The sequence below is a fragment of the Siphateles boraxobius genome, unplaced genomic scaffold (assembly GCF_051911475.1).
Source record: "Siphateles boraxobius isolate OS27281-9 unplaced genomic scaffold, OSU_SipBor_1 76, whole genome shotgun sequence".
Classification (NCBI taxonomy): domain Eukaryota; kingdom Metazoa; phylum Chordata; class Actinopteri; order Cypriniformes; family Leuciscidae; genus Siphateles; species Siphateles boraxobius.
The window spans coordinates 2,989,573-3,061,661 of record NW_027509204.1 but is presented as its reverse complement, the minus strand read 5'-3'; the positions used below and the strand labels follow the sequence as shown (position 1 = coordinate 3,061,661).

The following is a 72,089-nucleotide window of genomic DNA, read 5'->3' as shown; positions in this document are numbered from 1 at the left end:
CTGCTGCTTCATAACAACTATACGATTTTCTGTATTTAAATATTTAATATAAAAATTACATTTTAATATATGAAAACAGCATCAGTATGCCTTCATGCATATGTGAAGTGCTCTGTTTTCACTGGTGGTAGGGAACTGTAGTGTGATGAGGGGTGAACGCAGTGAAATAGCACAGTGGATGGGAAACTTAATGCTCCTGCATTACATTATGTAAACTGCATTTATGTCAAAGAACTGTTTGAACCCATAAATACATTAGCTCAAAGTCTATGTGTGTACAAAACCTCTTGACAATACAGCTAAGTACAGAATGTGTGTGACTTCCTCACACAGATAAGGAATGTTCAGAAGGGTGGGAAAGAATAGCTTTTCTCATGCCTGGACTTAATGACTGCATTTCTTTGTTGATGGATACCTGGACAGCATTACCACTGTTAATTTGACATTTTGATCTTCGGCAGACACTGGCTTAAAACTGACCTAGCAAATATTCTAGATATTGTTTGATAATTTAGATTATGTATTGTAGATAATGTTTAAAGAGTTGTGTGTTTCTTTTACCTGTCCAACCGTAGGAAAGAAAAATCTCTAAAGGGATTAACTCCCTTGTGAAAAATAAGTGTGCTTAGCTGTACTTAATTGTACTGAAGCGCACTTGTAGCATACTTCGAATCTTAAAAGGATATTTGTAAAAAACTGACTTTGCAGGTAATCTAAAATTAATTAAAAAGCATCATAAAGTAAAATAATTCACTAATCTTATCCCTGACCAAAAGTGGTGATTTGTTATTAACAGATTATATACTCAAACAATTATTTTTTTGCAACAGATCAGACATTCTGAATTTTGATTTTTAAATACATTGTTTGAATTTATTTTAGGCACGAACAGACATCAAGAATCAGTATATGAATCTCAACAAGAATGACATGGTTCATTTCGCAATGCATGTTGGGAGCCATTAGTTCCCTTTCGTCCTGGGAACTCCGACGTGCCGTCGGGGGAGTTCCCTGACGAATTGGGATCACGCTAGGGAGCCAATTGCTTTCGAGAGAATTAAAAACGAGCCAATGGACATTGGCATGCAAGATTTGCATTCCGCGACCCGCCTACCAGCGCGGGTATAAAAGGCGGAAGTAAACATTGCGCAATGCTTTTTGCTTCGGAGCCATCCAGTGTGTCTCTGTGTGAGCTGCTGTGTTTGCCGAAGAGAAATACATTTGAAGTACGAGTCCTCTTTAGAAGAAAGATCATCCTCTGGTGCTGGTGTGACGGCGCTTCAGTGACCATCGCTTCCTACTGCTGGTATTTTCCTCTTAAAAAAAAAAGAGCCATTTTCACGGCTGGTATTGGGTGAGTGCAGCACGCGGGCTTGCAGTTTACCCATTGTGTCTGTCGCGGTGGTCCATCTGAGCCTCGGCACGTGAAAGAGCTTTTTCTTTTTTCTAAAAGAGCAACACGGGAGTTTCACGTCCTTTTCAGGATGTCGTTTCACCCGTGCGTTTCTGGATGCGGTCGACTTCTCCCTCAGGAAGATGGTCATAGACACTGCCTCTCGTGTTTGGGCTCAAAGCCGCTGAGGCAGTGTTTGTGAATGAGTCATGTTCTCATTGCGGGAATATGACTCTGGCGATGCTGCGTTCGAGACTGAGATCCCTGAAACATGGGGGGGTCCCTTCAGAGAATCCCCGATCTAGTTCATCTGCCGGTTCAGTTCGGCAGACGGCTACTTCGGTGATTCCTGTTGGTGAGCGGATGAGGGTTACCGTCCAAAATGTCCCGTCTGGTGAGAGATCCTCACGGGCTTCTCATGCCTCTAGTAGCTCGTTGCCATTGGTTGTCCCAGGTGAGCTTCCAGGACCGCCTCGTGCGGTTCCGTTTGGCTCGTTTGGGGCACCGCCTGAGGATCAGATGTCGATCGCGGCATCGGAGGAAGAGCGGTCATCTTCTGGTGATGACTCAGCGGGTCTACCCCTTCGGGTGTGGTGGCTGGAAATGGCCGCGCTGCTCGAAAGGGCAGCCGTGAATCTCGGGTAACGAAAGTCACTGCACGTTCCCTGGGTCGAGCAATGTCTACCTGGTTGGTCCAGGAGCGCCACCTGTGGATCACCCTTGCGGATATGTGGGAAGCGGAGAAGAACAAACTTCTCAACTTCCCCATATCCCAAGGGGTCCTCTTCGGCGATGCGAGAGCTTTTCCCAAGAGTTCTCCACCGCCCAGAAGCAGTCGGAGGTGATATGGCACGTCCTGCACAGGAGGCAGACTGCTGCTGGTCTGTCCTCTGTGGCCGTAGAGCCTCCGGCTGCTGCGGCCGTTCCTCATTCAGGCCGCTTCAGAGCTGGCTTCACGATCGAGTCACGAGGTGGGAGTGCCACAGCGGCACGTTCCGGGTCAAAGTGACCCCGCACTGTCGCTAAACCTTCTCCCCGTGGTCGGATCCTGCTTTTCTACGGGCCGGAGTGCCCTTAGTCCAGGTTTCCAGGCATGCTGTGGTTTTCACAGATGCCTCTGCCACCGGGTGGGGGGCCACGTACAACGGGCATGCAGTTTCAGGTCTGTGGACGGGGCCTCAACTGCATTGGCACATCAACTGCCTAAAGTTGCAAGCAGTGCCAACTGCAAGCAGTACGCTTAGCCTTGTGTCGCCTCAAAGGGGTTCTCAGACACAAGCACGTACTGATCCGTACGGACAGCACTTCGACCGTTGCGTACATCAACCATCAAGGTGGTCTACACTCCCGTCGTATGTCGCGACTCGCCTCCCACCTCCTCCTTTGGAGTCAGAAGCATCTGAGGTCGCTTCGTGCCGTTCACGTTCCAGGGGAGCTCAACCGTGTGGCAGACAAGCTCTCACGGCTGCCTCCCCTGCCAGGAGAATGGCGACTCCATCCCCAGTCATTCCAGCTGATTTGGAGTGTCTTCGGAGTCGCTCAGGTAGACCTGTTTGCCTCTCCGGACACGACCCATTGCCAGTGGTTTTACTCCCTGTCGGAGGGGACCCTCGGCACGGACGCCCTGGCTCACAGCTGGCCCCGGGACCTGCGCAAGTATGCTTTCCTCCAGTGAGCCTTCTTGCACAGACACTGTGCAAGGTCAGGGAGGACGAGGAGCAGGTCCTTCTAGTGGCGCCGTATTGGCCCACCAGGACTTGGTTCACGGAACTCATGCTCCTCACGACAGCCCCTCCTTGGCCGATTCCTCTGAGGAAGGACCTCATATGATCTGGGATCAGGGCGGGTCACTGACACTGACAACCTTGTTTAAATACAGAGGTGGGATGAATGGTAAACAGCCTTTGTTTCTCCTAACGGGCACTACAAGTACCTGGTGATGCCGTTTGGACTGAAAAACACTCCCTCTGTGTTACAGAGCTTTATGAATGGGGTGTTCCGGGAGTACCTCCACCGCTTTGTCATCATATACGTTGATGACATCTTAATCTGCACCCAGAAACTAAATCGTCAACATGTAGCCCTCGTTTTAGAGCATATGATGAGACATCAGCTGTTCCTGAAAGCGGAAAAATACTCGTTCCATCAACACAGTTTTCAGCTCCTCGGTTACAACATTTAACAAGCAAGGCATACAGATGGGTGAGGGGAAGGTAGAGCATTGGCGCTTGCAACACCAAGGTCATGGGTTTGATTCCCATGGAAAGCAAGAACTGATAAGAATGTAAATGTGTACCTTGAAATGCAATGTAAGTCACTTTGGATAAAGGCATCTACCAAATGCATAAATGTAAATGTAAATGAGGAAGCGGTTAGTTCTTGGCACATTCCTAGGACCATCAAAGACCTCCAAGGCGTCTTTAGTTTTGCTAATTTTTATTGAAGATTTATCCGAGACTACAGCACCATCGCAGCCCCCCTAACCTCACTCGTGAAGAAGGGACCGAAGATGCTAAGTTGGAACGACAAACCCTCTGCTGCATTAACCCAACTGAAATAAGCTTTCACCTCGGCTCTCATTTTGGTCCACCCAAATCCCCTTCGTCGTGGAGGTGGTTGCATCTACTACAGGAGTTGGTGCTGTATTGTCTCTGTGGCAGGGGACTCCGGAAAGCTCCATCCATCCGTCTTCTTCTCCCGTAAACTCTCACAGGCAGAACTGAACTATGACATTGGTAAGTGTGAGCTCCTGTCCCTTCACCCTGAAAGATGCTCCATGTTCACAAAGCTCAACATCCACAGCGCCAATAACCTCGTTCTAATACGGAGGTGGGTTGAAAACAGCCTTTGATTCTCCTAATAGACACTACAAGTACCTGGTGATGCCTTATGGACTGGTAAATGGCCCCTCCATATTACAGGGCTTGTCGCCACAACGGTTCGAGGCTTCAAAATATCCATTCAAAGTTATAACTGATCACTGGAACCTAGAATACCTTCAATCCGCAAAGAGGCTGAGTCCATGCCAAGCATGTTGGGCTTTGTTTTTCACTAGGTTTCAGTTCATGATCTCATAGCGTTCTTGTTCTCCGAGAATATAAAATTCGACTCCTCATCCCGCCTTCATGCTCCAAAACAACCGTCCAGCACTCTTGAACCCATCCTACCCCCATTAGTGTTCGTGTCTCCTATCCAGTGGGACATCAATGCACAGATCACTCAAGCCATGGAAACCGGACCTGCTCCGCCTGACTGCCTTCGGGATGCACGATTTGTAGCCTCTGCCCTTCGAGCGCCCCCTTCTCGAAGCTGTGCATGAAGTTACTTGGTGAAACAGTTAGTCTGTCCTCAGGGCATCATCCACTGTTGAACGGCCAGTTGTAGAGAAAAATACAAGAGAATGGTCACTTCCTGAGGACTTGCTATAACTCTGTGCTTTTAATATATGTTAACAATTTACTCTTTTGTCACTTTTATCCCTTTTAGGGAGTTTCAGAGAAAAAAATCTTTGACAAATTTAAGCTCTGGGAATGCATTTTCTAATCAGCTAGAGTAGGGATTAGTGTTTTATGGTTTTATTTTAGAGGTATAATATGTTGTAGAACAGCCAGACAAACCAAGAGAGGCAACCAGAGATCATGTGCCAAAATCTCAGTCACATAAACGAGAAGGGTTGAGCATTTGAGTAGATCACTGTAATGCAGAGAGAGACTAAACCTCAAAAGATTGAATTAAACATAAATGCTCTCATTATAATCAGACTGTTCAGCCTGTATGTATGCATGTATGATGTTTCTCTTATATCGGAACTTGTAGTCAGAAATTATTCTTTGAGATTCGTAGGAAGGCTGAGATTTTTATCTCAAGTCATTGTGGTTTAGATTAAATTATATTGGATTGTTAATCAGTTGTCTGCTTTGTTTCACACACACACACACACAGTATAGTACCCTGTGTAAACTAAGCATCTGGACTTAATTACCTTCCTAACCTACACACACACACTCTCATACACACATCTCACCACTACTGAAACTTTAGCAGTGACGTGCATGTGAGCTCAACACAATGTCGCTCTTTATTGAACACACAGACTTTTCTCACTGTATAAACTCACTTATGTCTCCTGTTCATAGAGCATCTGTGTGTGTGTGTGTGTGCACATCCATCCTTCAGTATCTGTACCACCACAAATGTGCTGGTCAACATAATTGTCTGTGCAGCCTCACGGACAGCTGAGGTCTTGAGCTCTGTGATTGGGAGGGTGGAGTGAGATACGCTATCTAGAAAAAGGCATTTAATTGTGCTTTTGGCCACATTTCTTCCATCTCACAATCTTGCATGATTGCTGATACAATCCAACAGGCATCCTATAGCACAAACAGTGTATCTATCATGTTTAGTGTTGTGGAATGCATCATATAGCAACAGCCTTGCACAGTGGCATTTGCACAGGTAAGTATTAACACACAATTAGCTGTGCTCTGTGAAAATCTGCGGGGGAAAAAAGCAGGAGTGGATGTGAAGCGTTCCAAACAATAAATGTATTCTTCTTCATAACAGTGCCATTGAAGTTATTGATTAGACAACACATCTTTCATTGTGGATGTTTAGTGTAGATATATGATAAAGCACTGATCACCAAGAGGTCACTGGCAAATCAAGCAATTTCTACTGGTGTCAAAGTGTCAAACTTCACCAAACTTGACCCTAATGAGAAATTCAGGTGGGGGGATTTCACCGTAATTCCATTAGGCGAAATTCCTTTGAGATTATGGTGATTTTGACTGTACAATTTCACCAAACATCATTTTAGCTGTACATTAAATATTGCAATCCACACAACATCACGTGAGACATGTCACATATCACAGTTCAAAAGAGTTTGTTGGTGCGCGTCTCCCTGGCTCATCTGTGACCAGGACAGCAAGCCTTTGTGGTAATGTTGGCATACCTAGGGCTCTATGAAATTGTTTTATTTTTTCCCAAATTCTGTTTTTTTGGCATCTGCGCCATTCACTCACACAGAAACACCGATTTTAAATAGTCTTTTTGCGGCTTAATATTCACAGACATTACTCCATATCACCATTTGATTTAACTGTACTGACCTATTTTTGATTTATTCATCCAAGATTTGATAAATTCTGTGACATTCCGAGTTATACAGACAATTCAATTTTTATGACTGAAATCCGCAATTTTGTCCGCGTTTTCCGTATTGCGGAAATTATAGAGTCTTACATACCACCAAGTAGATGAACCATATCCAACATGAGTAACTGTCGACGCAAGAGGAATCTGTCTGAAAGGGATTTCCGGTTACTAACCCCTATTGTATCCAAAAAAAAAAAACATAAATCACTGCAGAAATAAATGCGCACCTCGACCAAAACTGTTCGTCAGGATCTCCACAAAGTCAATATTCATGGTTGGGCTGCTATAGCCAGACCTTTGGTCACTCGTGTCAATGCCAAATGTGGGTTTCATTGGTGCCAACAGTGTAAATCTTGGGCTGTGGACAATGTGAAACATGTATTGTCCTCTTATGAGTCCATCGTCACTGTCTTTTCCACATCCGTGTGAGTTATGGTGTGGAGAAGAACCGAAGAGGCTGAACACCAGGACTGTTGCTGTGCAGAGTGAAGTCATGGCATTATATCATATAGATAAGAATATCATGGCATTCCCGACTGTGCCTGATGGACACGACACTGCCAAACCGCTCTGCAGGACCAAGTGCTCCTAATGGCTAAATCGCTGTGCCCTGAAGGGGGTGTCGTGTATCAGCATGATAATTCACCAATACACACTGGTGTACAGAATGGTTTGATGAACATGAAAGTGAAGTTGGACATCTTCCATGGACTGTACAGTCTCCAGATCTATCAATTTTAGGAGCGAGTCAGTAAATGTTTTCCTCCACCAGCATCACATAGTGAATTCACTACTGTTCTGGAAGAGGAACGGCTCAAAATCCCTCAGGCCACTGTGAAAGACTTAAATCTGTCATTCGCTATATGAGTTGATGCTGCATTGGCTTTAAAAGGAGGCCCTAAATCATACTAATAAATTATTGTGGTCTAAAACCAGGTGTTTCAATCTCATCGTCCAACCCCTTTGCATATATTGAAGGTTTAGTACTCCTGCCTTAATTTAAATTGTTTTAACAATTTAATTTAAAAAAATAGAGTCTGTCTTGGTTTATTATTGAACTTAAAATTAGTTGGCCCAATGATGACTTATTAAGGAGTAAAACCCCACTCCAAGTATAACTTCAGTTGAGAATTATGTTGTAAATTGTACAGTCAGTGGACTAACCTGGATACCCATCACCCCATACCACCTCCAGTATACCAGTCCCTAAGGCCTTACATGATAAACCTATAGCACAATGCTCAGGTGCCTGAGAAACAGAAAAGCTCAGACTGAAATCCCATACTCTCTCGAGCACTGGGATCACAGACGGTCTCTGGAGCTCTGCACGGATTTAGAGTGCTTTAAAAGCTCATTCATTGTTCCAACCCATGATAATGAACTTAAATGACCCTACTTCACATTTGCAGATGCTCACTGGCTGTTTGGTGAGTTCAGATAAAACTCAATTACAACCAATAAACAGATAAGATTATGTGGGATCATGACACACATAATATGGCTAATGTGATTTTTTATTGATTTCATCATTATGCAACATGACTGTTCTTTAAACAGTGTCCTGCAAGTCACTTTAGAGCAAAATCCATCTGCTGTACCAACATTTCTAGAAAACAAGACTTATAGTATATTTAAAACAAAACATATTCTCCTAAAAGGTATCATGGGACTGGGATTCTCTTTTCAGATTCTCTTGTCAAGAAAAGCACATGTGCATGTACAGTAAATCCATTCCAGCAAAATGCCAATGTGCATTCCAACATAAAATATTATTTAATAAATCACATTAATATCGACAGTAGGCTCTTATAGTCCTCCAGATTAAGACTTTGTTTTCTCTTCTTTTCTGGCCTCTATGAATAGCGCATTGTCTCACTGTTCTGGCAATGACAAACACATCTGTCAACACCTTGTCATCTTTTTTCTTAAGCCCAGTTTAGCTTCTTTCTGTCTACTTGAAAAGCTGCAAGATTCTCAGATAAGCACCATGGAAATTTATGAGGGCAGATTGGAAAAACAGAGCCTTCAGGAAACACATCCCCAAAGACTCAGACTGCAACTCCCATGATGCACCTGTGTGGAGGTGTCAGGGAAGCAGATCAAATTCTCAGATGGCTGGTTCTGTATTTTAATATGTGTTGTGTTTGTTCTACCTGGATCAGACATCAAACCAGAGGGGCAAAGCTCTATAGTAATTGCATAACTTTAAAACTGCATTTACATATTTTGATATTTACATCGCCAAATTTGTCTTATATTGTTACTATAGAATGGTGCCATGAACTTTGCAGGGACAATCCCCTGGGAGTAACCTGCAGTTACGTGTTTTTCTCAGTTCCTCTCTGGAATCAAACCAGCAACCTTCTGGTTACAAGTCCCGAGCTTTAGTCACCCTGTTAAATAACATTAATGGTTATTACTAAGAAAATAAAGTGCTTGTAAGCTAGGCCAGGGGCCCAATCCTGCTCCTGCGATCGACTATCCTGCACAGTTAATCTCCAACTCTAATCAAACACACCTGAAGCAACAAATTAAGGGCCCAGTCCCAATTCGCATACTATCCGTACTAAATAGTATTCGAAAATATAATTAGTATGTCCCAAATAGTAGTATGTTGAAATGAGTGTTCCAAAGATACCCGGATGGTCTACTATTTCCGGTCAGAATCTGAAGTGCAGATCGATGGCCACTCTAACGGCTAATATTGCCCACAACCCATTGCGCGTTTGACGAGGATTCGGTTAGAACTACAAACACGAGTGAAAAGTGTTAAAAAAAAACTACAGACATGGAGGAAGCGCGAGTCCGGCGGTTACGTAGAGAGGTTTAGATAAAGGGGTTTGAGTGATTAATTATCAGTATCTAACCTGACGAACATGTATTTATTCAACGTTGTCTACATTTTCACGAGTTCACATCTACATATAATTATTATGGTATAGGTTATGCGTACTTGGCGTGCTGTCCGGGTGGAGGGCTCCGAGCTCGGAATTTCTGCCCGAACCCAGAGTAATCCCCCCGTTGGTAAGAGTAGATGGAACTACAGATGGAACTAGAGATGCAACAAAAAGTGAGGAGATGGGGTGGAGGTGGGATGCTGATAAACCGTCAAGAAACACAGGTGGGTTCTGCTGTTATTTATCTTGTCCTGAGTTGATTACTGATTGATCTCCACTTGTGCTGAATGGGTTAATTATCTGCACCTGCTCCTCCCGAACCTTGTTAATAAAACATCATATATTGCATCTGCAGCAGCATTGTGAACTTTGGTAAAGATACGTTTAGCCGTACCTTTTAAATGCATCATTATATTCAAATTGCAAACACATGAGGAGAGTCTCCGCATGAAAGACCCACGACTGGCAGATGAACGTGCTCTCCGAAATGGTAGGAAATCAAATTAGATTGAATGGAGGATTTTAACTGTGTCAGGATGATTGACAGGGCAGTTTACAGTGACAGGATGCACAGGATGCACGCAACAGATCTGTCTGTTAAAGATGACGTGATAGTATGTCCCAAAGTTTGCCTACTCTTTTGCTAGACACTCAAAAGTATGTACTTTTTCTTCACAAAAAGAGTACATAGTTTTAGGTCGTAGTATAAGTAGGCGAATTGGGACTGGGCCAAGATCTTCAGGATCACTTGAAAATTAAAGGCAGGTGTGGTTGATTAGTGTTGGAGATGAACTGTGCAGGACAGTCAATGGCAGGAGCAGGAGGACACCTGAGACAGGCAATTGTATGTATTGAGATTACAATAATGTTGAAATTACTGTAAACCAATACCAAGACTAGATTCTAGAGCTTGGCAATGAGATGAAAGGTAGATATCAGGTTTAGTAAAGGCAAGCAAAGAATTTTTTTTTTTTTTTATCACAGTAATGTTATGTACAGTAGAAAGTCATCAGCATAACAGTGGTCAGAGAAGCTGCCAGTCTGGAGATCAACTTGGTTTGGTTTGGCAGTGTTGAAAACAACAGACAGTTCTATAAGAATAAGTGTAAAAAATTCTGTCATCATTTACTCGTCCTCATCTCGTTCCAAACTCCTGTATATTTAAGTAATTGTACTGGTCGTTCTGTAATTGTCCATGTAATTACATTGAATGGAAAATTGAGGCTTTCAACAACCAGGAAGCAAAAACATTATAAATCTATCATAAAAGCAGTTAGTATGACTTGTGTTCTATATTCCAAAACATGTGATACTTCTGTGTGACCCATATTTAAGCTATTTACCAAACATCTTTCCTTCCAATGAGCTGCCCCTTACAAAATATATATATGAATGTACCGCAAAATATAATGTAATATATTGCATAATACATTTCCATAAATGGGAAACTAGTGCTTATATTTTTCAATGTACTGCAATGTATGCATTGACCATGTATGGCTACACAGCAAAATCCCCAGAGTTAAATTAACTCTGAATCAGAGATACAGTTAATGAGATAATTCAGTGATTAATTAAGTGATTATTTTGCATTAGTGATGAACACCAGCTGGTAACAAGCAGAATCACTGAAGGAAAGAGAAACACAAGCAGCCATCGCAGAAGACAAGTCTTTGTTGTCAGTTAGGAACCTTCTGTGCTCTTTGATACCAATCTTTCATTTGAAAGTCACGTGTCTAATATTTGTAAAACCGCATTTTTCCATCTTAAAAATATATCTAAATTACGTCGTATGCTCTCATTGACAAATGCGGAACAACTAGTTCATGCATTCGTGACCTCAAGGCTAGATTATTGTAATGCTCAACTTGGTGGTTGCCCTGCATGCTAAATAAACAAACTACAGCTAGTTCAAAACGCAGCCGCTAGAGTTCTACCAGAACCAGAAAGTATGATCATATTAGCCCGGTTCTGTCAACACTGCATTGGCTCCCTATTAAACATTGTATACATTTTAAAATATTGCTGATTACTTACAAAGCACTAAATGGTTTAGCTCTGCAGTACTTGAGAGAGCTCTTAACGCATTATAGTCCTTCACGTCTATTCTGATCTCAAAGTTTCGGCCAGTTGATAATACCTAGAATATCAAAATCGACTGCTGGCGGTAGATCCTTTTCCTATTTAGCACCAAAACTTTGGAACAGTTTTCCTAACATTGTCCGGGAAGCAGACACAGTCTGTCAGTTCAAAGCTAGACTGAAAACACATCTCTTTGACCTAGCATTCACATAATATATTATCGACTTCTATAATTCAATATTAGGCTGCATAGATTACGTCAGCCGGAACTGGGAACACTTCCCTTAAATCCTGATGTACTCGTTACATCATAAGTAAATGGCATCTATGCTAATTTTAGTGTCTTTGTTTATCCCAAAGTTTTCCCGCAGCCTGTCGGATCCAGGCAGTTTCCAGATCTGACAAAGGACCTTCGTCTGGATCCAATGACAACGCAGTGCTGAAGTGCCAACTAGCCTCTCCCTATGGAGGATCCCTATACCACTCTACAGATAAAGCCTTGAGGAATTTTAGTTCGCATTCCTACCCGAAGTGATAAAATAAAATTCTGCATCAAAAATTTATAGGCAAGACAAGTAGTTTGAGTAAGGCATGATTTGTAGGGAATTACAAACCTGCGCACATATATTCAAACGCACATAACTATTGAAACAATTCTTAATGCGCATGTGAACGCCATCAGCATCTACCACAGGTTGGCGTTTAAAGTCTGTTTAGAGACAACGGTGTCGTCTTAGGCCCCATCCACACTACTACGTTTTAGTTTAGAAACGCAGACCTTTTGCTACGTTTGCACCTCCCTTCCACACTAAAACGGCAAAAACGAAGATCTAAAACGGAGAAGTTTAGAGACGCTGCCGACCCCGTTTTGCGTTTCGAATCTCCGGAGGGAATTTTAGTGTAGACGGGTCAAAACGGAGGACTTTAGAAACGATGACGCACAGGCTCACGCTCGGCTCTCTGATTGGATGTCATACAATGGAAGAAAACGCACAACAACAGCCTGGACTACCAGTTACGTTAGTGCAAGTAAATTCTGCATTTCACAATGCAATAACTGCCTACATGCGCTGGAGGCAAGCTATTATTCCAACGATCTGTGACAGTTCCCGTGTGCAGCGGTGGTATCGACCGTACATGGAGTGTCGGTTTTGAGTTAAGCCGGGAAGAACCAGCACATGGTGGGATAATTGTATCAATAAAGTTGTATTGTATTGAAGGAATGGAGAAAAAAAACTTAAAATAGAGAAGCGTAGAGAGGTAACCTCCCTTGAGGTTATCAAAGAAATAGTAGCCAAGCAAGACCGCCGTCAGATGGAAGCAGAGGCAAAGGAGGAACAGCAGTCTCTAAAAGCAGAACGGCAGATGGAGCATATGCTTTCAATATTAGATCAATTAGTGGACCATATGATAAAACAATAAGTAATCATTAATCTCAGTTTTTGTTTTTTAGTATTTATTTCAGTTCGTAGGTTATGTTATTTCAGGTATTGATTGATGTTGATTCTCATAGTAGCTGCCCTCGTTGCTGGTGGCAAAATATGCAAGTTTATGTTATTGTTACTGTTTCACAGATTTGTGTATAATAAATGCTCTTGAGAATCACAATATGCCTTTAGTCTGTCTACATTAACGATTATTATCAAAAACACTTTTATTGGTGCTTTGTGAGATTGGACACTGTTCTACAAGTAATGAGAATACGTGTAGCTTTTTCTAATTTGTGATAATTGCCTGTTTTCACATAATTATGTTTACAATTGTACACACATTAGCAAATCATTAGTTCTGTTTTTGCCTCAAGTAGTGTTTTCCATCTCTGCTCTATTCTCTATAGCATCACTTGTTTTGATGAAGTTGTCATGTGGGATAGCTAAACATTTCCAATTGCTTTCAGAGTGAAATGGCTAACTGATAAACTAGATTGTTAAATTAGGATTATTGAAGAACAAAAAACAAAGACATAACATAGTTTTAAAGATTACAGATTTAATGTCACATCTTTTACATGAAATACTTAAAAATAAATTAATCTAAAACAAAAAAATGCAGTTATAAGTTAACAAATCCCATATAAACTGAGGTAGATGCATCCAAAAATCGCCTTTTCAACAGTTCAAATTTCGTGTTTACAACAAACTCTTAAAGGAAAACAATGCAATAGCTATGAGTAACAATATGCTCAATCACTGTGTGTAGTCATGGTCTACCAAAAGCAACTGACCACAAAGAGGAGCAGAAGTGTGCAGCCAGTGTGTCCCTAAACGGGGCCGCAGGTCTGTCCTGAAGTACTGAATCAGATGAAGGTGAAGGTGAAGGTGGAGATCCTCTGCATCCTCAGGCTCAAGCACATCACCATGAGTTTAGCAAAAATTATGCAAAAATGCACATGCAATCGCCACTTCGGTGCGAAAGCCCGCTTTCACCTCCAAAGCTGAAAAGTGTCCTTCTCCATCGTGCTTTCATCATACCGAAAGTTGGCTCAATAACTGAGCGAGCTTGTGAATGGCAGCGATTAAACCGCTCCTGTACTGGTCCTTGTAAGGGCATCTTAAATGGTGTCATTACCATAATTGGCCCATCAATGCCTGTTTTTAAAAACACGGGTATCGTGAACTGGTAGCCCACAAATACAGTATGTTTAGAAACCGCCCTTTGTAGTCACAAACTGCCTCAAATTTGAATGCTAAAGAACTGTTTATAATTAAAGTAGTCCTCCTTTTTGTGGTTTGGAGGCCTGATCCTGATGTGGCAGCCTTAAATTGCTCCAACAGCCCTTTCTATTGCAGGATGCCGGGCCAGTTGTGCAAATCCACAGCCAATGGCATTAAGTTGGTCTGGACGTGGATAACAAATGACCCGACCTTCTGACACCAGCCTCTTTATTTGACGGGCAACTTTATGAATAATTCGACACACTGTTGATTTTGGGACCGAGAAAGTCCGTCCGGTGACTCTGTAAGACAATGCATGTGCAAGCCAAAAAAGAATATTTGCACTTCCAAGTGCACTCCCCATCCATGATCATGCGTGATCTCTGCAGAATCTCAATTAGACCATCTATGAGCGTCTACTGAGACGGTAGTCAGGGCGTACGTCTCTTTCTGGATCAAAATAAGCTTGAAGCACAAGTATACAGTGATTTAATCTTGTATATCGGACTTATCGGGTGACCTGAAAAAACATGTTAATAAAATTGGTTAATTTATGAGAAACCTTTGGTAAGAAAACATAATTTTAATCTTTGAGACATTTAAAGTTAAAAATAAAAACATGTCTTTAATTTCTTTACCTCATGCTCTGTGTATACCATTAGCATTTGTAGTAAAGAAAAATCGAATCGTCTTCTACGATGTCAGAGCGTAAGATAATGTCTCTGAATGGTGAGCCGTCTGGCAAGCACCGCAATAAACACAAAGGCAACATCTGTCCCAAACGCATGAAACCAAACAGCTGGGCAATGTCTTCCTTTTCCTAGCATGATGTCATCAAGCCTGTCCCAAAATACACTCTCACGTGCGCTGGTGGACTCGAGGCCAGCGCCCCTTAGGTCTGCACTCCCTGACGTCACCAAGGGTGAACTCAAAGGAGGTCCACAAGGCTGGAGTGTGCCATTTGGGATCCAACCATAGGGATTAATTAAGTGATGATTGACAATTAGTGACTAACACCTGCTGGTAACAAGCATTAATATTATATCAATCATTAAAGGAATGAGAAATAACGAAAGAGTAACACAGAAACTACAACTGACTTCATCCACAGCTTAGATGAAATCAACGGAAGATAAAAGACATTAAATCTCTCAAGATCTCAGCAGAGGAGGATTAAACAACTCCAAGTCTGACTTTATTCAGACTGACTTTATTTCTGGCATGCGGCTCTATATAGTAAGTTCTTATAGAGAATTAACAGAGGTTTAGATGTTGATGGTTTTTTGAAAATTATGGTGATCAGTGTTTCCTTTAGTTGACCAGTTTGTCTCATGGCTTTTGATGTGAGTTTATGATATTTGTAACAGTGTTTACCAAAACATAATTTGTTGCAAAGTGTTTGTGAGGTGTTTGACAATTTGGACAAAATTGACAGTGTTTATGATGGGTGAGTCTCCTGAAATGTATGAAACCAGTCAGGCCAGAGCTGGGTTTGCATCAATATCCCCTCAATGATAGAGTTTCAGAGGGATCTGGCTCACACACAAGCACAAGCTTCTCCTGGAGTGCCAGGGCAGCGGAGACAGGAACTCAGAGTCAAGACTGCGAATGCATAAATATGGGGAATGCATAAAGCAGCAGCTGCAGTTGGCAGACATAAGCCTGAGCTCCAGTAAACTGGGCTGGTAATCAAAACACCAAAACCAAAACCCACCAAAACACAATTATAGACCATCACATGGAATATGGTTCCCCCCAAAATTCGGTCATCATTTGCGCACCCTGATTTCATCCCAAACCTGCATGGATTTCTTTCTTCCATGTTTCATTTCATTTCATTTATTGGTTTATTTTACAGGGACAGTGCTCATTAATTAACAGTAAAATAACTGTAAATGAGCCAGAGTTAGCTCAACAGGCTAATTTTCATCTGTCGTCCCTGGCCAGTTATTATTAAGGCAACCTAAAATCAAGATATAAAAACAAAAAATGACTTTTTACAGTCCACAAATAATGACAACATAGAAAAGTAATGATACGACAAGTACAACACACAACAATAAGTAACAAGCAACATCAGCACACAACATAGGCTAAAAAATGAGAGATAACCAAGTTTGACACAAGACAATCTGCTAGCAAGCAACAATTTTCAGTAGGCAGTCAGTAGTCTAATGTGCACATATCTGATTATCAATTAGCCAGTTCTTAAGCTGACCAGTAAAAGAACGATACGTGTTTGTTTCTCTTATCAGCCTAGGCAATAGATTCCACTGTTTAGTTGCTGTTACAGAGAACGATGACTGACTAAAGGCACTTTTTCGAGTGGGAATGATACAGTCCCCTCTTGTAATACCTCTAGTGACATGAGTGCCTGCTCTCTGCATAACAAATCTCTTCAGTGGAGGTGGAGCCGTGCTATGCAATATCTTATAAACTAGACAAAGGTTACTGTAAGTGATCAAGTTATCCCAACTCAGAAGTCTATGGGTATTTAAAATTTGACAGGTGTGAAAACTATTAGGTTTCTGAACTAAAACTTTAAGAGTATGTTTATAAAGACTTTCCAGTTACTTCGTTGTAGACTTGTTAGCTTGTGCCCAGCTTGTCAAACAGTATGTAAAATGCGGGATAATCATGGCATTCATATTTATCATAGCAGTTTCAAAGTTGAATGATTCCCTAACAAATCTAAAATTACTTAAATTAAATCTAACTCGTTTGCACATACTTTTTACATGAGTTCTAAAACAGAGATTCGGATCAATCCAAACACCCAGATACTTATATTCAGTCACAACTTGCAAATTTTGACCTGATATCATTATGTCAGGGTCTGGAACGCTACATGGTCGCTTTGAAAAGAACATGCTAACCGTTTTACAAACATTTAACGTTAGACATGATCCGTCAAGCCATGTTGTGATATAGTTCATTGCACTGGTTAGTTTTAAAGCAGCTTGCTGTTTTGTGCTGCTATGTACATAAATAACAGCATCATCAGCATATAATAGAATTTCTATATCGGGACAAACTAAAGGCAGATCATTAACATAAAGACTGAACAGCAATGGCCCAAGTATAGATCCTTGCGGAACACCAGTATTATTTGTATAAGCAGTGGATTTATGATTTTGAACCTTTACATAGTTTGTTCTTCCCTTTAAATATGAATCAATCCACTTAATGGTATCATTGGAAAAATTAAAAGAAGCTAATTTGTTAACAAGTATTCCATGATTCACAGTGTCAAAGGCCTTTTTAAGGTCCAAAAAAATTGCCCCCACAATACCCCCCGTATCCATCATGGACTTAATGTTTTCCAGTAGGAAAAGGGTAGCAGTCTCTGTTGAATGGTGAGCTCTAAAACCAAATTGCATAGGATGCAGGCTAAAGTCACTGTTGTTCAAATAAAAGACTTTTATTTTTCTCTGAAACCCACTTCTCCATCACCTTGGATACAACAGGCAAAAAGCTGATAGGTCTATAGTTACTGATAATCTGGGGATCTCCTCCTTTAAAAATTGGTGACACAAGAGCAGTTTTCCATGTGTTTGGAAAAATCCCTTGAGATATTGAAAGGTTTATGATATTTGTAATGGATGGAGCTAAGCAGTCCTTTAACGACTTGAGCATTATAGAGTCCATTCTGTAACAGTCCTTAGCTTTGGAAGTCTTAAGTGTTTTAATTATCTTTAATACCTCTTGCTCGGAGATGTTACTTAAACAGAATTGGCGTTTAGAAGTTTGGAGCTGACAGTCCACCAAAATGTTATCCTTTGTTTCAGTGAAACTTTGAGTAATCTCATCTACAGACTCAATGAAGTATCTTTTAAAGGCTTCAGCCATTTCAAAGGGATCCTCAGATATTTTACCATGTAGCTTTAACTGTAGTTGCTTTGATGATCCACTGTTATTTACACCAATTAATTTCTTAATATGCTCCCAGATTTGTGTAGTATTACCTCTAGACTCATGAATAATACTAATAAAAAAGTTTGCTTTAGCCTTTCTTAATTCTCGAGTAACCCTATTACGTAACATTATAAACTTTTGTCTATCAATTGGCAATTTAAACTTCAGAAAATCTTTTAATACATGATCTCGGTCCTTCATCAGTTTCAGTAAATCTGTACTCAACCATGGTAGACAGTTCTTTTTACTCCTTTTCCTACCTTGGGATGTTTTTGTAAACTCTTGTGCTATACTCTGAATTGTGTTTATAAATCTCTCACTATCTTCCTCTACATTCCTCCCAGCTATAATTTCATTCCAGTTTATTTTATTTATAGTCATTTGGAAATTCTCAAGTTCACTTTTAGGAATTCTAGAATGCTGAGAATGATATTTATTTGTCCTAAATCTATTTTTTGTAAGCTTTCTTGAGAATAAAATTAGGTTATGGTCAGTAACTCTTGTTTTCTCAACTCTTTCTGGCCTGTTGGTGAAAAGTAAATCAATTTGTGTCTGTGAGGATGCGGTTAATCTAGTAGGACCTTTAATTAGTTGTGTAAAATCCATATTATCTTTAATTCTTTTTATGGAATTCCTGTTTCTCTTGTCATCCCAATTTATATTAAAATCACCTACGAGTAAGACTTCTTGTTTTGAATTACATTCTTTGAGTAACCTTTTAAATTCATCATAGAAGGTATTGGTAGAAGAAGGTGGACGATAGAGTAAGAACATAACAAAAGACATTTGAGAAGAAAGAGTAATAGTTAATCCAATACATTCCAGATTTACATTAGATAGTTGAATCTGGGTGCAGTGAATATTATTCTTCAGGTAAACCATGACTCCACCACCTCTTCCCTTAACTCTATCTCGTCTAAATAAATTATATCCGGGTATATTCAAAGCTGCCGATGGTGAGTTCTTATTTAACCATGTTTCTGAAAGACAGAGAAAGTCTAGATTGGAGTCACATAACAAATGTTTGACTTGTTCAATTTTAGACATTACACTACGGATATTTAAATGCCCTCCTAATAGTCCCCTGGGTTTCTTTTGGGCATCCCAGATTACTCTAGAATGATTAACTGTTTTAAAAAGTTTAAAACTGCGATGTTTTTTAAAAACGGGGTTTACAGGAGTATGTCCATGGATGTCTTTACAGTTACTACCGGTATGTTTGTTTCCTTGATGGATTTGTTCTCCGCGGGTGCAAGTTCTCCGTTTAGAGTTTGATGAACAGCCATTTCTTTCATTTTGTGTGTTAGAGTACTTACATTTTGCCGAATTCAACACTCTTGGAAGCAAAGATCTAGTAGGAATACTTGGACGGGACAACGCCACTGGCCAAAGTGCACCTGTCGCTGGAGGTAAACAAGCACCTCTAGGACAGATATCCAGATCCACCGCCATGCCCGTTGCGTTCACCAGCAGACACCCACCGCCCTCATCATTCACTGTAGTGGTCGTGCAACATTGTTTATCCTCATCTGTAGCAGCAGCTGCCATGTGTTCCCGACTCTCTCCCTCCGCCGCAGCCGCGTTACACGTGTGTTTAGCATTCTAGTGTTTTACATACAATGAAAGCTAATGTTTGCCAATCTTATAAAATCCTATTCTTAAAACTTTACTTTATATTCTGACATAAAGGGTTCAGTGTATGAAAACATAGTGTATACAGCATTTATTGAATCTAAGCTGTAAAATGCACAAAAATGAAATCCTTGAATTTACACATCAATAGCTCCTATTCAGCATTCAGAAACGTGGCTTATGAGTCCATGATTAAGCGCTAACTGCTTCTCATTTAACATGAGCATTTACATTGAATTCCATACAATTTCAGCATTTAGCTACTATAAAATCAAAAGCTATTGGAAATAGTAAAAAAAAAAAAAAAGTGAAAATACATTATATAACAGATGACATAATTGTAAAGTGTTACCAGAGCATTTGATGCAATAATGCATTTGTTTCCTAAACTTCTGTACTGGTTCCCAACCCTGGTCCTGGAGCACCCCCAACACTGCACATTTCTGACGGCTCTCTTGTTTGACACACACACATCTGAGATCTTGGAGCTGATCAGCTGAATCAGGTGTGTATGATCGAGGAGACATCTAAACTGTGCTGGGGCTCCTCAGAGTCGGGACTATACTATATTAGCGAAATCGAAGAAGGAAATGGTGTGACATCATTTCAAACGAAATCAGACCAAAATGCAGGTCATTTAGATTTAATTTCGGGAGTTCGAAACTACAGAGCCCCGCACATAACATGCAGGCAAAAATATACATATCAACTTATTCGTTCCCTCGTTTTGATTTAACTAAAAGAAGGGAACAAATTATTACAACGTGGCCACGATTCAATAAAACGAGTGAACAAATTGGGTAACACTTTAGAATACGGTTCCTTCGTTAATGAATAACTACACAAGAACCAATGAGTAACACAATATTAACAATCTAGTAACTATTATTAACTAACAAGAAACTGATTAACGAACTAGTAAGTAATAGCGCACAGATGAAAGTGGAAGTTCACTATTAACTAATCAATAACTACTATTTTTTTATGCTTCCCAGAGAACTACTGAAAAAGTTTATTAACAATCTAGTAACTACTATTTGTAACGTAGTGCTTTAGAAATAGCGATGAGGCTGGATCCAGACGCAGTGTGGCTTTATTAACAAACTTAGACAGGAACAGGATTCAAAGACTCAGAAACAGGACTCAAGGATACATAAATCACCAACGTTAACATCTATCATACATTCAACAACTCACAAAGACAGGGCAGGAACACAGGGCTTAAATAATCAGGGACAAACGAGCTAACAGGATAACAAGGGGGCGTGGGAAAATCAGAAACACCTGGGAAAACTAATGAACAAGACAGGGAACCAAAGAACATGACAGGACACAAACCCACATCGTGACACTATTAACTAAAAATAAACTCTGATTAACAAATTAGGAAGTAATAGTGCACAGATGAAAGTGGTACTTCAATAACTAGCCTACTATATTCTTTTATGCTTCCCAGAGAACTACTGAAAATTGTCATAATTCATACAAAACTAATCAATAACCAATGCAGGATAAATGACTAGCACTACATTAACATTTGAACTGCTACCGTAAACGAATACACAAGGTTGTTTAAATTATCAATATGTAAGCTGTTAATAATTGGCCTATGCTGTCTATTTATCAACTGAATAATTTTAAAGAAATGGATTTTTAAATGCAGTTGTCGGGACTCGGGACCTTACTTGTCCTGTGGCCAATTTTCTGGCATTCCTTTGGACTGGGATTGAATCACTAGAGTCACGGTGACGACTGGAACATAATGAGTCATCAGCCATCCAAGTACCATATAGATTTAATTTATTATTTAACTTACCTCACAAAAAAATTTGTTTTAATGTATGTCTCCTAGCATATATATATATATATATATATATATATATATATATATATATGTATATATATATATATATATATATATATATATATATATATATATACATACATACGTGTGTGTGTGTGTGTGTGTGTGTGTGTGTGTGTGTGTGTGTGTGTGTGTGTGTGTGTGTGTGTGTGTGTGTGTGTGTGTGTGTGTCTTGTGAGTGAGAAGATTCTACACTTTATTGGCTTTTCATTAGTAACTACTGTAAGAATCAAGGGAACAAACTAGTAATGACTCAAGTGTTACTTCATACTTCTATGGGAATTACTAATTATTTGGATCCGTATTGTAAAGTGAAGATCATGGTAACTAACTAGTAATGACTCAAGTGTTACAATACTTCTAAAGAAATTTCCTAAAAGTATACTAAAGTTCACCAAAAATCTGAAACGCTTGAAATTACTTTTGTGTTTGGTTGCACAAATCATGACTAGATCATGTAGTAACACTTGAGTCAATACTAGTTAGTTCCCATGATCTTCACTTTAGAATACGGATCCAAATAATTGGTAATTCCCATAAAAGTATGAAGTATGACTTTCATCTGTGCACTATTACTTCCTAATTTGTTAATCAGAGTTTATTTTTAGTTAATAGTAGTTACTAGATTGTTAATAAACTTTTTCAGTAGTTCTCTGGGAAGCATTAAAAAAATAGTAGTTATTGATTAGTTAATAGTGAACTACCACTTTCATCTGTGCGCTGTTACTTACTAGTTCGTTAATCAGAGTTTCTTGTTAGTTAATAATAGTTGCTAGATTGTTAACATTGTGTTACTCATTGGTCCTTGTGTAGTTATTCATTAACGAAGGAACCGTATTCTAAAGTGTTACCAACAAATTGTTATATCATGTGCACGATTTACTTAAAATGGGGGATCGAATTAGTAAAATGTGCTGATGTATTACTAATTTTTGGGAAAAATTGTTAATTTGTGGCTACGATATACATGTTTTATCACGCATGTCAAGCCATATGAAACGGCTTGCTGAAGTGAACTTTCCAGAAATGTTTGCTCCATTTGGTAAACACCTTTAAACTACCATTGGTCCGTGGCGATTATGAAGGTAGATGTGGCTCTTCTTTCACAGGGAAATCTTCTCCAGTTAATTTCTGCTGTTCAGTCTGTCAAAGTCAGATGCGAGAAAAAACAAACAAGGGCTTCTTTATTAAATTAAAGTTGTATAATTCTCATTTAAATAGACACTGTTTTATACACTGTGCTATACAGTAAGTAAACAGTGTGCATTGATTTGAATGCCGACTTGCAAACATATCCACATCGATATGATCAGATGCTTTCCTAACAGCGATTTCTCACCGCTGCCATTTTTGTTGTCAGTATAACAGTTTAATTTACAGTTTAAAAACACATATTTACATATTCATCTAAATGCAGCTCCCAGTGTCAGAATATTCGGTAATATTATACCACTGCAAAGGTGTTTGTCTTTTTACCCCTCTGTGAAGAACGAAAGTAGCCCAGAGGTGTTTATCAACAGCCAGACTGGCACGGGGTTTATTTTCCACACCATTAAAAAAGTTTTTTTGCTAAATATATAAAAATTGACAGCCACTGAAATAGTCACTAATTGTAGACTCACATATTTTAATATAAAGTAGCTGTCAAACTACATTAATCACGTCTCAACAACAAAATCAAAGGCATGTGCTATTATTCCTCACACAATAGTAAAACAGCATGCTTTCTGACCATTACCAGTCTCCAACCCCTTACTTCCACACACCAACACACACGCTTTACCTTATTCTGGGATTGCTTCCAGTAACCTGCTGACATAAATAGGGTGCCACTATATTTTGTTAAGGCTTGTAAATTTTCTGTGCCTGGTTTTTCTCCTCCCTCACTGCATGAAGTACCATTTTTCATTACTGTGGTTAGAAATGAGCATGATCCATGCCTGTAACTATCAGAACGCTAACCGTTACCACAACCGCATCGAGACCCCCAAAAATGACTGAAATTAAGACTATCAAAATTAAAAATGCTTGCAAAGTTAAAGTAAACACAATGTTTTTGCCACTCTTATCATTCATCAAAGCAAAAGCAAATAGGGGAGAGCGGGGCACAACCTAACACATTTTGGTTTTGGCTCAATTATTAAAAAAATAATTAAGTTAGATTCATCTTTCTTTTTACACAAGCAACATACACATCTCTGCTACAAATGAACACTTAACGTTTTTTTCTAGGACCTACCATTTTCGTACAGTTGCACTGAAAGTGACAGAAGTCTAAATGTTACAACTTACCCCATATGCGGGGTTAATTGTAACAGACAGAGGGGTTAGTTGTAACACTTGTGTGAAACACACATCATTCAGTACTATTGTATCTGTATAGTTTGATATTGTTTGTGCATCTGTATAGATAGATATCCATACATCCATCCCTAATCCAATCATCATTCTGTTATGGATCAATATCATGGATAGAGATATAGGAAAGGGCTGCACAGTTTTGCAATAAATAAATATATAAATAAATAAAATCATCAAATATTGTAATTGCAATTGAATTACATTTGTGTGTGGCAGCTGCATGTAAAATTATTATTATTAATAATAATAACAGTAAAAATAATAAAAATGAGCTTAAAATAAAATTTTAAATGGTTTATTGCATTAAAAACAGGCTAAACAAGTGATCAATGCATAGTAAACTAAAAAAAATAATAATTCCAACATTGTTTGTGAAAGTCCAACAAAGTTAAATATATAAATAAATACTCAAACCTGAAACGTTGTGTGGCTAACGTTTTCATTTAATTATCATTGGACACTTGGCGGCATAGTTGTAAGACTTTGCTACAAGTCAAGTCAAGTCACCTTTATTTATATAGCGCTTTTACAATACAAATTGTTTCAAAGCAGCTTTACAGAGATAACAGGAAAGTAAACTTGTAATAGTATTGTTAAATTCAAAATTAAATGAAGCCAAAAGCCAATGGCGAATGAAGGCACAAAGTCGCACAAAGTCCGGACTCCAGAAACAACATATTCTTAGAGCTGATGAATATGTCACAAATGCCTTGTTTGCTGGAAAGAAAGTGTGCATGTCACATCCGAAGATGACTGCATCCCAGGACTCACTTGTGCACAAACATGTTGGTCCAACAAGACATTTTTGATCTTTCAGCAAAATTACACCAAGATGACTGAAGATAATTCTTCATGGTTCAGAAACTTGATTGATCACGAGAAAATCACAGTTCCAACCAGAAAAGACTCACAGACCCTAATTGCATGTTTGTTTCTGTATCAGCATGCAATTGCAGAAAAGCAAACACAGAACTTGCGTTATGTGCCTGTAACGATCACAAGTTACAAGAATGAACTTTTAAGTGTTTAAATCTGTATATATAGTGAGAGTTATTTAGAACTCTCAAAGGGGTAAATGTAGGATTACAAATTTTATTTAAATGTTTAATTGAGCTTCCAATACAATAGTATAGAAACTGAGAAAGTAGTGTGAATTTTGTATCTAAGGTAAATGATGTCACAAACCTGCCTGTTCCTGTCTGTCCAGCTCTCTATTGTAAGTTAAATTGCTCAGAGCACTGAGACTATCACCTTTTGTCTTTATGCACTGCCTGGCCATTAAGATAATGTGAAGGTATCGGTGAAGAGTCTGGCTGATTGGATTAGGATATTTACATTACACTGTTATGCTGATTGGATTAGGATTGGTAACACTCTCAGTCTAGGGCACATTCCTTAACCGGTATGCCTCATTTACATGCATTTACAAGTCAAATACAAGTATTAACATTTACTTGTAATAGTATTGTTAAATTCAAAATTAAATGTTAAATGTCCCCAACTAAGCAAGCAAAAAAGCCAATGGCGAATGAAGGTGAAAAAAAAGGCGACAGTGGCAAGGAACCAAAACTCCATCAGTGACAGAATGGAGAAAAAAACCTTGGGAGAACCCAGGCTCAGTCAGACGGCCAGTCCTCCGTTGGCCAACAAACAAACAGTGTATGATTATGATTTAGGCGGCATAATAGGTCAGAAGTCAGATTGGATCAGAACTTTCACAATATTTATCCAGTTCATCTGGTTAGGGGTCGGAGTCATCACGCCGGTATGGAGACGAGTTTGCTGAGGTGTCCATGAGGCCTTCACAGTGTTGATGAGGCTGGCACTTCAGGGACAACTAACCCCGCTGTGTAAAAAATATTTTAAGCCTAAATAACAGTTGCTAGGAGTTGTTGACATGTTTCAAAACGGTGCTATGTTTTAGCCAACAAGACAGTGATTAATGTCAGATAAAGTTAGATTTGGTGACGTTCACACCACACTCAGAAACCGAAAAAAACCTATGATGAAAAAATTTACTTGCATGGTGTCAAAACACTCTTTGTCCAGTATCTTCACGAAATCTTATCAAAACTTTCCACAAATTCGCAGAAACACAATCTGCTTGATCCTGACTAACAATGTAAAAGGTCCGCGTTACATTTAACCCCGCGTTAGGTTTTCCCCGCGCTCCCCTACCAAAACAAACTATCTTTCAAGGTTTGCTTACCAACAGTGCTAGTGATATCGCCTAGTTTCCATCAAAGTTGGAAATGCATTTTGCACCGAATTGAAATAACACAAAAGTATTCTGTTGTTGTCGTGATTGCCACAGGTTATGGTTGTCTAGATTACTTTCTTCTGCACACTCTTTTATACCGGGTTCATTTGAACATTCAGTACTCATTTCACACCAGTTCAAGCCCTCATAACATCTTACATCTCACAGTCTAATAACCTCTTCAAATCCCCCCTGCTGCCAACAGCAATGGCCAATTAGCTTCTCTCTCAATAGGTGACAGAACCAATACCATCAAAGAGTGTTTCCACATCTGTGCTGGGGTTTAAGAGATGCACCTGTATACACTCACACACAGATCCAAAGCAAATCATCTGCTTACAATACCTGAAAACTTCTGCTCAGTAGGTTAAGCATTAGATGTTTGTATGTTTCCCTCCAAAATTTCAATTTGCATTTTCTTGTACTGTACAGTACGTCTATTTTAAAGACTTAAAGGAGGTCAGTTACTGTAGAATGTTGTGTTGACATGATTTTACTTTTAAAAGCTGACATTTACTCAAAACAGGAACCAAAAACAAGACATCTTCTATAAAATCACCAATTTTACTAGTTTTACAATAAATCTATAAACTACACTGTAAATGATTTGTTGTTTTCACAGTAATATTACTGTATTCTCAACAATTCCCTACTGTAGAATATGAGTACAGTATGTTAGTGTAGATTGTCACTTCACAGCATTGTTACTGTATTATTAACAGTTTCCAGCTGTGTCAGCTGTTTACAGTATGTTACTGTAGATTTTTAACAGTACTAAATGACCGTGAAAAACAACCACACACCTCCTCATGCAACGGCTCTGTGGCAGACTCATCATGAAGATGAAAGGCAACAAAAGTATGATTAGCTAACTATCATTGTTTAGACTTTTTAAGCACTTAAAGCCGGGGTACGTAAGTCTGAGAAACTAGCAGAAAACTGCTGGATTTTGAAAGTATCCAACAGAGAAACTCCCACCCCCTCCCTTCTTGGCTCCTTCCAAAGCCACTCCCCCAAAACACTTGAAGCGTGATGCCGACCGCTCAGCTGGAGGACGCGTTTACCAGCGCCGAGCGGAGAGGAGCGCAGTGCATGGAGTGACATCACCTTTTTTGCCATGTTTGCCTGTGTTGACTGTATGTACAGATGGTACTGGGAATTTTGACTGCTCTTGCTCTGCCATAATTGTGAGACTTCGTGGGTTGCGGTCGGTACGCGCCCCTCCTCTTCCGGAATGAGCGAGTCAACCGAGTGCGCGCATGTGGGCAGCTCCTGTAGCAGAAGGGCTGGTAGCCATAGCAACGAGGGAGAGTGACAGTCGCCCAGTCAATCAGAGCACTCGGTCCGACGGCAATAATGAGCTGTGTTTATTGCAGCCCTGAGAGGACTACAGCCATCTATTTGTAAAATCTCCTTTTCAGAGTACTTACATTTTAGATATGTATTGGTATATAAAGACAGTTTAAACAAATTTGGCAAAAAGTGTTTTAGAAACACATTGCCTACCCTACCTTTAAACTCTTTAAACTTTATTTTTATATTTTTCCAACATATATTTTCCACTTGCACAATGTGTTACTCAGATTTTACTGGTATGGCTATAGTTGTTTTTTGTTCATTGATGAGGTGGTTAATATGCTGGTAATTCTCTATATTTGATTGAAGATCAGCTATGAAATGTAAAAGATGAAATTTGAATAAAGCTGTTTATGTGAAGCAATAACGGGTGTAATGGAATATATAACTGTAAAATAATAAAATAAAAATAATAAAAAATAACAGCATAGTACTGTACTTTATTTTACAGTAGGCCTAAGCTTAAAACTACTGTAGTTAGTTTTACAGTAATTTTACTGTTGTATAATAAATCAATAAGCCCCGCAAAGCCGTGTTTTACAGTGAATTTAGAACAGCTAAGGGGCGTTGTTAGGCACGACACGGTTTCAAGGGGCTTATTGCTTTTATAAAATTGTTAATCCATAAAAATATTTATTTTAATATTTATTTTATTCATAAAATAAACACCAGCAACAAAAAATATAACATTATAACACATTTATTCCTCCGCCAAGCAATGTAGTTGCCAAGCAACACACGCAGCAACAAAGAATCACAAACGGCAGTTGCGCACACTGTTAGACCCTATTCATAGATGCCACCTACGTCACTAGGAATAGAACGCCGCCATATTGACGACCGATCTCGCCCGGCGCCGCCCAAACTGCCCATTGGAATAAGAGAGAAAGACAGAGATAGATAGATAAAATTTTAATTTTAGGCTCCGATCCTTATTTGTTACCCCCAGTTTTCTTTTGTCCTTTATCATCTGCCCCAGACTTAGGCAGATGATATATATATTTACCTTGTGCATAACCCCTCCCCATACAGCGGGGATCGCTTGAAGGCTTTCAAAGAGTACAGGACGCGTATCAATATGCTGTGGCTGGATGGGTTACAAACGTTAAAGTGCAGCACCCGACCACCAAGGATTTATATTTAATCATGGGAAATGTTGGTATTATAAAAAAAATCAAATGAATGATTTTGGTGGTAGTTTTTGCTCTGACTAGGTAGCGAGTTGTTAGCTAGCAAAACTGGCTCAGCTGGTAACTTGCCAGCTGTTCGCCACGGCTCACGGCTAGCTGTCATTAATCTGGATTAGGCCTGTCGTGATAGTCAATAAATAAATTAATCGCACGATAAAAAAATGAGCTTGATAATTTTTCCGGCCGTGATAATTTCCATTTGCATGCTCTCTCTCTCTCTCTCTCTCTCTCTCTCTCCTCTCTCTCTCTCTCTCTCTCTCTACCAAAGAGACTGGATGACAACCCTGTTTAAGACATAACCGACATATTTTACGTGAATCCTCTCCAAAACGGACATTTAAACATAATGTTGTGTGTATTTGTCCATTCAGACACGAAACAGAGCTCAATTCATTACTCGCGCGCTGTATATGGCTGCACGCTTCGGCTCGGGTGTGTGCGCACAGAAAGATGAGACATGATACAATATTAGACATTCATACAATATGAGACATTTCTTCTATCCTTTTGGTATAGAATAAAATACCAGTTCGGGGTTCCTCTTTCGGCTGTTGTTGCAGCCAACTGCACAACATATTGCAGGCATTACTGAGACCGCCGGTCGTCAAGATGGCGGCGCAAAGCTACCGTGACGTCATGTGAACCGAACGAATAGACTGAACATGTAATACGCATGTTCATGACGTCATCGTCTTCAGAGATGCGTTTTTGTTGTTTTATATGGAGACCATTTTCAAAAACTTGCACTTTGAAACCCGTTTTCAAAACTTTGCGTTCTCAGGCCCCCAAAACGCTGTTGTCGTGTAAATGAACAGCCGAAACGCATAAGAAGTTTTACATTTTTAGTTGAAAACGGTGTTGAGTAAACAGCCCCAAACGAATGCCTAGTCCACACATATACGGCAGAGTTTCCGCTAGAAAAAATGGTGCCGGTCAAAGTGACCGGCAGAGGTTTTATTTTACGGACATTTTGATGATATGCCGGTCAAATATCGCCTCTCTGGGGTCCTTCGGCCCAAATGGACCCGAAACATTTAAATATTTATTTTTTAAAAATCATAGCTTCATCGGAATGGTCTGAAATTTGGTGACTTTTTTGGTACTTGGTATATGAACATCCAAAAAAATTGGGGACAGGATTTGAATAATCTAAGTGGTTGTAAAAAAAATTGTCACACTCAGGACCTTCGGCCCAAATGGACCCGGCATAGGAAATGAATGGGAAATTGGCAAAAATGTCTAGGCTTGACACTAAAATGAAATACAGCTTTAAAAAAAATAAAAAAAAATATATATTTTTTTTATAATTTTCTATTATATTCAATGGGGGGGAAATTGGGAGAAAATGGGTCATATGTATTGCATAAATATTAATTATGAATCATAAAATTATCTCAAAACACCAAAAAAGTAAAGAAAAAATATTATAAAAAACAAGTAAAAAAAAAAATGATGATTTTCTTTTAATAAATATGAATCCCACCCCTCCGGCCCATTTGGACCCGAAGGTCCTGAGTGTGACCCTGAAACGAAGGACCCCAGAGGGTTAATTAGTCAAGTTGAGGAAAACTGGAGGCAGTCTATGTAACTTAAAAAATGAAATAATAAGGCAGCATAGAATGCAACATGTTATTATTAGCTTAACTTTCAAATAGACGGAAAAAAACATGAACGTCCGATTGGCGTCACATAGGGCTGTCACGATGTTAGATTTTTCACACCACGGTTATTGTGGCCAAAGTAATTCACAATATCGATATATCGCGATATCTATAGAAATCATGGGGGAAAAAATGTCAAATCAGTCAAATTAATTTTTACTTAGTTTATTAAATTTTTCTTTTTTTGCATTTTTACTTCTTGTGTTCTCAATATTTGAATGCAATTTTTTGTGAAGTAAGACAAGCATGTGAAGTATATCTGGTTTCAAACTGGAGCGAAACACTGTCTGAATGTTTCCTGAATAACTGAAAAGCTCTTAAACCTATTGTTGCGCCGGTGCAAGTCATGCAGATTTGAACAAAACAAAACAAGTGCAAATACAAAAATACGAAAATGAGACGAGCAAAGAAAACAGAGTAGGCTATTTAATAAATCACCCTTTATTTAAACATATGAAAACAGAAACCCGCTGTTCGTCACATTTCCCATTCCATGACTAGTAAAATAATCGCAATTTACTTTATGTAAAATAGCGTAATCCGCAAGGTGATAGACACGGAGATGGGTAAAAAGGTTGATGGCTACACATTCTGCAGATTGGGTTTAAGGGACGAGAAGCGTAGCTCTGCGCCGCGCCGCGTGAACACCGGACGCGCACTTTCTCAGTTCATGGCCAGCAATATTGTTCTGCTTAAGGACATTATGAAATTAAGATAATGTCTGTAGGCTACTATGATATGATTGTGCTGTACAATTAAATACAATAATTGCTAAGTCTGCAGTCTGAACACTTTACCTCAGTCAGAGCGCATCCGTTAACTGAATGAATTGAGAATCTCACCTGAAAATCCGAGCCATTGCTGGGCGCCGCGGACAGACCCTGAATGGTGCCGTCGGTGTGTGTGTGTCTTGGAATTTTAAAGAATTCTCCGCGCTTCTCGTCTGGTGTGCGACCCCCTTTGATGTGCTGTTTTCTTTGAAGTCGAAGAACTCCCATACTGGCGAACTTACTGTCTCTCGCTCAGACAACATTCTTCTCAGAGTGGCTGCGCGGGCGCGCGCTGCGTCTTCTTCTTATTTGATAGATGCGAGTGCAATACTGCCACCTCAACTGGCGCTGGAGTATAGTGTCATGTTATCATAAAAGTCCTATTCATTTTAAACATTGCGGTTATCGCCAATAACGGTATATTGTCACACTGTAAATTAACACGATGTCGATATTTCAAGCTTTGAATATCATGATTATCGTTAATACCGGTATATTGCGACACCCCAAGCGTCACACACACATGTTTCACACACATTCACTTTTTGAAACATTGAGGTTCGGATGTACCTAATACAAATAAATAAAACATCTCATTTAGTTCGCTATTAAATAAGAGATCTAGCGCTAAAATCGGTTGTTTCTAAATCAAGCTGAGCGCTCGTGTCCGCTGCTATCAGTTGCATGGACGACGCGCTGCGCGAGTTGCGCAGTCTTCACTCGGACGCGTGTTTCAATCTATCGCCGTTGCGGAGACTCTCTATTCATTCTGGTGAAATCACAAAATAAAATACACACAAAGGTGTCCCTGCTTGATATAGACTGTAACCATGAACTGATGAACATACTATTCAGTTTTGATGAGAGAAAAATAAACTGTAGGCCTACGAGTGCGCGGATTAGATCCACTGATCTATAGGTTATAACGAGATGTTCCTGGTTCACCATCGTCTGGCCTCTGAAAAAAGCTTTTAAGGCTAGTCTGCCTGGGCCTGGCCATATCTGAAACGTCTCACTCAATCGTTCGCTGTTTAGGTCTATATTACAGCCGTTTTAGGCGTGCGCTTTATTTGAAATGCAGCAAGTGATGTTTCATAACTTTCTAACGGTAGAGCCTGTTCATTTATATTTATAACATAGCCAAAGGTCGGTGTATTTTTGCTTTATACATTTTAGGCTTATTCTCAAATTCAGATTGTGTTAGGGGGCGGGATTATTAGGCAATTTTAATTGGACAATTTGACCAGAGAGATTTAATTTTGTCGGACATTTCATTTTTTTCCCGGCCAATGTCCGGTAATTACCGGACAACGTAAACCCTGATACACGGGTATTTTTATAAACTGAGTTTTTCCTCCATTTAAGAAAAAATAGTCCAAACAAGCACTTTTTTTTCTAAACGCCAGAACACGCTATGAAGCACTGTGAAGAGCCAATCAGAAGCCTGAAAAACAGGTTATTACCGGTTCTGATAGGCTAACAACATTTTGTCATAAGCAGTGACCTGCGTATTATTGCATTCTGACGCCTCTGTTACGCAATATAATGGGAGAACTGTGCATGTATCTGTATACATGTTATAGAATAGTTATTAGCAGCAATATTTTGTCTACGTCCGCCAGTGCACAGACTCGCCTCATGTACACAAAGGAGATAGTGGCGCACAATCTGATGTCGCAAGCCAAATCTCCGGTTTCACCGGCTACACGACAACACTGGAACCAGAGTTTCTGATAATCTTCAAAAATAAAAATAAAAAGGCTCGGTTTCAGTGATGGATACTGTGGACAAACCGCATTGAAAAATCTGTGGTTTTCAAAATACCCGTGTTCGTGTGGACAGGGCCTAAAAGTACATGAAAACCATTATTTCCTGTAATATAGCCTTGTTTGGTGCAACTGATTTGTGAACGCACACTGAGCAATACGTCAGGTCATGAGCACACCCAGAAATGAGCCCAATGCAAGGCAGAAATGAAACACAACACAATACAGCTCCTGTTGTTAAAGACCCCCCCCCCCCCCTCCCCCCAACATCTGCAGAATCATTAACAGATGTCTGAACACACACACAGAAACCAGCACTTACACTATTCTGAAGGGCACACACACAGTTTGGCACAGTTATGCCAATAAATCGCAATCTGTAATTATCTGAACTCTCACAATTGTTTGTTGCCTCCTTGCATCAGTGACGTTTGTGTATGAGATTTTGCACTGCTAAAATATACTAACATTCTTAAGAATATCAGTAAATACAAGTTATTATGATGATGTTGAAACAACACGTTGTCAACAACCAAAGGCAAGTGCAAATCCAACTCACAAGAAGACAAAGCAGTTGGGTAAACATTCACCACGAAAATAAACACTCTACCGCCTGATGTCATGAAGACGGTAACTGCATGTTAAAATTGGAAATGATGCGGTCGGAAACATTGGGGGGAAATGCGTCCTAAAGCACTGAAAATACAGCGCAATGTTTGATTTGGGTTTAAATGAGCGGACTCGGTTTCACATCTCGGCACAAAATAAATATAAATGCAGAAAGACTGCCGAGGTGAAGGTGGAAATGATGCCAGCTCTCTGAAACGGGACACAGAGTTTGGAGATAAAGGCATGTTTTTCTCATGAGTGGTTTTGGACATAAACTAATATTTCGGAAGCTTTGCCAAGCATTAGGGGTTTATACTTGAGAGACTTAATGAATTTATGACAAAAAGTCAACTTTAATGTGATTTTACTCCTTTTTATGTGTGATATATATATATATATATATATATATATATATATATAAAATGGGGAGAACATTTTTATCTATCCAATCAGATATTTGTACAATCTTTTGGCCGCAGTAATTGATAATAACCGTAGCTCAGAGCATGTGTGTAATGGCACGGAGTCCTCAGTAAAAGTATGATTTTTATTCTCCCTGTTTCAATAGTTTAATTAATTTGTGTCTGGGATTGACAGTCATAGTCAATCTGAATGAATGAATCTTAAAACCAGTTTGCATTTTTGCACTTCCGGTTTCATCATCCTGAATCTAATGGGAATTTTGAATGGGCTTCTGGTTAAATGCCTGAAATAAGGTCTGTGGTGAACAAAAGCTCAATATATTTTCACTTTTCATTCTCCAACATAAAAAACATCAGTATTAACCCACTCGTCTTGAATAAGGCAGTTGCGGACATTGGCTAAATGGGAATATACGGTACACAGAGGTTATCCGGGACATTAAAGGTCATCATGCTGAACAGGTAACTGTCCTTCTCTGTAAATCAGCTTGACAAAATACATTTTTTCCTTTGTTTAAACAGCACAGGACCAGTTACACACTGAAGTTTCATGTCTTAGAGTCACTAAACAAACGGAATTGAGAATCTTGCTTCCTTGCCAAACAAGTACATGTGTGTGATTATAGTTTAACTATAGAATTAAATTAGATTTAAAGGTAATATATCTTAAATATAACCAGATAAAAAAGTTTGTAGACAAACTTTAAGTTGTTGGCTTTGGCAGTAAATGTAAAAAACGAATGAATGCTGCTGTGAGGGTGATTCAAATGAGGTGTTTCAAACAAATTTGACATCTTTCTCTCTTCTGACCAACTTAATCAATTTCTCAATATTTTCCCCATATTTCAGAAGGTTGTGGAAATGCCATTGCATATTTTTTCTTTTGCTATATAGCTTATATTATATATTTGCTGTCGTCTCCTGTTCACCGCTATGGAAGATTACCCAACTATGACAAATTCTTCCGCTTCTGAGAACCCCGGAAATGTGAAAAGGGTCCATTAGTTCATGCAGCCTGTACACTATACCAAGAGATTTATGAGGTCAATGTATAAAGACATTTTCATTACATTTTAAGCCTCTGTGGCTCAGATAAAAGTGTTGTCAAAATACCAGACTGTCTATTTTTACTTATAAATCTGTTGTAATACAGGATAAATGGTTAATGCATCATGACTAATGCTGCCTGAATCACAATCATACACTGTTTGTTCGTTGGCCAGAGAACTGGCTTTTTTTCTCCATTCTGTCACCCGATGGAGTTTTGCTTCCTTGCCACTGTTGCCTTGGCTTTTGGCTTGCTTACTTAAGATGGAGGATGATGCAATTTTCTTCTAGAAACAAACGTTGTTGTATTATTTTCATGTTATCACTGTGAAGCTGCTTTGATACAATCTGTATTGTAAAAAGCGCTATATAAATAAAGGTGACTTGACTTGACTTGACTTGACTTGACTAAAGCTCATCTCCAGGGAGAAGTTGAGTGAAATTGTGCCAAAACATGCTGTTTAAACATACTCCCTTTATCCCAGAATCATAAAAGAAGATCCCTCTATGACTTTTCAAGGGTGATTGTGGTTTCCGGGAACCTGAATTCAACCAGACTGGTGTGTGATAATACTAATCTACCCAGGACTAATCCGCTGTGGGAAAATGGTATGTAGGCAGATCACATTTCACTCTGGTTGGCATCAGACAGGTCCAAATGTCCCTGTGTTTGCCAAAAATTCAACAGCTGGGCTTTATGTAAACAAAATACTGGAATTAATATACCATGAGATTCTGAATAAATAGGGAGTTGTGGCATACAAATGCTCTTAAGATGTTAAGCCATGGTGCTCATGTTTTTGAAGCAGGACATTTCACTAGCTAATAGACTGTAAAACCCGACAAGTTAAACTAACTCAATTCATTTAAGGACACCTCAATTCAATTATGTTTAGAAAGTAGTACTTTGAAGAGTACTTTGAACTTATTTTAATCAAGTCCACTAAAACAATAATATTTCTTAATACACAATTACACTTTCCACTGTATTGAGAAGAAACAGGGAAATTACAAACTTTAAATGAACTCAGAGCACTTGCAGTTACTGCTAGCTCACAATAGCGAGCCCGTTCTCATCCTTTGGCGGCATATGTGACACCATATGACAAAACGGCGAAATACTACGCACATGGCACCCTTTAGCTTGAATATAACACGCGAACCCAAGGCGTCATAAAATTGACTGGCATCCTTTAGCGTGAATATGAGACGCAGACCCTACCCCACACCTAAACCTACCCATCACAGTGCGTGTTATATTGACGATAAAGGGTGCCATGTGCGTAGTATTTCGCCGTTTTGTCATATGGCGTCACATATGACGCCAAAGGATGAGAATGCGTTACAATAGCACACACACAGTCAAATCCAATAAATTAAGCTGACTCATTACATGTCAGGACACAGATTACCTTAATTCATTTAATTTTAGAAGCTAACGGTACATTTATAATAGGGTTAGGGTTAGGGTAAGGACTAATATTTAATGTCTTCTTTTATCTTAAGTTGATTTCATCTAAGGCTGTGTCTGAAGTCAGTTGTAATTTCTGTGTTCCTCTCTCTCTCTCTTTTTTTTTTTTTTTTTACAGTGTGGATAAGGCTCAGATGGGGCTCAGTTTTGGGGGTTCAGGTTTATTTAAGGCTGAGAAACGTTACCAACACTGAAACCTATTCAGGCCCAGTCCAGTGATGGATTATGATAATAATATTGCTTCAAAAGTGATGAAAAAATAAAAATAACACTCTCGTACAATATCACTGAATAATTAGCTGAATAAATGTAAATGGCAGTTTGGTTTAGTAATGTCTTCCTAAACTGTGCATCTGCAGTAAAGCAGCATGTTTCATAAAGTCATAAAGATCGAGGGCAGGAGGTACTGTACCTCATATAATACAGCATGTTCTTCAGTAAGCACATGTGTGCCAGTGTGATTAACTCATATTTGAGTGTGTGAATCTCTTTATTAGTGTGAGCGCCGTCAGAGCATCGAATGCGGGCCATATGAGCGTCGCCTGTCCACACGTACGTCATAGTTACACTCTTCACCCTGTGCAATTAACATATCTGTGCACACACTGGGACATGCAGAGGTCATAGCAGAAGTGCAGGACTTATGAAGGAGTTTTATTCTTAGCGGAAAGCAAAACGCCATCAGAGAGGCCCAATGGAATAAGCCCAGGCCCAGAGACGCCAACTCCATTCACTGAGATTCTGGACCGGCTTCTGCCGCAGTCATTAAAACCATCTGGAGGGAATGAAACACATTTTCCAGATTAAAGACCCTTATATCTCTCCCCCCTCACTGAAGACTGAGCCATTTAGTGGGAGATCTGCGCCAGAGGGCAGCACACAGTACGAAAACAGCAGAGCAAAGGACTGTGATGATTAAAAGGTTTATTGTTTAAAAAGTTTATACAAATTCAGCGTAGTCTATAAATTTACAGAGGGAAGTTTGAGAAAATAATAGATGCATCTGATGTTTGTTTAAAGGGTTAGTTCGCCCATTTAAGACATGAAGTTGTATGGAATCCTTACCAGCACTATAGTGCATACACTCTGACCCACTCTGCTGTCACCTCCCTGGTCAGAGATCTGACCGCTGGAAGTTTTTCAAGAAAGTACTCCCGGTTAGTTTCCGGGGCCTCAAAACTGTGCGTTTTTACGTGAAAAAATTATTTGCGTTTCAAAGCTTGATTAATTTAACACACAAAAAACACGCCGGTCAAAATTCATACCTCAGTTTTAATCGGCACTATTTTCTTTCCATTTTTATCAATCCGCGCTGCTGTCAATCGTCAACGTTCCCATCAGCTGTTGATAGCGCGACTCGCTGACAACATGTCTGACTGCGAAACTTCTGATGATGAAACCAATTTTAGCACAATGTCAGACGGAACAGATGATGAAAGTAATTTTAGCACAACGCCATACCTTTATGAACCGGAGTATATAGAAACTATATACTTTTAGTTTCTACCTTTTTTTCTCATTACTGTAATTTTGTAGCTATACTACTACAGACTATTGAAGCAAACTGCTAATTTTCATTTACCTTAAAGAATTGTTACCCAGACAACAATTTAGCTCTTGCCAACGTTGGTAAGACTGAACGTGCTGTCTGGGTATGTTCTAAAATTTTAAATAAATCATGTGAAAGAATGTCACTCTTTTCTTTGAAGATAATATTACTTTGTATGAAGTCACTGAAATTGTTCAAACTGTAAAGATGAAAAGTTTGTATTTTCTGTATCGGTGTTTGATGGTAGTGTTTTTACTCTCAGTGTGTTCTGAGTGACAGTGTGTGTTATCTCAGTGAGGGTTGTGCATAGTGTTTTTGGAAGTTGTGTTGCTTGGAATGTGTTTTGCAGGTGATGTGAACTGTTTAGCTCAGGTGACCGTTGGTAGTGCAGACTGTAGTTAGAGTTTTGCACATGTAGGTCCAGTTGTGCTTACTGTCGTTTAGCAATAGAAAAAACTGTAATGATGTTAAGAAGAGGATCTATGACTTCTGGAAGCATCTCTTTCAATAGTTTAGTCGGTATAGGGTCTAACATACATGTTGTCGATTTAGATGAATTAACGAGTTTGCAAAATTCTTCCTCTCCTATGGCAATGAATGAATCAAATTTTACCTCAGGGAGACTATAATGCACTCCCTGATGCGATGCTGTAGTAGACATAGTTATAATTTTATAATCATACTGTATATGGATAATTTTTTCTAAAACTCGTGTGCAATAGCGAGCCGGCGTTGATACTGTTTCCTATGCAATGACTTTAGCCAATCAGAACAGTGGCCCTTTTACTGACAAAACCTTAAAGGAGCCGCACCTTAAAAACAGTTAATTTTAGACAGAGGGTCAGAATGAGGGTTAAAAATAACAGTTTGTCCACACATATATATATATATAAACTTAAAAGAAAATCATCATGTCCCCTTTAGGGGTCCACTGTGTAATTTTTAGCAGCATCTAGTGGTGAGGTTGCGAATTGTAACCAAACAGAAGTTACGATGGCTGACAGGAATAGATGCAGAGAGAAGCCGTTAAGCAATGAGGTTTCTTTACAAAGATAAAGTAAGAAATTAGGTTTAGTTAATTATTTAGTAAAATTATACATTATAAATGTATATATATACAGCGGCGGTATCGACCGTACATTGAGCGTCGGTTTTGTGTTAAGCCGGGAAGAATCAGCGCATGGTGGGATAATTTTATCAATGAAGTTGTGGTTCCTGAGGAATGGTGCGAAAACTTTCGAATGTCCAGATCGGCACATATCAACCAATCTGTGTCCCGTTTACACCGGCACGTGCATGCCCAGTGTAGGTGAATGGTCACGTGATCCACGTTTTCAGTCGTTTTAATGTGGACGGAGATCAATTCTAATACGCAGCTAAAACGCTGGTGTGGACGGAGATCGTATTCGTTTTAATTCTCCGTTTCTAAACTAAAACGCAGTAGTGTGGATGGGGCCTAAGTTACACAGCAAAAAAAAAAAATTCTTACTTAGTATTTTTGTCTTGTTTCCAGTCCAAATATCAAACATTTCCTAAATCAAGATGCATTTACTAGATGAGTAAAATGACTTGTTTTCTGGGCAAATAAATTAAAATTAAGTGAGTTTTTTGTTTAAAACAAGCAAAATTATCTGCCAATGGGGTAAGAAAAATAATATTGTTTCTGTTTGGATTAATTAAGATTATTTTTCTTACCCCAATAGCCGATAATTTAGCTTTTTTTAAACATCAAATCACTTCATTTTGATTAATTCCCCCAGAAAACAGGACATAATATCTTATGTAATTTTACTCATCTAGTAAATGCATCTTGATTTAAGAATTTTTAGATATTTGGATTGGGAACAAGACAAAAATCACTGTTATCACTGTAAAGCTGCTTTGAAACAATCTATATTGTTAAAAGCGCTGTATAAATGAAGGTGACTTGACTAATGTGGCCACGCCTTAAGAATAGTTACTGATACAACATTGGAGAGATCAATGTTTTGCATATGTTGTTATTGATGGAATACCCAGTGGGTCTATAGTGGGATCTCCTGGTAAACATTGTTGTGAACGTCCACCACTGACCACAGAAATCTGGGTGTAAATGTGGTCTGTGGAGCAAAGCTTGACACCACAAGATGAACATAAACACCCCACAACTGGGGTTTCTGTTGAACTGGTGATAGTCACATGGGCCCATGAGGTGATCATGGCTGGACAATATCACATGTCTGTCCAGGGCATTGTCTGTCATAACATGATCTGCCCATTACATACTAAGCCATTTACACACACACTCATTATTATACACAGTTGCTGGTGTTGTTTCAAAACTTTTCATAATGAGATGGTCTCCATTACCAATATGAGACACGATTTCCGAAACAAAAACTGAATGACTGTGTGTGTGTGTGTGTGTGTGTGTGTGTGTTTGTTTTTATCACTTCGTGGGGACCGCAACATGACAGCACACTCACGGTGTGGGGCCCTAAAAACGGTGTGGGGCCATTTTGCTGGACCCCACAAGGATTCTCATTGGAATGAATAGAAAATGCTTTGCTGATATGTCTAGTGCAGAACTGAGTTTTGGCCCACAAGTGATGAAAAAAAAAAAATGTGTTTGAGTGTGCTATGATTTTGCTCAGTACTGCCCCCTTAACTCGCTTAATGGTAGTGCACTCTCACACACTTACGCACACTATAAACCAATGAAAGGCAAGCTTGTTTGTCACGTGGGTCAGTACACACGGCATACAGTACATCTTTTGAAGTGAAGTGTCGTGATGATGACGACGTTGGATGGGTTGGATGTCGTGTTGAGGACGTTGGATACCATGACGTTTACAGGATAATTGGCGGTCGGAAGGTTCCACGAGGGAAAAATGTCAACGCGGGAATAATCTCTAAATTGGAATATAAGGTAATTCACCGAATAACACGTTTGTGACACCTATGCTTATGAATAATGACGAAAGCAATAACCTAGATTACGTTAAAAAACATTTGCAGTAATTTATTTTATAGAAAGTAGATAAGTAACTTTGCCAACGTTAGCGTTATTATCACTAGCTAACATTTGAACCACCAAAAGTCCCTAGTTCCTGGGTAACGTTAACGTTTCTGCGGTCAAAACGGGCCAATACTAACGTTATAGCCGTGGCTTTCGTTAGTGTTAGTAGCCTTTAGCTAACATTTTAACTTATTAGTAGCCTACTGGTTTTCGTTAGCGCCATTACCCCGTGGGTCGGTAATGGCGGCGGCGCGAATGTCTCGCATTTTTTCTTATCAGTGCAAAAGAAAATCAAATAACTCTGTCGATTCTTGTCATACAGGCAAGTGTTATACATCAAACTGCATACAAACTGCTAAATGTCTTTTATTTGTGTACACTCATTATAAAAACATGTCGTTTTTTTCGTAAAATAAAGAAAATAATCATGTGCATTCTGTCGTCTCTCTCAATATGAAGTTCATTTTGAAACGTGACGCAGAATGTTCTCTAACTCGGTGAATGCTTGCCACACATACATGAAACTTATTTCTTCACGAAGTTTGAAGTCTCCATTTTTAAATGTAAATCATATCAAAACAAATATTCTCTGTTTAAGTAATCCGTATGAAAGAAAATGTACAGTTTGAACGTATTAGCCTTGGCATTCGTTAGTTTTTTATCTTAGCCGCTTGTTAGCATTATTGTCTTACTAGCCGCAAGCTAGCATTATAACTGTAGCTTACTGTCTGCCTGCTAGTGTTATTAACGTTAGCTTACTACGTAGCTAGGGTCTAACATTACTAAATATTGAGTTATTGAAAAAAATATTGCTCTTAAAGACCATATCAATTGACCATGATGGCATTGGCATTAAATTTGTCTACTTGTCCTTCAGACAAGCAATATTACTCTCCCGTGTCATGACGAAACCAGAATATATGGTTAAACAGAAAAGTTAGCTCCATAAAAACATGCTTGTTATTTGGGATAGCACAAAGGTCGTTGGCCGGGAAATTAAGGCCATCTAGAAAAATTAATAGCCAACTCAATTTCATGTCTCAGCCCATAAAAACAAACACACACACACACATCCTTGTTTTTGTTACTTTGTGAGACCCCATGACTGGGACATCACTTGTGGGATCCACCCTTTCTAGAAGAGGTACGCTTTTTAAAAAAAATCAGCCAAGATCAGAACACATTCTTAAACCCATATCTCACTTGATATTCTGAAAATTAAGAACTTTTTCACAAGTGGGCTGTCATGAAATTGGCAGTTTCTATTAAAAGCACCAATTAAATTCAATGTGAAGCAAAATAAAATTTACAACATCTGCAAGTCACTAAAATTATTGTGCAATATGTTTGACAAAACTTTAAAGTAAAAAAATTAGAAAATCATCATACCCTGTCAAAATCGTTACCTTTTGTCACATTATACACCCTGGAAATTAAAATAAAATAAACCTACATTTTGCCAGCTGTATTTACACATTTAAATCTAGTCTACACATAAAAATAAAATAGCGTTTACAAAAATTCAGAACAATTATTTAAATTTAATTAGTGAAATTACCTGGTTTGGATAAGTGATCAGCCCCTTAGAATAACCAATATAAAATTGCTCCGGTACAACCGGTTACTTTTTGGATCACACACCATTCTAATTTTTTTTTTATTTGTATACTTGTTCCGGACAAGTGGACAAGCACTAATGTCAGTCCCGGATGATTCAGATTTTTGCAGAGGTCTTTAAACAGTGGTATGGAAAAAAAAAAATGTTTTTAAAAATAGTGATTTGAGGATGGTCATTCTGTGAGTCACATCAGATTAAATGTTTCAACTGCACAAAAATAATTTTTAACAAGTTTTTTTGTCAACAGGTTTGAAGTAATTGCCCTGGCAATGCAGATGCACAAGGTAAATACTGTTCAAGTAGTTGCTGTATTGAGTAGTTGAATGACAAAATACAGTATACTGTCTTTGTGTATTCTTTTGAGTAACTTTACTTGCTGAAAAAGTATTTTTATTCTTGTAAAATAGGCAACTCGCAGTGAGAATCAATCTCAAACTTCTATGCATACACAATGGAGTTGCATAAAGTTCCTGGAATATCTAATTTGGTCTAACTAATTTGTTTTTTGGTGTATCACATAATTGTGATAATTCGTTATAGCCTAAATAGTGCAATTAAATTATTCGGCACAGGAGGAAGTAATTCGGAAGAGGTTGCGACTAAAACCGGAAGGTGTAGCACTGCAGTATGTGCGTAGTGCCACAGACAACACGTGCTGTTTGGAGGCACGACACATAAATCCAATAAAAGGCAAGTTTAATATGAAATATTTTACAAAATATTTGATTTACCACAATTCTGGATTATTTATGTATATTTTTGTACAATGAATTTAGATAGCCTTTATCGTCAATAATAGTGGTTACACAGTGCACTTGCATTTTTGCCACATCAGATGTGAGATCTTTATGCATTTTATGTTGATAGGTCGTGGAGTGTTTGCCCTGTCCCCATTTCTAAAAGGGGATTTTGTTGTGGAGTACCGAGGAGAAAGGATAGACTCTGCTGAGTCTCAAGCTAGGAGGAAGAAGTATCATCCATCACAGGCAGTTTTTATGTTTGACTTCTACTGGCATGGCAAACAATGGTGGTAAGAATCTAGTCCGCATTCAAACAGGTTACTTTTTCAATAGCGTACATTAGTGGTCGACCGATATTGTTTTTTTGATGGCTGATGCCGATATCTTAGAAAGCAGGGTGGCCGATATTTTATATACGTGTGGGCTGTGTATCACCAACAATATCACGATACGATGCGCATCACGATACTAAAGCCACGCTACGTATCACGATATGGATTAGTGCTGTGCGTGCGATATACCGGTTCATACCGAAAACCGGTGTATATTTTTGTTATGATATTAATTTTTAATATACCGCCATACCGATGTATTTAATTACGCAACGTTCGGAACGACCGTTATGCTGCGCGACACTGTTTCAGACAGTGACACCTTCCTTTACAATGTTGCACTTCTAGCGAGGCGAGGGTGAAGCAGTGCTCTGGTGTGACGATACAGGGAAGATGGATGCTGCAGAACTATGGCCTTATTTTCCTGTCAAATGTCGAGAGCGCACTATTGTAGCGCGAAAGTACATTAATATAATGCGCGAGCGCGAAACTCTCTGCTCGCACACGGAAGATAACACGCTGCTCTTGTAAGAATAGGTCTATTTCCTCTGGGCTCGCTCAGAGAATCCTGCACTTAAAACGTGTTCAGTGCAATCGCGAATCTCTCCTCTTCCCCAGATAACAAGTTTAGGTTATAAGAACGTTTTCATTACGTTCCCATTAAGTTATAAAAACGTTATTTCTAAAACGTAGTTTTTTAGATGTTGTATTAACGCTCTTGCTTGGTTATAAGAACATCATTCAAACGTCATTAGAACGTTCAATTCTCCTGTTATATAAACGTTGTATTAACGTTATTTCCTGGTTATAAGAACGTTATTAGAATGTTAAGAAATAACAATTTTAGGTTATACTGGGCGCTATTCTATTCTACAATATTCACTAATGACAGTAAAATAGACTATCCTAAGACCATCCTAAGTCAGTTTACTGCAGTAATTCCTCTCTCAACCAGTAGAAAATGCTTAGAACACCTGATTATGCATGAAAAAAAAAAAAAAACGTCATAAACCGGCATTATTTTTGGAGAAAAAAAACGTGATATAAATTTTTGGTCAAACCGCCCAGCACTAATATGGATCAATTTGGAGTTTATTAACAGTAATATGTTAATTGAATAACCAGTATTATAACCAGTTGTGATAACTGAAGAACAATTTAGTTTTTGTCATTAAAAAGATATTATTAAAATTGATGTTAATTCAGCGAGCGAAAAAAACTGCATTTACCTCCTGTTTTCGGTCGAAGTCCACAATAGTCGATTGTCGAGTTCATGCGCGTTCTCTTGCATTGCTTAGTTACCAATGATCGTGCCCGTGAACTCGACAATCGACTATTGTGGACTTCGACCGAAAACAGGAGGTAAATGCAGTTTTTTTCGCTCGCTGAATTAACATCAATTTTATTAATATCTTTCACATCTACTGCAGTCAGATTCACCGTGTTCACTCTAAATAAACTCACTCACATGGCTGTGCACTTGTAATGACACATCAAGGATGCTAAGAGGCTAAACGCAGGTTTAACTTGCTTGCCCCATTGAAGTCAACAGGGTGCACATTTTAAAAAGAGGATGACACCGATTTTTGTCGTTGTTCTCTGTACTGACAGCACTCCAAATGTACAAAAAAATTAGCTCAATGTTAAAATTGACCGGAGTTCTCCTTTAAGTGTTGGAATGTGCACCAAAAAAAGTCATTTCTTCTACGTTGAATTCATTTTAAATCCACGCACACTTTACGAGTGAATTTATCCGAAAATTGTTACGGAGGCAGTGATATACGACACGATTTTACGACCTGCTGAATTCTGAAAAATCGCACGTACCAAAAACCCTGATAAAAACTCTGCTCTCTCAGACTGGGGAATCAGTGACCAAATTGGTGACAATGATCCACTTACTACAGTCTCAAACCAGGACAATTCTACGGTTGTTGTGGTTATGTCGTTATTTCGACATAATATGTGTGCGTTCAACAATCAAGATTTGCATTTGTTCTATAAATATTTTATATAAATAAGAGTCTTCATTTTCTTTTCTGACATGGCCTACTCCAGTTCTTGTTAAAACACACTACGTGCAAATTCTGTGCATTTTGGGCACTTTTAAATCCTTTTTTTTGTCCATTAAAAGTGTGCTTTCACTTTAATTGAGCATGAGCAGCGCAGCAAAAATAGACACGGTGGCGAAACCGCTTCACTGCTGCTCCCGCGCTGCTCCTGCTCCCGGTGTGTATGCACTCATTGATTAACATGCAAGCCGAAAAAAATACACACCGCTCACACTTGCGGTGTAAAATGGCCATAATTCACGAGGTTTCCTACATGTGCATTCCGTGTGCACATGTGATACTGATGTTGCGCGACGTTAATCATGCAGCGCCCGAGTGCATTTGACCGGCATAAAATCGGCATATGTCAGACTGACCGGCCGGAAGCTGCTCATGGCCGATCACGTGAAAATCTGCCGGTTCCGGTCACACGCCGGTCAATAGGTGCATCTCTTATGAGACAGTGGGCAACTGGCACAGCATATTTTAAAATTAAGGATTTAAAGTGTTTCGATCGCGTCTCCTGTGAAGCTGATCTTCTGTTCGCATTCACTCGCACGCATCGTCACTCACAGTAACACGTTTATGCAGCTACAGATGCACACTTCACAAGAGACCACAGCTGGATTCGATTAAATCTGCAAGGTTTGTGAAATTAAATGTTTATTAGATATTCAGAGATTTGTTTAAATGATGTAGATGCGCATTTGCTGAATGTTGACGGTAAATGAGAAAGTATTTTAGCCTGATTGTTTGCCTTTTCTGTTACAAATAATATAAAAGCAAACACTTTACTTTTTCACATACAAATATTTTTTTTTTTTTTTTTTTAACCAGTTCTGTCTAACAAAGTATTTGATATGACTGACAGAGATGGTAAACTAATGAAGAACGGTCACGGAGAATGTGAGTAAGTGCTGTGTGTTCAGGTGGTGCGTTCTCTTCTCAGCTGCCCGGCAAAATAAGTCAGGAGCATCGTCAAAATAATTATTGCGCCTGCTGCTTATATGGTACGGCAGCAAAGTTCCTTGATTATTACGCAGGAATGAGAGTATAGTTCCTAGCTATATCGACCTAGAAAATCGCAAATTTTCATTTTCCGTCAGTCTTAGGTCACAATGTAACTACAGAAGAGGCAAGATTTAAATGGGAAAAATATCGAAACTCTTAGGTCATTTTTTTTTTTGCGAGAGATGCTAATGGTCTAATTCGATTCAATGATCGATGCTAAGCTATGCTAAAAGTGCTACCATCGGCTGAAAGGATTTGAAAACGGTAAAACTGTTTAACTCTAGGGGAGTTGAAAAATGTGGCGTGTTCCTTAAACGAATCCTTCTCCCTCTCGCTGGTCTATGTGTTCCGGGACCTTTGAATTTACAAAATAAGCACTGCTATACATACCACAAGAAATTCAGGATTTGATTCAACCACACACAAAAATCTTGTGACCTTGATCTCAAGCTTATGTTGAGCTATAGAAAGGGCTTTATTCTTTTAGGTCCTCTAAATTATTTGTATTTATCATTTGTTTTTGGCTTCTTTTAGCATTGATGCTGCTGTGGAAAATTCATCATTAGGGAGGCTGGTCAATGATGCTCATTTTAATCCTAACTGCCGGATGAAAAAAATTGTTGCAGACGGAAAGCCACATCTAGTCCTGTTTGCTTTACAAAACATAGAGAGAGGAGATGAACTCACATATGATTATGGAGGAAGTGATTGGCCTTGGAGGGTAAGGTATACTATATTACAACGTATAGGTTAAAAAAATGTTACTTAGAATTTTGTTGTCATCTTTTCCATTGTAATATTACAACAGGTACTAACTTTCCTAGCAGAGTTGGACAACTATTGGTTGCTTTAGCAATGATTAAAGAATTGACTGTAATCCATGTTTTAGGTTTATGAAAACACCAACCAGGAACTGATGGAAAGTTCCAACACAAGGGTCCCAGACATCAATGAGGTTTCCCCTACTTCAATTCTGAAGGTGAGTCTTGTTTGGTGAACACGCCAATACACTTTCACCATTCAAGAGGGAAGCAGCACTCATATTCTAGATTAATGTTACTTATCTTTTACAGGGGCACAAGTTAGTTTTTTGTATTTGCTTCAGTGTTTGTGTAGTTTAAAAAACACTTTCCTGGTTCACCCTTGTGGGAACCATGTATGACATTTGGGGTAAAAATCTTCTTTAAAATGTTTAATTCCTATTCATTGTTCTTTTAATGTGAAAAAAAATCACTTTAATTGTTGTCTTTTTTAGTATTGCCCAAAATAGAGTTCGTCCATCACTTGGTCATATGTTAGTGTATAAGTACATGTTTATACACACATACACTGGTCAACCCTTGTGGGGTCCGAATATCAATATGGCTGATAAAAGTCTTCTAGATTTCTTATTTCCTATCCATTTTGTCGTTGTAACATGAAACAATCCTTTTAATTGGATTTGCTTTTGGTAATGACAGAGTTCGTCCATCACTTGGTCATATGTTAGTGTATAAGTACATGTTTATACACACATACACTGGTCTACCCTTGTGGGGTCCGAATATCAATATGGCTGATAAAAGTCTTCTAGATTTCTTATTTCCTATTCATTTTGTCGTTGTAACATGAAACAATCCTTTTAATTGGATTTGCTTTTGGTAATGACAGAGTTCGTCCATCACTTGATCATATGTTAGTGTATGAGTACATGTTTATACACACATACACTGGTCTACCCTTGTGGGGTCCGAATATCAATATGGCTGATAAAAGTCTTCTAGATTGTTCAATGTTCTGTTAAAAATCAATGCATTGAATTGCATTGTCTTTTGATGATTAAACGCATCTGATTTTGCACATGAATTTGTCATGTGTGTTTTAATGAGTACAAACATATTGTTGTTCATGAGTTTATTGCTTTAGGGTTTGATTTCACAATTATTTAATGTAATTCATGTTACAGGTTGATGGTGAGCATTCTACCAATGTGGCCTTTGAACACAGCGACCAGAAACTGATGGAAAGTTCCAACACAAGGGTCCAAGACATCAATGAGGTTTCCCCTACTTCAATTCTGAAGGTGAGTCTTGTTTGGTGAACACGCCAATACACTTTCACCATTCAAGAGGGAAGCAGCACTCATATTCTAGATTAATGTTACTTATCTTGTACAGGGGCACAAGTTAGTTTTTTGTATTTGCTTCAGTGTTTGTGTAGTTTAAAAAACACTTTCCTGGTTCACCCTTGTGGGAACCATGTATGACATTTGGGGTAAAAATCTTCTTTAAAATGTTTCATTCCTATTCATTGTTCTTGTAATGTGAAAAAAATCACTTTAATTGTTGTCTTTTTTAGTATTGCCCAAAACAGAGTTCGTCCATCACTTGGTCATATGTTAGTGTATAAGTACATGTTTATACACACATACACTGGTCAACCCTTGTGGGGTCCGAATATCAATATGGCTGATAAAAGTCTTCTAGATTTCTTATTTCCTATCCATTTTGTCGTTGTAACATGAAACAATCCTTTTAATTGGATTTGCTTTTGGTAATGACAGAGTTCGTCCATCACTTGATCATATGTTAGTGTATGAGTACATGTTTATACACACATACACTGGTCTACCCTTGTGGGGTCCGAATATCAATATGGCTGATAAAAGTCTTCTAGATTTCTTATTTCCTATCCATTTTGTCGTTGTAACATGAAACAATCCTTTTAATTGGATTTGCTTTTGGTAATGACAGAGTTCGTCCATCACTTGATCATATGTTAGTGTATGAGTACATGTTTATACACACATACACTGGTCTACCCTTGTGGGGTCCGAATATCAATATGGCTGATAAAAGTCTTCTAGATTTCTTATTTCCTATCCATTTTGTCGTTGTAACATGAAACAATCCTTTTAATTGGATTTGCTTTTGGTAATGACAGAGTTCGTCCATCACTTGGTCATATGTTAGTGTATAAGTACATGTTTATACACGCATACACTGGTCTACCCTTGTGGGGTCCGAATATCAATATGGCTGATAAAAGTCTTCTAGATTTCTTATTTCCTATCCATTTTGTCGTTGTAACATGAAACAATCCTTTTAATTGGATTTGCTTTTGGTAATGACAGAGTTCGTCCATCACTTGATCATATGTTAGTGTATGAGTACATGTTTATACACACATACACTGGTCTACCCTTGTGGGGTCCGAATATCAATATGGCTGATAAAAGTCTTCTAGATTGTTCAATGTTCTGTTAAAAATCAATGCATTGAATTGCATTGTCTTTTGATGATTAAACGCATCTGATTTTGCACATGAATTGGTCATGTGTGTTTTAATGAGTACAAAGATATTGTTGTTCATGAGTTTATTGCTTTAGGGTTTGATTTCACAATTATCTAATGTAATTCATGTTACAGGTTGATGGTGAGCATTTTACCAATGTGGCCTTTGAACACAGCGACCAGAAACTGATGGAAAGTTCCAACACAAGGGTCCAAGACATCAATGAGGTTTCCCCTACTTCAATTCTGAAGGTGAGTCTTGTTTGGTGAACACGCCAATACACTTTCACCATTCCAGAGGGAAGCAGCACTCCTATTCTAGATTAATGTTACTTATCTTGTACAGGGGCACAAGTTAGTTTTTTGTATTTGCTTCAGTGTTTGTGTAGTTTAAAAAACACTTTCCTGGTTCACCCTTGTGGGAACCATGTATGACATTTGGGGTAAAAATCTTCTTTAAAATGTTTCATTCCTATTCATTGTTCTTGTAATGTGAAAAAAATCACTTTAATTGTTGTCTTTTTTAGTATTGCCCAAAACATAGTTCGTCCATCACTTGGTCATATGTTAGTGTATAAGTACATGTTTATACACACATACACTGGTCAACCCTTGTGGGGTCCGAATATCAATATGGCTGATAAAAGTCTTCTAGATTTCTTATTTCCTATTCATTTTGTTGTTGTAACATGAAACAATCCTTTTAATTGGATTTGCTTTTGGTAATGACAGAGTTCGTCCATCACTTGATCATATGTTAGTGTATGAGTACATGTTTATACACACATACACTGGTCTACCCTTGTGGGGTCCGAATATCAATATGGCTGATAAAAGTCTTCTAGATTTCTTATTTCCTATTCATTTTGTTGTTGTAACATGAAACAATCCTTTTAATTGGATTTGCTTTTGGTAATGACAGAGTTCGTCCATCACTTGATCATATGTTAGTGTATGAGTACATGTTTATACACACATACACTGGTCTACCCTTGTGGGGTTCGAATATCAATATGGCTGATAAAAGTCTTCTAGATTTCTTATTTCCTATTCATTTTGTCGTTGTAACATGAAACAATCCTTTTAATTGGATTTGCTTTTGGTAATGACAGAGATCGTCCATCACTTGGTCATATATTAGTGTATAAGTACATGTTTATACACACATACACTGGTCAACCCTTGTGGGGTCCGAATATCAATATGGCTGATAAAAGTCTTCTAGATTTCTTATTTCCTATTCATTTTGTCGTTGTAACATGAAACAATCCTTTTAATTGGATTTGCTTTTGGTAATGACAGAGTTCGTCCATCACTTGGTCATATGTTAGTGTATGAGTACATGTTTATACACACATACACTGGTCAACCCTTGTGGGGTCCGAATATCAATATGGCTGATAAAAGTCTTCTAGATTTCTTATTTCCTATCCATTTTGTCGTTGTAACATGAAACAATCCTTTTAATTGGATTTGCTTTTGGTAATGACAGAGTTCGTCCATCACTTGATCATATGTTAGTGTATAAGTACATGTTTATACACACATACACTGGTCAACCCTTGTGGGGTCCGAATATCAATATGGCTGATAAAAGTCTTCTAGATTTCTTATTTCCTATCCATTTTGTCGTTGTAACATGAAACAATCCTTTTAATTGGATTTGCTTTTGGTAATGACAGAGTTCGTCCATCACTTGATCATATGTTAGTGTATGAGTACATGTTTATACACACATACACTGGTCTACCCTTGTGGGGTCCGAATATCAATATGGCTGATAAAAGTCTTCTAGATTGTTCAATGTTCTGTTAAAAATCAATGCATTGAATTGCATTGTCTTTTGATGATTAAACGCATCTGATTTTGCACATGAATTGGTCATGTGTGTTTTAATGAGTACAAAGATATTGTTGTTCATGAGTTTATTGCTTTAGGGTTTGATTTCACAATTATCTAATGTAATTCATGTTACAGGTTGATGGTGAGCATTCTACCAATGTGGCCTTTGAACACAGCGACCAGGAACTGATGGAAAGTTCCAACACAAGGGTCCAAGACATCAATGAGGTTTCCCCTACTTCAATTCTGAAGGTGAGTCTTGTTTGGTGAACACGCCAATACACTTTCAACATTCAAGAGGGAAGCAGCACTCATATTCTAGATTAATGTTACTTTTCTTGTACAGGGGCACAAGTTAGTTTTTTGTATTTGCTTCAGTGTTTGTGTAGTTTAAAAAACACTTTCCTGGTTCACCCTTGTGGGAACCATGTATGACATTTGGGGTAAAAATCTTCTTTAAATTGTTTAATTCCTATTCATTGTTCTTGTAATGTGAAAAAAATCACTTTAATTGTTGTCTTTTTTAGTATTGCCCAATACAGAGTTCGTCCATCACTTGGTCATATGTTAGTGTATAAGTACATGTTTATACACACATACACTGGTCTACCCTTGTGGGGTCCGAATATCAATATGGCTGATAAAAGTCTTCTAGATTTCTTATTTCCTATCCATTTTGTCGTTGTAACATGAAACAATCCTTTTAATTGGATTTGCTTTTGGTAATGACAGAGTTCGTCCATCACTTGATCATATGTTAGTGTATGAGTACATGTTTATACACACATACACTGGTCTACCCTTGTGGGGTCCGAATATCAATATGGCTGATAAAAGTCTTCTAGATTTCTTATTTCCTATCCATTTTGTCGTTGTAACATGAAACAATCCTTTTAATTGGATTTGCTTTTGGTAATGACAGAGTTCGTCCATCACTTGATCATATGTTAGTGTATGAGTACATGTTTATACACACATACACTGGTCTACCCTTGTGGGGTCCGAATATCAATATGGCTGATAAAAGTCTTCTAGATTGTTCAATGTTCTGTTAAAAATCAATGCATTGAATTGCATTGTCTTTTGATGATTAAACGCATCTGATTTTGCACATGAATTGGTCATGTGTGTTTTAATGAGTACAAAGATATTGTTGTTCATGAGTTTATTGCTTTAGGGTTTGATTTCACAATTATCTAATGTAATTCATGTTACAGGTTGATGGTGAGCATTTTACCAATGTGGCCTTTGAACACAGCGACCAGGAACTGATGGAAAGTTCCAACACAAGGGTCCAAGACATCAATGAGGTTTCCCCTACTTCAATTCTGAAGGTGAGTCTTGTTTGGTGAACACGCCAATACACTTTCACCATTCCAGAGGGAAGCAGCACTCATATTCTAGATTAATGTTACTTATCTTGTACAGGGGCACAAGTTAGTTTTTTGTATTTGCTTCAGTGTTTGTGTAGTTTAAAAAACACTTTCCTGGTTCACCCTTGTGGGAACCATGTATGACATTTGGGGTAAAAATCTTCTTTAAAATGTTTCATTCCTATTCATTGTTCTTGTAATGTGAAAAAAATCACTTTAATTGTTGTCTTTTTTAGTATTGCCCAAAACAGAGTTCGTCCATCACTTGGTCATATGTTAGTGTATAAGTACATGTTTATACACACATACACTGGTCAACCCTTGTGGGGTCCGAATATCAATATGGCTGATAAAAGTCTTCTAGATTTCTTATTTCCTATTCATTTTGTTGTTGTAACATGAAACAATCCTTTTAATTGGATTTGCTTTTGGTAATGACAGAGTTCGTCCATCACTTGATCATATGTTAGTGTATGAGTACATGTTTATACACACATACACTGGTCTACCCTTGTGGGGTCCGAATATCAATATGGCTGATAAAAGTCTTCTAGATTTCTTATTTCCTATTCATTTTGTCGTTGTAACATGAAACAATCCTTTTAATTGGATTTGCTTTTGGTAATGACAGAGATCGTCCATCACTTGGTCATATATTAGTGTATAAGTACATGTTTATACACACATACACTGGTCAACCCTTGTGGGGTCCGAATATCAATATGGCTGATAAAAGTCTTCTAGATTTCTTATTTCCTATTCATTTTGTCGTTGTAACATGAAACAATCCTTTTAATTGGATTTGCTTTTGGTAATGACAGAGTTCGTCCATCACTTGATCATATGTTAGTGTATGAGTACATGTTTATACACACATACACTGGTCAACCCTTGTGGGGTCCGAATATCAATATGGCTGATAAAAGTCTTCTAGATTTCTTATTTCCTATCCATTTTGTCGTTGTAACATGAAACAATCCTTTTAATTGGATTTGCTTTTGGTAATGACAGAGATCGTCCATCACTTGGTCATATATTAGTGTATAAGTACATGTTTATACACACATACACTGGTCAACCCTTGTGGGGTCCGAATATCAATATGGCTGATAAAAGTCTTCTAGATTTCTTATTTCCTATCCATTTTGTCGTTGTAACATGAAACAATCCTTTTAATTGGATTTGCTTTTGGTAATGACAGAGTTCGTCCATCACTTGATCATATGTTAGTGTATGAGTACATGTTTATACACACATACACTGGTCTACCCTTGTGGGGTCCGAATATCAATATGGCTGATAAAAGTCTTCTAGATTGTTCAATGTTCTGTTAAAAATCAATGCATTGAATTGCATTGTCTTTTGATGATTAAACGCATCTGATTTTGCACATGAATTGGTCATGTGTGTTTTAATGAGTACAAAGATATTGTTGTTCATGAGTTTATTGCTTTAGGGTTTGATTTCACAATTATCTAATGTAATTCATGTTACAGGTTGATGGTGAGCATTCTACCAATGTGGCCTTTGAACACAGCGACCAGGAACTGATGGAAAGTTCCAACACAAGGGTCCAAGACATCAATGAGGTTTCCCCTACTTCAATTCTGAAGGTGAGTCTTGTTTGGTGAACACGCCAATACACTTTCAACATTCAAGAGGGAAGCAGCACTCATATTCTAGATTAATGTTACTTATCTTGTACAGGGGCACAAGTTAGTTTTTTGTATTTGCTTCAGTGTTTGTGTAGTTTAAAAAACACTTTCCTGGTTCACCCTTGTGGGAACCATGTATGACATTTGGGGTAAAAATCTTCTTTAAAATGTTTCATTCCTATTCATTGTTCTTGTAATGTGAAAAAAATCACTTTAATTGTTGTCTTTTTTAGTATTGCCCAAAACAGAGTTCGTCCATCACTTGGTCATATGTTAGTGTATAAGTACATGTTTATACACACATACACTGGTCAACCCTTGTGGGGTCCGAATATCAATATGGCTGATAAAAGTCTTCTAGATTTCTTATTTCCTATTCATTTTGTTGTTGTAACATGAAACAATCCTTTTCATTGGATTTGCTTTTGGTAATGACAGAGTTCGTCCATCACTTGATCATATGTTAGTGTATAAGTACATGTTTATACACACATACACTGGTCTACCCTTGTGGGGTCCGAATATCAATATGGCTGATAAAAGTCTTCTAGATTGTTCAATGTTCTGTTAAAAATCAATGCATTGAATTGCATTGTCTTTTGATGATTAAACGCATCTGATTTTGCACATGAATTTGTCATGTGTGTTTTAATGAGTACAAACATATTGTTGTTCATGAGTTTATTGCTTTAGGGTTTGATTACACAATTATTTAATGTAATTCATGTTACAGGTTGATGGTGAGCATTTTACCAATGTGGCCTTTGAACACAGCGACCAGGAACTGATGGAAAGTTCCAACACAAGGGTCCAAGACATCAATGAGGTTTCCCCTACTTCAATTCTGAAGGTGAGTCTTGTTTGGTGAACACGCCAATACACTTTCACCATTCCAGAGGGAAGCAGCACTCATATTCTAGATTAATGTTACTTATCTTGTACAGGGGCACAAGTTAGTTTTTTGTATTTGCTTCAGTGTTTGTGTAGTTTAAAAAACACTTTCCTGGTTCACCCTTGTGGGAACCATGTATGACATTTGGGGTAAAAATCTTCTTTAAAATGTTTCATTCCTATTCATTGTTCTTGTAATGTGAAAAAAATCACTTTAATTGTTGTCTTTTTTAGTATTGCCCAAAACAGAGTTCGTCCATCACTTGGTCATATATTAGTGTATAAGTACATGTTTATACACACATACACTGGTCTACCCTTGTGGGGTCCGAATATCAATATGGCTGATAAAAGTCTTCTAGATTTCTTATTTCCTATTCATTTTGTCGTTGTAACATGACACAATCCTTTTAATTGGATTTGCTTTTGGTAATGACAGAGTTCGTCCATCACTTGATCATATGTTAGTGTATGAGTACATGTTTATACACGCATACACTGGTCTACCCTTGTGGGGTCCGAATATCAATATGGCTGATAAAAGTCTTCTAGATTGTTCAATGTTCTGTTAAAAATCAATGCATTGTATTGCATTGTCTTTTGATGATTAAACGCATCTGATTTTGCACATGAATTTGTCATGTGTGTTTTAATGAGTACAAACATATTGTTGTTCATTAGTTTATTGCTTTAGGGTTTGATTTCACAATTATTTAATGTAATTCATGTTACAGGTTGATGGTGAGCATTTTACCAATGTGGCCTTTGAACACAGCGACCAGAAACTGATGGAAAGTTCCAACACAAGGGTCCAAGACATCAATGAGGTTTCCCCTACTTCAATTCTGAAGGTGAGTCTTGTTTGGTGAACACGCCAATACACTTTCACCATTCCAGAGGGAAGCAGCACTCATATTCTAGATTAATGTTACTTATCTTGTACAGGGGCACAAGTTAGTTTTTTGTATTTGCTTCAGTGTTTGTGTAGTTTAAAAAACACTTTCCTGGTTCACCCTTGTGGGAACCATGTATGACATTTGGGGTAAAAATCTTCTTTAAACTGTTTAATTCCTATTCATTGTTCTTGTAATGTGAAAAAAATCACTTTAATTGTTGTCTTTTTTAGTATTGCCCAAAACAGAGTTCGTCCATCACTTGGTCATATGTTAGTGTATGAGTACATGTTTATACACACATACACTGGTCTACCCTTGTGGGGTCCGAATATCAATATGGCTGATAAAAGTCTTCTAGATTTCTTATTTCCTATCCATTTTGTCGTTGTAACATGACACAATCCTTTTAATTGGATTTGCTTTTGGTAATGACAGAGTTCGTCCATCACTTGGTCATATGTTAGTGTATAAGTACATGTTTATACACACATACACTGGTCTACCCTTGTGGGGTCCGAATATCAATATGGCTGATAAAAGTCTTCTAGATTTCTTATTTCCTATCCATTTTGTCGTTGTAACATGAAACAATCCTTTTAATTGGATTTGCTTTTGGTAATGACAGAGTTCGTCCATCACTTGATCATATGTTAGTGTATGAGTACATGTTTATACACACATACACTGGTCTACCCTTGTGGGGTCCGAATATCAATATGGCTGATAAAAGTCTTCTAGATTGTTCAATGTTCTGTTAAAAATCAATGCATTGAATTGCATTGTCTTTTGATGATTAAACGCATCTGATTTTGCACATGAATTTGTCATGTGTGTTTTAATGAGTACAAACATATTGTTGTTCATGAGTTTATTGCTTTAGGGTTTGATTTCACAATTATTTAATGTAATTCATGTTACAGGTTGATGGTGAGCATTTTACCAATGTGGCCTTTGAACACAGCGACCAGAAACTGATGGAAAGTTCCAACACAAGGGTCCAAGACATCAATGAGGTTTCCCCTACTTCAATTCTGAAGGTGAGTCTCAGGGCTCTACACTAACCTTTTCCACTGGTGTTACTTGAGCTACTAACTTTTTTAATTTCTGGCTCAAAAATATGATTTGGTGTCACAAATGTTTTCGCTGCGTGCCTATGACCTAAATCCCATGAATGTCATTGTTGGTTGTTACTGACAGCATAGGAGATTTTCTATTAGGACAGTTATGGTGATTATTATTATTTTACATATATAATTATGTCACTTTTTCAATCATAAGCACATCTTTATTTTTGAGCATTAGAATACCGTATAACTTCAAATAATAGCCGTGTCCCAAACAGACGCCTGTCTCTTTTACACGCCTCGTGTGGCTGCAGATTTGGATAAATAAAGGCCAGTCTCAAATAGAGGCCTGGTCTGTTTTTTAGTTTCGGGTTGTATTTAATCTTCTAAAACCCGTCAGATCGTCTGTTTTAGCCAGTTATATGGTGCAGATTGCGCATGCAAGAGAGCCCTTCGCATTAGGGAGGGAGCTGTTTGCGCAAGCGAGGATCGCGGTGATGATGATGTTAGGGATGTGTCATTTGGGTCATTTTGTATCACATGATTGCAGTTGTTTTACAGGGTAGCCTTCTTTCTTTCTTGCTGATGTGTTTCGGGCAACAAGTTCATAGGCTCGATGAATATGTATAGGTGACACGCCACATCTATTACAACTCAAGGTATTATGAAATTCTCAATTAATTCTGTTAACGGACGGTCCGAGGTAAAGTGTTCAGACTGCGGACTTAGCAACGATTCTATTTAATTTTACAGTACAATCATAACATAGTACAGACATTATCTTAATTTCATAATGTCCTTAAACATAAAAATATTGCTGGGCATAAACTGAGAGTGTGCGTGTCCGGTGTGCGATACCTCGAGTTGTCCTAGACGCGGTGCTGCGCTTCTCGTCCGGTGTGCGACCACCTTAATTCTTACATTAACTGATTTGTTAAACACATTCGAATTATAAATAAAACGTGATATAATGTGGTAACCGCCTACGGTCATGCTTTCCGTCTATCAGCCCATGCTATTTGGATGGTTATCTCTAGGCCTACACTCAATGAACAACATCTCAACACAAAATTAAAGGCCTGCCTCATATAGACGCCTGTCTCAAATACAAGCCGGTGCATATCGGCGATTTGGGAAAATAGAAGCCTTGGCTATTATTTAAGTTATTATTAAAGGTATAGAGGAGGATTTTCCTTTTCCGGGTGGGTAGCCTATACTATTGGTCCACCTAAGTGTCAATCATTCTGGTGATATGTTTACGTAAGGCCGTCGTACGTGCTCGTCCCTATGTAGTTTTCGCTTTCTGCGCATGCACACTTTCAGGTGTATTATGTGTGATGAGTTACGGTTTCAGCCATTCCTTTGAAAATGGCTGAGGGTATGATAAGAAGAGAAAGGCCGCTGAATAGAGAAACAAGACCAGAGTTATTTTGGGTGAATATTTCACACGCTGGCGTGCGCTAAAAGCACAGGTTGGGCTTCACACTGATGACGCAGTCGCGAAGATTCTACTAGACAGGTAAAGTTTGTCATGCTATTTGGAGAAATCCATTTAAAATCACTGCTAGTAAAAGTTAATGTAAGCTATGATTAGCGATGCCAGACCTGGCACAAGTCATGCACCGCGTAGACACGTTAAACATCTCAATTTGTCTAGCCTTAGCCTTATGACCAAATGGTAAATGGTATCACACTGAAATATTCTAAAACCTTGTGTGTTCATTTTCGATAATTCCAATGTGTTCTCCATAGTATTTATTACACAAATGCAACAAGCTACTTCTCCATTGCATATCATGTCTCTCTCGTGCACACGTTTAATAGGCGTTACCTCTCGGGAGCAAATAGTGTTGCGCATGTGCATTTTTAAAAAAATTGGAGAGGGCGGATCTTCTCTAATATTCGGAAAGATCCTCCGCTATACCTTTAAGTTTTACGGTAATCCTAAATGTATAGATTTATAACCATTTTACAAGTTCTCTTTTTTGTAAAACATTTGTTATTGCAATTCTATATTCATACAGGTTACAAAGAAACCAATGAATTCTTTAGTTGACTACACAGACTCTGATGAAGTCAGCTCTGGACCAGATTTTTCTTCAGATTTACCATCTAGCAGCATACAGGTTGGTTTTTTCCGATTTGCTTTAAATGTTTCATTTATCTATTGTTTTCATTACAAAACTGCACTTTTAGTAGATGTCATGCTGTTTATAATTTGTTTCTCCTTTGTAGCATCTCAGTAGTAAAAGTACTGTGGAAAGAGAAAATGTGCCACAGTTTAGGACTAAAAGCACTCTGGTAAGGCAGGCAGCATTTTTACAGATAGTTGTTCTATTTATAGGCATGCTTGATCCCGATTTAGAATTATTCTCCATTAGTCAAGTCCAATGTTTTTATGTGGTGAAATTGTGTGAACATGCCATTTTACAAAACACCTGCCTCTTTGACAGCTTTGCTTTGTCATGTACATTTTAAACATGTACATGCTCTAGCTCTATATTTTTATTTGTAAATTATTCATGATTTCACCAAACAGAATTATTCCTCAGAATCTGTGAAATTGTAACATTTCATTCATTGTTTTTAAGATGGAGGAGACTCTTAATTGGTCTGAAGAGCTTTTTGACAGTCCAGAAAGTTTTGACTCAAGTACAGATGAGGAGGAAGATAACATACGTAAAATTGTGCCAAGACTTAGGAAGTCAAGAAACATTTTGGTAAGCACCCATAGTGCAAGGCATGATTTGTAAGAATGTATGTTCCTTGATTAGTGTTGTTTATGAAAATCTACACTTACTATGAAAATGTTTTATAATATGCATTACCCATGATCAGTGCAACAAATTGCATCAATAGCCAAGTTTCCATCCACTTGTCAATCGAATTATCAAATTGATTTGAGACATTTTAAGGTAATTTTTTTTTACTCCTGTTGTATTGGACAAACTTAGTTGTGTGTTGTGTAGCTTATTTGTTATTATGTTTTAATAGGGTAATCAGAAGATTTCTGTTGGATCTGAAAAACTAAGTGAATCAAGCCAGGACAGTGGAGAAGAATATGTTCCATCCACAAGTGGGGATAGTACAGATAGTAACATGAGCCAAGAACTATCATTAAAAAGTCGAGCTGATCCAACAGTTGGTTCTTCACTTCCATGCAAGCTCAAATTCAAGACACCTCTCAAAACCTCCAGAATTGCTGCTATTACACAAAGCCAACATAATGCTCCTGACAGCACCACATCAGGTAAAACAACAGTTGGCGATGCATCAGTACTTGTTCCTGCTGTCGTCAGAAAGAGCAATGGATCTCGAATGTACAACAAGCGACAGTACTGCCTATATTGTAGCTCAGCGGTCCAAAAAATATCTAGACACTTGGAGCGTGTTCACTTAAATGAGATTGAGGTTTCAAGAGCATTGAGTTTTCCAAAGGGATCCCATCAAAGGAAATTGCAGCTTGAATTTCTGAGAAACAAAGGAAACTTTGCACATAATGCTGAAGTAATAAAAACAGGGTCTGGAATTCTTGTTCCCTTTAAACAACCAAAAAAAAAGTGTGAGGGTCAAGACTTCCTTCACTGTGTGTACTGTCAAGGGTTGTTTATGAAAAGAGTGCTTTGGAGACACATGCAAAGCTGTAAATTCCAACCTAGCTGTGTTAAATCTAAACCTGGAAAAACTAGAGTCCAATCCCTCTGTGCTTTTGCTGAACCGGCACCCTCTGCGGTTAGTGAAAGTGTTTGGAAGATGGTGAACAACATGACACAAGATGATATCTCTCTTGAAGTAAAAAATGATCACTGCATCATGGAGTTTGGAAAACATCTATATAACAGGCTTGGAGCCGATGTCAGCAAGCATGAATATATTCGTCAAAAGTTGAGGGAGCTTGGTCGGCTGTGTTTACATGGTAGAGAGGTCACACCACTGCAAACTATCAAAGATTATGTCACACCAGAAAACTTCATGCTAGCAGTTACTGCAGTAAGACACACAGCGGGTTTCAACGAGGAAACTAGCAAATACAAAACCGCATCACTTGCTCTTAAGCTTGGACATGGACTGAAAAATGTGTCCATGCTCCTTGAAACCGATGCAATGATGAAAGGTGATAGTGATGGTGCAACAGCGGCTCGCTGCTTTCGTCAAGTGTATGATGCCAGGTGGAATGAGCTTATATCAGCCAAAGCCTTACAGGGCCTCACAGAGTCCAAGTGGAATTCCCCACAGCTGTTACCTTTTACAGAAGATGTAAAAACTCTGCATTGCTACCTGGATGACAAGCAGCGGCAGTTTTACAGTGACTTGAAATCAGAGTGCTCATCTTCCAACTGGGCTAACTTGACAAAAGTGACTCTGGCACAAGTCATTTTATTCAACAGGCGTAGAGAAGGGGAAGTCTCCAAAATGCTTGTTTCTACATTCATCCTAAGAGACCAATCAGAACCTCATGCAGATGTTAATGTAGCTCTCTCTGAGCTAGAGAAAAGTCTCTGCAAGCATTTTGTGAGACTTGAAATAAGAGGTAAGAGAGGGCGGAAGGTGCCTGTGCTCTTAACCCCTGCGATGGTGGATTCCCTTCATTTGCTTGTGGAGAAGAGAAGAGAATGTGGAGTGGCTGATAACAATTTGTACATGTTTGCAAGGCCATATGCAGTGTCCCACTACAGAGGGTCAGATTGCATTCGCTACTTTGTGAAAGCTTGTGGAGCCAAGAACCCTCTCTCACTCACCTCTACAAAGCTCAGGAAGCATGTTGCAACTCTCTCAAAGGTACTGAATCTCAATGACACCGAGCTTGACCAACTGGCAGATTTCCTTGGCCATGACATCAGGGTCCATCGCCAGTTCTATCGTTTACCTGAGGGCACTCTCCAGCTTGCGAAGATCAGCAAGATTCTCATGGCACTTGAGCAGGGGCGTTTATCAGAGTTTAAAGGAATGTCCCTAGATGATATCAACATCGCCCCAAATGGTACCAATGCCTTTTTATTAGACAAATATGAGAAAATGCAGATATTGTTTTTCCAGTACACTCTGAATAGCGCTGGGATGGCTTTGTTACCTGCCTTTTTTTATTTTAGAGACAATCCTGTGTGACAAAGAAATCCAAGAGGCCAGACAGGAGGAGAACATGCCAGGTATCTAATTCAATACTTGCTTTACTTGTAGATGCATGTCTGCTTCAGTTTTTCCTGTCTGAGGTATTTGCTTCCAGAAAGATATGATTTGAATTTGAATATGGTTGTTACTGCTCTTTTAACAGAATTTGGGTTATCAAAAAGGAATGTTCTCTTTCTTTATTAAAGTGTAAATTGCAGGTTAACCACCACAATCAATTAATGTGTAAATAAAGTGCTCAATATGTATATATTTAAACATTTCTGTCTTAAAATGCGTTAAAATAACATTTATTGGGGTTTCTTCAAAGGTAGCGTGTTTTTTACAGTAACTGTGACGTCATACCTAGGGGTGGGAATCTCTAGGCACCTCACGATTCGATTACGATTCAGAGGCCTGCGATTCGATTCTAAAGCGATTATCTGAATCTTCGTGTGTGTGTGAATATAAATACTTTGCTTTAAAAGTATAAAGTAATGCCCCATAAAGAATTAACGTACAATATATTTTATTAACATTGCAAAGAACCAACAGGAAAATAAATGTGTGCCTGAACTAGCAGCATACTTGTAGTAAATTAATAATATAACAACAACAGGTGTTCTGACGATTCATGCTACCCATCGAGATGTGCTACTTACCGGTTATGCGCATGTACAGACTCATTTTTCTTCTGCTTACCACGCCCACAAATCTATGCATCCTTGCTGTGGAGACTTGTAGGAAACTTTGACAGGTCAAAGATGAATATTTGATGATAATTTTTACTTTTCACACCGTTTTAAAAATAAAAACAGTACATTATACTGTACTCTTAACTTCGAATTTTATTATGATTTTATTTCATATAATAATATCATTTTTACTTGTTATATCAAATGTGATAATTGCTAGTTCATTTAAAATATCAAAATATGCCCCCCATACACTTACCCTGATTAAAATGAAAAAACGATGTCATAATATTGTGAGATTTACACCATTATGGAAACAATAGAGAATGAATCAACATTATCTGTGATCGATTCGCTTTTGGGTAGCATTTTTCGACAAGGCAGCAGAAATCGTCTGAACACCGGTACAGCCCAGAGCCATAGAGAGAAACGGCTCCGGTACAGCCGAGTGTTTTTCCTCCTCTGGGTGGAAACGTGTCATATGGCTTCTCATATTTGTCGTGTTGCTGAAATATTTTAGTTTTATTCTACAAAGCTTACAACTAGTGTGGCTCTTGTCCAGCTCCTTTCCCCCTTCAACTTCATAGAAGCCAAAATATTTCCACACGTCAGCTTTTAACGAGGAGGGTGTTTGGATTTCGCGCTCAGCCATCGCGTCTCTGTTATGTGCGCACGCCACAGACAGACGGTCCGGGCACTGTACTTCCGCGCTTCAGAGTTCCGTCTTTTGCGTTCCGTCAATATTACGTCATTATAAATAGGCTACATATCTACAAAAAAATTTTTTTTTTTTTTTTGAAAATCGATTTTTGACATTTGTGAATCGATTCAGAATCGTCCACGTCCGCATCGCGATGCATCTAAGAATCGATTTTTTCCCCCACCCCTAGTCATACCAGGGAGTCGCAACCCATACTCTGCTAGAGTACCTCTGTTTTTGGCTTGACTATGGAGAACGAGGAGGTGGAAAACCATCAAATCTTTGATGGACCACAGCCTTATAATTTTGAACCAGTCAGGCGTGAGAGAGGGGAGGAAATTGCCAGAAACCATGGCCCTCAAAGAGTAATAAATGCTTGGTGTATGGAAAATGAGTGGAGGGTTGGTCAGGTGTCCTGGCGAGTAGCTAGAGCTAGCCTAGGTTAGCCCCTGGAGCTAACCCGGATAACATTAGGGAACAAGCCAAAGTCTTTTCAAAATCTTGCCGTCATGTAGAATAGCAAGGAGGGACAACGACTGAAGACATTATTTACTTACATGGTGTTAGTAACGTTAGTCCTAATCAGAGCTGTAGAGATGCACAGACACAATGGCGCTTTTGCTGGCATCTGCTGACAGAACGCGATATATTGCCTGTGCTAAAACGCTACTAATTAGCGATGCTCATTATCAGAAAGAAACAGAGACAGGTGTTTGTATGTGCTATGCCACCCAATGGAATCAGCAGTGGAGGTGTGCTGCCGTGAGGTGAACGCGTTTTGGAGTTTAGTGGAGAAGCTCGACCCGCGACCGGCAAATCTAACGTGCCTCACGCAGCATCCTGGTATTTTTTTACAGTCTATGGTTGGTTATGGCGCATGCCCGTTTGTTTTGCGAATAGCTTAATCTCATTTCCGGCAGGCCATGAAGCCAGCACACACGAGTATGTTTACAATTGAGTTATTTTATTCATAACGGCTGCTGAATCTAAAAAGAAAGCTTGCGTTAGACGCTTGCCGCTTGGAGTCCCTGATATGACGTCACGCCCAGCTTAGCGGAAGGGAGGGGGAGTGCTAAAAACCACTGTAAAAAGTACCAACTTTTCATATTATATTCAGCATTTTGGTATAAAAAACATACAAAACAATGGTGGGCGGTTCTTATCTTTAAGCACATTGCATTATCTCGTAAAAAAAATTAACCTGCAACTTACACTTTAAAGGATTAGTTCACTTTTTAAAAAACTTTTGCTGATAATTTACTCACCCCCATGTCATCCAAGATGTCCATGTCTTTCTTTCTTCAGTCGAAAAGAAATTAAGGTTTTTGATGAAAACATTCCAGGATTTTTCTCCTTATAATGGACTTCAGTGGGGACCAAACGGTTCAAGGTCCAAATGACAGTTTCAGTGCCGCTTCAAAGGGCTTTTTTTTAATAAAAATTTTAATATACATTTTCATTTCCAGGGTGTAATGTGACAAAAGATAAGGATTTCAACAGAGTATGATGATTTTCTATAGGCACTGTATACTTATGAAGACTACAAATCACAATAGGCTCACATGCAATATTTGTTATTTTTTTAATTAAACAGATTGTGTGGTGAGGTCACCCTTGTCACCCTTGCCACCCTTACCAAAGAACAAATCTCAAACGATCCAATTATCTCCAAAAAGTGGTGAGTGACTTGTGTGAATTATCTGATTAACTGAAACGGTGCTACTGTTCTCTAACAGTATTTGTAGTGAAGAACTCAGTTTAATGTAAAGGAATTGTTTTTACAGCTGATTCATTTATGGGTTTGGTTATTGGGTTGTGAGAATGCCAGCAAAACTTTATAAATTTGTCCTGATTTCAAGTTCAGTAATTTCATTCTCATTTAGGTCGCAAACCAATCAAGAAAAAGAATTGGCAGAAGGTGGAGGTTGATGCAGTTGAAAAACAGATGATGCACTTCATTGAAACCTGTCGTGTTCCAGGAAAGGCTGCCTGCGATTTGTGCCTCAAATCTGAGCCGGAAGCCCTAAAACAGAGGGACTGGTTGGCTATTAAATTTTACATAAAAAACCGTATATCTGCTCTGAAAAGAAAAATGTGATCTACATAAATCCAAGAAACATTGGATACACATTAAACTACACACTACATTACACATTAAACTACACACTACATTACACACTACATTACACATTAAACTACACACTATACTACACACTACATTACACATTAAACTACACACTACATTACACATTAAACTACACACTACATTACACATTAAACTACACACTACACTACACACTACATTATACATTAAACTACACACTACACTACACACTACATTACACATTAAACTACACACTACATTATACATTAAACTACACACTACATTACACATTAAACTACACACTACATTACACATTAAACTACACACTACATTACACATTAAACTACACACTACACTACACACTACATTACACATTAAACTACACATTAAACTACACACTACATTACACATTAAACTACACACTACATTACACATTAAACTACACACTACATTACACACTACATTACACATTAAACTACACACTATACTACACACTACATTACACATTAAACTACACACTACATTACACATTAAACTACACACTACATTACACATTAAACTACACACTACACTACACACTACATTATACATTAAACTACACACTACACTACACACTACATTACACATTAAACTACACACTACATTATACATTAAACTACACACTACATTACACATTAAACTACACACTACATTACACATTAAACTACACACTACACTACACACTACATTACACATTAAACTACACATTAAACTACACACTACATTACACATTAAACTACACACTACATTACACATTAAACTACACACTACACTACACACTACATTACACATTAAACTACACATTAAACTACACACTACATTACACATTAAACTACACACTACATTACACATTAAAATATACACTACACTACACACTACATTACACATTAAACTACATTACACACTACATTACACATTAAACTACACCCTATACTATACACTACATTACACATTAAACTACACACTACATTACACATTAAACTACACACTACATTACACATTAAACTACACACTATACTACACACTACACCACACACTATACTACACACTACATTACACATTAAACTACACACTATACTACACACTACATTACACATTAAACTACACACTATACTACACATTAAACTACACACTACATTACACATTAAACTACACACTACATTACACATTAAACTACACACTACATTACACATTAAACTACACATTATACTACACTACACACTACATTACACATTAAACTACACACTACATTACACATTAAACTACACACTACATTATACATTAAACTACACTACACACTACATTACACATTAAACTACACACTACACACTATACTACACACTACACTACACACTATACTACACACTACACTATACACTATACTACACACTACATTACACATTAAACTACACACTATACTACACACTACACTACACACTACATTACACATTAAACTACACACTATACTACACATTAAACTACACACTATACTACACACTACATTACACATTAAACTACATTACACAATAAACTACACACTATACTACACACTACACTACACACTACATTACACATTAAACTACACACTATACTACACACTACATTACACACTATACTACACACTACACTACACACTATACTACACTACACACTATACTACACTACACACTACATTACACATTAAACTACACACTACATTACACATTAAACTACACACTATACTACACTACACACTACATTACACATTAAACTACACGCTATACTACACACTACATTACACATTAAACTACACACTATACTACACTACACACTACATTACACATTAAACTACACGCTATACTACACACTACATTACACATTAAACTACACGCTATACTACACACTACATTACACATTAAACTACACACTATACTACACACTACACTACACACTATACTACACACTACATTACACATTAAACTACACACTATACTACACACTACATTACACATTAAACTACACACTACATTATACATTAAACTACACACTACATTACACAATAAACTACACATTAAGCTACACACTACATTACACATTAAACTACACATTAAGCTACACACTACATTACACATTAAACTACACACTACATTACACATTAAACTACACACTACATTACACACTACATTACACATTAAACTACACACTATACTACACTACATTACACATTAAACTACACACTACATTACACATTAAACTACACACTATACTACACACTACACTACACACTACATTACACATTAAACTACACACTACATTACACATTAAACTACACACTACATTACACATTAAACTACACACTATACTACACACTACATTACACATTAAACTATACACTATACTACACACTATACTACACACTACACACTACATTACACATTAAACTACACACTACATTACACATTAAACTACACACTACATTACACACTACATTACACATTAAACTACACACTACATTACACATTAAACTACACACTACATTACACATTAAACTACACACTATACTACACACTACACTACACACTACATTACACATTAAACTACACACTATACTACACACTACATTACACATTAAACTACACACTATACTACACACTATACTACACACTACACTACATTACACATTAAACTACACACTACATTACACATTAAACTACACACTACATTACACATTAAACTACACACTACATTACACATTAAACTACACACTATACTACACTACACACTATACTACACACTACACTACACACTACATTACACACTACATTACACATTAAACTACACACTACATTACACATTAAACTACACACTACACATTAAACTACACACTACACTACACATTAAACTACACACTACATTACACATTAAACTACACACTACATTACACATTAAACTACACACTACATTACACATTAAACTACACACTACATTACACATTAAACTACACACTACACTACACACTACATTAAACTACACACTATACATTAAACTACACACTACACACTACATTAAACTACACACTATACTACACTACACACTATACTACACACTACATTACACATTAAACTACACACTACATTACACATTAAACTACACACTATACTACACACTATACTACACACTACATTACACATTAAACTACACACTATACTACACTACACTACACACTACATTACACATTAAACTACACACTATACTACACATTAAACTACACTACACACTATACTACACACTACATTACACATTAAACTACACACTACACTACACATTAAGCTACACACTATACTACACACTACATTACACATTAAACTACACACTATACTACACACTACACTACACACTATACTACACACTACACTACACACTACATTACACATTAAACTACACACTATACCACACTACACTACACACTACATTACACATTAAACTACACACTACATTACACATTAAACTACACTACACACTATACTACACATTACACACTACACTACACACTATACTACACACTACACTACACACTACATTACACATTAAACTACACACTATACTACACACTACACTACACACTACATTACACATTAAACTACACACTATACTACACACTACATTACACATTAAACTACACACTACACTACATTACACAATAAACTACACATTAAACTACACACTACATTACACAATAAACTACACATTAAGCTACACACTACATTACACATTAAGCTACACACTACATTACACATTAAACTACACACTACATTACACATTAAACTACACACTATACTACACTACACTACATTAGACATTAAACTACACACTACATTACACATTAAACTATACACTATACTACACACTACACTACACACTACATTACACATTAAACTACACACTACATTACACATTAAACTACACACTACATTACACATTAAACTACACACTATACTACACACTACATTACACATTAAACTACACACTATACTACACACTATACTACACACTACATTACACATTAAACTACACACTACATTACACATTAAACTACACACTACATTACACATTAAACTACACACTACATTACACATTAAATTACTCACTACACTACACACTACATTACACATTAAACGACACACTACATTACACATTAAACTACACACTACATTACACACTACATTACACATTAAACTACACACTACATTACACATTAAACTACACACTACACATTAAACTACACACTACACTACACATTAAACTACACACTACATTACACATTAAACTACACACTACATTACACATTAAACTACACACTACATTACACATTAAACTACACACTACATTACACATTAAACTACACACTACACTACACACTACATTAAACTACACACTATACATTAAACTACACACTACACACTACATTAAACTACACACTATACTACACTACACACTATACTACACACTACATTACACATTAAACTACACACTACATTACACATTAAACTACACACTATACTACACACTATACTACACACTACATTACACATTAAACTACACACTATACTACACTACACTACACACTACATTACACATTAAACTACACACTATACTACACATTAAACTACACTACACACTATACTACACACTACATTACACATTAAACTACACACTACACTACACATTAAGCTACACACTATACTACACACTACATTACACATTAAACTACACACTATACTACACACTACACTACACACTATACTACACACTACACTACACACTACATTACACATTAAACTACACACTATACCACACTACACTACACACTACATTACACATTAAACTACACACTACATTACACATTAAACTACACTACACACTATACTACACATTACACACTACACTACACACTATACTACACACTACACTACACACTACATTACACATTAAACTACACACTATACTACACACTACACTACACACTACATTACACATTAAACTACACACTATACTACACACTACATTACACATTAAACTACACACTACACTACATTACACAATAAACTACACATTAAACTACACACTACATTACACAATAAACTACACATTAAGCTACACACTACATTACACATTAAGCTACACACTACATTACACATTAAACTACACACTACATTACACATTAAACTACACACTATACTACACTACACTACATTAGACATTAAACTACACACTACATTACACATTAAACTATACACTATACTACACACTACACTACACACTACATTACACATTAAACTACACACTACATTACACATTAAACTACACACTACATTACACATTAAACTACACACTATACTACACACTACATTACACATTAAACTACACACTATACTACACACTATACTACACACTACATTACACATTAAACTACACACTACATTACACATTAAACTACACACTACATTACACATTAAACTACACACTACATTACACATTAAATTACTCACTACACTACACACTACATTACACATTAAACGACACACTACATTACACATTAAACTACACACTACATTACACATTAAACTACACACTACATTACACATTAAACTACACACTACATTACAC

General features: G+C 37.9%; 1 protein-coding gene across 1 annotated transcript; it reads left to right on the top strand.

Annotated features, from left to right (window-relative positions):
- Nucleotides 1-40,821: 40,821 nt before the first annotated feature.
- Nucleotides 40,822-66,398, top strand: LOC143724578 (uncharacterized). Its single transcript, XM_077217744.1, has 21 exons — nt 40,822-40,964; nt 42,920-42,956; nt 43,245-43,362; nt 43,540-43,702; nt 47,341-47,527; nt 47,696-47,785; nt 48,752-48,868; nt 50,214-50,330; nt 52,056-52,172; nt 53,138-53,254; nt 54,790-54,906; nt 55,682-55,798; nt 56,574-56,690; nt 57,656-57,772; nt 59,824-59,925; nt 60,035-60,100; nt 60,391-60,519; nt 60,794-62,780; nt 62,890-62,946; nt 65,895-65,978; nt 66,184-66,398. Exons 2-21 carry the CDS (start codon nt 42,942-42,944, stop codon nt 66,396-66,398), a joined length of 4,149 nt encoding a protein of 1,382 aa, XP_077073859.1. The 5' UTR covers nt 40,822-40,964; nt 42,920-42,941.
- Nucleotides 66,399-72,089: the final 5,691 nt, after the last annotated feature.

What these genes read in the sequence shown, in the direction of transcription:
- LOC143724578 (XM_077217744.1), top strand. An exon ending in CCCCTACTTCAATTCTGAAG is followed by an intron (nt 48,869 to 50,213) that starts GTGAGTCTTGTT and finishes TTCATGTTACAG; the next exon opens with GTTGATGGTGAGCATTTTAC. An exon ending in CCCCTACTTCAATTCTGAAG is followed by an intron (nt 53,255 to 54,789) that starts GTGAGTCTTGTT and finishes TTCATGTTACAG; the next exon opens with GTTGATGGTGAGCATTCTAC.